The sequence below is a fragment of the Carcharhinus amblyrhynchos genome, chromosome 7 (genome assembly GCF_965287045.1).
Source record: "Carcharhinus amblyrhynchos chromosome 7, sCarAmb.v2.hapA, whole genome shotgun sequence".
NCBI classification, from domain to species: Eukaryota; Metazoa; Chordata; class Chondrichthyes; order Carcharhiniformes; family Carcharhinidae; genus Carcharhinus; species Carcharhinus amblyrhynchos.
In genome coordinates, this window is record NC_137330.1 from 95,235,861 (window position 1) to 95,307,949 (window position 72,089).

The window sequence follows — 72,089 nt, forward strand, 5'->3', positions numbered from 1 at the left end:
TCATTGCGACCTCATCAAGGGAGCTTTTGATCAGGTTTGTCACCAAGAAGCCCTAGCAAAACTGGAATCACTGGAAATCAGGGGCAAAACCCTCTGCTGGTTGGAATCATAACTAACACAGAGGAAGTTGGTTGTGCTTTTTAAGAGGTCAGTCATCTCATTTCCTTGGGGTAGGCGCAACTACCTTCAATTGTTTCATCAATGCTCTTCCCTCCGACATGAGGTCAGAAGTGGGGATGTTTGCTGATGATTGCTCAATGTTCAACACTACTCATGACTCCTCAGATACTGAAGCACTCCATGTTCAAATGCAACAAGATCTGGATAATATCCAGGCTTGGGCTGACAAGTGGCAAGTGACATTTACCACACAAGAACTAGGCAATGATCAACTCCACTAAGAAAGAATCTAACTATCGCCCCTTGACATTCAATGGCATCACCATCACTGAACCTTCCACTACCAACAGGACTAGCGATATAGATACTGTAGTTACAAGAGCAGTTTAGAGGCTAGGAATCCTGCAGCAATTCCTGACTGCCCAAAGCCCATCCATCATCTACCATGCACAAGACAAGAGTGTGGGATACTTTCCACTTGCCTGGATGGGCGCAACTTCAACAATATTTAAGAAGCTTGACACCATACAGGACAAAGCAGCCCATTTGATTGGCACCACATCCACAAATATTCATTCCCTCCACCACCGACAAACAGTGGCATCAGTGTATCCTGTTTACAAGATGCACTGCAGCAACCCATCAAGGTTCCTTGGGCAGCACCTTCGAAATCCATGCCCACCACCATCTAGAAGGAGAAGTGAGGAGATAGCTGGGAACACCGCCACCTACAAGTTCCCCTCAAAGTCACTCACCGCCCTGACTTGGGAATATATCAATGTTCCTTCACTGGCATGGAATTTAAATCCTTGCAGCCCCTCCCTAGCTGCACTGTGGATGTACCTATACACAACATGGACTGCAGTGTTTCAAGAAGGCAAGAATCTTCTTAATGGTTATTCGGGTTGGGAAATAAATGCTGGACCAGTCACCAATGTCCACATCTGATAAATTAAAAGAAAGATTTTTTCCAACTCACACTGACATAAGCAGTCTACATTTTTTAGTTTTTATAGGAAGGCAAGTTAAATAACTTCATAGTTTGGCAGTTCTACTTGACTTGATGAGCATTTACATCTACTCTAAATGCTCTTGGCTCAGTGAAAATGGGATCTGTTTGAAATGAGGACCAGACTTCCAAATCTGGGCCCGGCCTGACACTTCTCCACAACTCCACAAAACTCCCAGTCGGAGGTTGTGAAATTGGTATTTGGTAAGTGCGTGAAGGTTTAAAGTTTATTTATTAGGGTCGCAGTAAGCTTACATTAACATTGCAATGAAGTTATTGTGAAAATCCCCTAGTTGCCACACCCTTGCACCTGTTCGGGTACACTGAGGGAGAATTTAGCATGGCCAATGCACCTAACCAGCATGTCTTTCGGACTGTGGGAGGAAACTGGAGCACCAGAGGAAATCGAGCAGACACAGGGAGAACAAGCAGACTCTGTACAGTCACCCAAGCTGGAAATTGAACCCGGATCCCTAGCGCTGTGAGGCAGCAGTGCTAACCACCATGCCACTACAGGCGATATTGAGATAGGACCCCCTTTCCTTTCAATGGCGTTCCTGATTCACTTTTGCCCATTTCTTTTGAGGAAACAGCTCACCAACTTCTGGTTTTATTAATTACCGCCATTGTCATTATTTTGCACAAAAGGAGCTGAATTTACTCACCATGGTGGTGGCCCTGCACACTGGATCAAGAGCCTATAGCAAGCCTGCTGCAGCAATTCCCAGGAGCCCCAATGGGACTAAATCCCAATCTGGCAGCATCGCTGAATTCCAGTTCCTTCAGGACAAAGATCCCACCTTCACAAATTGCTGGCCAATCAGACACAGCACTAGGAGCTGTGGTCACTGCTGGGACTGCCTAAGGTCTCCAGTGGATTAACAGCACTCGACATCCCAGAGGAAGGTAAGTGTGGCGTCAGGCAGGCCACAGCGAGGTAAAGGTGAGGGAAGAGGTTTGTTGGTAAGAGTGGGGTCCTTCCCTCGGGGATGGCCCTTGTGCCAATGGGGCCATCTGTGGCCACAATTTGTCTGATTGAGAAAGCCTCGCATGCAGGCATGGCCTCCCCATATGCCATGGGCCCTCACCACCATTGCGACAAGTGGGACCGGAAGAGACCTTTACCCACCCTTGATCTAACTGGGTTCCTGTCTGATTAAATATCTCCCACCTCTCAGCCTGCTCCAAGGAGTGGGGCAGGGCAGGGGGTGCATTAAATTCCACTCCAATATCAGCACATTTCCCTCTGAATTCCACTAAAATCTAACGCAGTAAAGCCAGTTGCAATGTATGTCTCACTTTTTTCATGTGGAACGTTTGCCTTGATTCTTGGTGTGAGGAAATTGTCTCAAAGTGGGAGTATAAATAATTCACCTGTTTTTTGTCAGTCCACACTTGGCTGTTGCTTCTCTGTCCTGCTGGACAGGAATTCATTCCATCATTCTGAGGCTGGTGCAGAACTGACATCTGCACACCAGAGGGTGCTGTTGGCCCTAACATTCAATTGAATATGTTGAAGGAGACGATGAACAAGGTTTCAAGCCCAAACTGTCAGGCAAACTTGAACAGATTAGCAGTTAGAGTGCTTCAGGAGACTTACCCACTGACATCTCCCCCTACTATCCCATCATTTCCTAATTTTCAGGCATTTCTAGTCAGGTGGCTCAACTGTTGGCACAGAGCCAGTGAGGTCCCTCTTTACAGATGAAGATTGGGTATAATGATAGAATCAGGCCCCGAATGCAACTCCAACTCTGGACATTTATCAATCTGCCTCGGCATGAAGTTATTAAATGTAAACTGCTTTTTGGCCTTATAGCCCTCCCTTTTCTACATATAAAGTTGTTTGATACGTTCCCAGGAACCCCATCACCTATTTTTGACTTTCCTGGCTACTTTCCGAGTCTCCCTAACCTTTTTCATAGAATACCCACAGTGCAGAAGGAGGCCATTTGGCCCATCAAGTCTGCACCGACTCTCTGACAGAGCATCTTACCCAGGCTCTATCCCCGTAATGCAATGTATTTTACACCCCCCCCTAACCTACACATCTTTGAACAGTTAGGAGCAATTTAGCACGGCCCATCCACCTCATGGGATGAAATCAGAATACCCGGAGGAAACTCACGCAGACACAGGGAGAACATGCAAGCTCCACACAGTTAGGCATCCGAATTGGACGCAGGTCCTTGGCACTGTGAGGGAGCAGTGCTAGCCACTGTGCTACTGTGTCGACCCAGTGGCGTTCCTGTCCTCTAATCATTTCATATTGACGGAAGCAGCTTTTTGTTGCCCTTGCCACCGTTACTTCCCTTCTTGCTCACATTAGCATTTTCTTTTCTGGTGCATTCCGTTTTGCTAATTGGCTATTTAATTACACCTCCGACACAAGTCCATTTATCTCCTGACTTCAAATCTCTTTTGTCTTAATGAACCATTCACAGCAGAAAAACAACAGCTATCAGGTTATGGCACCCATTCCATTTAACCATTACTAACATGTGAAAGCCATCTGGTGTCACCTTAGCTGGTTTGTCCTGGGAATGGATATGCAGCAGAATAAAAGCTTCAGTTCTCAGCCCTTAAGCATTTCGATTTCAACCCCGAAATGACCTCAACAAAGAGAGGAAACAAGATTCTGGAAAAATTATATTTACCAAAGAAATTTCAAGTTTTAAGTTTTAAGTTTATTTATTGGTGTCACAAGTAGGCTTGCATTAACACTGCAATGAAGTCACTGTGAAAATCCCCTAGTCACCACACTTCAGCGCCTGTTTGGGTACACTGAGGGAGAATTTAGCATGGCCAATGCACCTAAGCAGCACGTCTTTCAGACTGTGGGAGAAACCTGGAGCACCCAGAGGAAACCCATGCAGACATGGGAAGAATGTGCAGACTCCACACAGACAGTCACCCAAGCCAGGAAACAGTAGCACAGTGGTAAGCACTGCTGCCTCACAGGGCTAGGGACCTGGGTTCAATTCGCATGACTATCTGGGTGGAGTTTGCATGTTCTCCCCGTGTCTGCGTGAGTTTCCTCCGGGTGCTCTGGTTACGTCCCATGAGGTGGATAGGCTGTGCTAAATTGCTCCTTAGTGTTCAAAGATGTGTAGGTTAGGGCATGTAAAATACATTGCATTACGGGGATAGAGCCTGGGTAAGATGCTCTGTCAGAGAGTCGGTGCAGACTCGATGGGCCAAATGGCCTCTTTCTGCACTGTAGGTATTGTATGAAAAAGGATAGGGAGACTCAGAAAGTAGCCAGGAAAATCAAAAATAGGTGGGAACGTATCAAATAACTTTATATGTAGAAAAGTCACCCAAGCCAGAAACAAGTTCAGGTCCTTAGCGCTGTGACATAGCAATGCTAGTGGCACAGTCGTTAACACTGCTGCCTCATAGCCCCAGGGACCTGGGTTCAATTCCCAGCTTAGGTCTGTGTGGAGTTTGTATGTTTTCCCTGTGTCTGCGTGGGTTTCCTCCGGGTGCTCTGGATCCCTTCTGCAGTCTGAAAGATGTGCTGGTTAGATGCATTGACCCGAACAGACAACTAGGGGAATTTCACAGTAATTTCACTGCAGTGTTAATGTAAGCCTGACTTGTGACTAACAAATAAAACTTTAAACTTTAACTAACCACTGTTCCAAATATTGTAGTGTGCACAATTCAAAATCGGGTGGAGGGAGGGCGGATGAAAAAGTGATAACAAATAATCAGTAATCTAATAACTGTGTTATGAAGCTCCTTGCTGGTTTTAACACTTGCACTTGAGCCTTTTCCCCGTTTGTGTGCATGCTGTGCCAAAACCTACAGTGGCCAGCTCCATGTTTAAGAATCATCCTGGCCCCATATTATTGTATGTCATAAGGAGTAAAATGGTGCTGAAAGGGAACCTCTCCCATCAGGGAATCCTGGGCACTTTGCTTATAGCTTTTAGCCATATGTTACTGAAAACATTTGAAAAGGAGGTGATGAGAGATACTGTTCAGAGAGTGCGAGGTAATTGTATTTAATTTGGTCCCCGTGTCCTCTTTAGACATCGCAGGCAGATAAATAAAGAAATATCTATGTTTGTTTTATTTGGAAAAAGAGGAACAAGGAGGTGCATTTTATGAGACCCCGTCGGGCATGTTTTTGGCAGAGTGGGTCTTGAGAAGGCACAAGTGTAATGGGGTGGGGTGCCCACTCGCCACCTCCCCATCTACCCCCAAACTCATCCCCATCACACAGTGGTGGATGGGCACCAAAATCAGCATCCCAACCACCATATTTCAATTGATAATCAAAGGTCAGTTAGACTTGTTATCAAACCAATGGACCCCGATCGTACGCTGCCCGCTGACGTGGGCAATGGGGCAGGAGGGGGTGATCCAATTTTTAAAATAATCTCATCAAAGGGCAGGAAGGAGATGGAAGCTCCATCTTCAGGCGTTGCCTTTTGTCGATCAAGAGAGCAGCAATCCCCCTCCCAAAGATAGAACTCCCCCTTTCTTCCTACTTACATGCGCCATAAACCCTCATAACCTCCCCCCTCACCTTGCCAACCTGCTCAATTCCTCCCTGCCAAAGTCCTGGACTTACATATTTCCAGGGATCCATTGGATTTTCTTCCTCCTCCTCTTGCAATCCCAGCAGCACCCATTAGTGCCTACTTGGCACTACTGGGACTGATGGAGCTCCCGACCAGTCAGATTGGCTGTCCTCTCCTGACCTTTCCTCTCCAGTGAGGGGTGGAAGTCCCACTCGGCCCTCATTTATCTGGCCTGCAATCCTTTTGTTGGTCTTGATGAGTGCAAGCCAAAGAGCTTCAGTTCACGTTGCTCTTTTCAGCTATGTTCAAGTTCTTTATGACCAATAAATGACTGTTTGCATAATATTCCCTGTAACAAAACCCACAGACAAAAGCTTAGGCTATGTATGACTTTGAAGTGTTTATGCAGTAAAAATAAATCATAGTTGCTTTCAAAAGCTGAATAATGGCCTCCTGGTTTTGTGCAGCCATTATGTACAAATCACTGACAGAGAAAAGTAGAAGCAAAATACTGTAGATGCTGGAAATCTGAAATAAAAACAGAAAAATGTACAATTTGCTGCCAGCAGCTCTGGCAGCATCTATGGGGAGAGAAACAGAGTTAACGTTTCGAGTCCATATGACCATTCTTCAGACCTAAAGAGAAGGAGAAATTTGATGCATTTTGATAACGCTTAACAAGGGCTGGAACAGATGGAGCAAAGTAGAAAGTGACTGGTAGATGTGAGCTAGGAGAGATTGGACAAAGGTGTTTTGGACACAAGATGTTAATGACAGTGTTAAGGACCATAGAAGCAGCGTAAAGGTAAGATAGCAGAATGTGTCAATAGCAGAACAAAGGTCAGAACTCTGTGAAAGCAAATCTTAACAAGTGACAGACAGCCCTGCAGTGGAGGGAGTGTTGCACTGGGACAAAAAGAAATAAATTAAATAAAAAGAAGTCAAGATGGAAGAGGGAATTCACAGTCTGAAGTTATGTTGAATCCAAAAAGCTGTCAAGTGTTTAAGGAGACAATCTGCCACTGTCCATCAACAAAGCAGCAGCAGAACCAGAGCTCTGTCCAGGTTTAATCTGTCTGATCCTTACCTGTGCTGTTTCTACTGGAACATTAAAACTTCTGTACCAATGCACATTACAAGATTAATTCACCTATAGCTGCTTCTCCCATTGTGGAAGTCAGCGTGGCTGGAAAAGTGGATTAACATGCATCAGCTTCAACCTGAAGAGACAGGTCTTTGCAAAACGTGACAGTGTACTGTTAAAAAGCAAACCGCCCTCTATGAGATCCAGGCATTTGTTGTGATCACCACAAACGGATCAATTTTCACTGCTCAGCACGGGTAGCAAAACATCGCACAATTCTTGTCATTCCTCAAAGCACTGGAAACACTATTCGTAAGCATTGAATCCGATTCTGACATCGAATTCTCAGATGAAGGACATGAGCTAAATGACACTGTGCTCGAGGTTAGGTGATATCTTACTCATGAGAGAAAAGTCCACAACAACACAAGTAACATGATCTGCTCCAGCTCCTATCACCCACCAAGCCTGCTCTGTCATTCATTATAATCATAGCTGACCTTGGGCTTCTACCTACTTTCCCAACTGCTCCCCATATTCTTTCAGTCCCTGAAAGACCAAAATTCTGTCTAACCCAGTTTTAAATGTATTCAACAAAGTATCATCCACAACCTTCCCAGATAGAGAATTCCAAAGATTCACAAACCCTTTAGGTGAACAAAATTCTCTACATCTCAGTCCTAAATGATCGACCCCTTATCTTGAGACTATGTCCCTGTGGGTTAGACTCCCTGAGTAGTAGAAAAAGTATCTCAACACCTACCCCATTCAGCCTCTTCTGAATCTATTATAGTTCAGTAAGATCACCTCTCATTCCTTTAATGTTTGGAGAATATAAGCCCAATTTACTTAGTTTCTCATCATGTGGCAAACCCCTCTTCCCTGGAGCCAATTTAGTGAACCTTCATTGTATCACCTCCAAAGTAAGTATATCTTTCCTTAAATATGGAAACCTAAAATTGTACACGGTATGGAGGTGTTGTCTCACCAATGCCTTGTACAATCATAGCAAGAATTATTTTTGCTGGACTTGATTTTTTTAAATTAGCTTACCTGATGTGCGTATCACTGTCTCAGCCTGCATTTGCTGCCCATCCCTTGTTGCCCTTCAGAAGATGGTGATGAGCTGCCCTCTTGAATAACTGTAGTCGCTGAGGTGTAGGTACATCTACAGTACTGTTAGGGGAGGAACTCCAGGATTTTGGCCCAGTGAAGGAATGATGATATATTTCCAATACAGGATGGTGAATGATTTGGAGGGGAACTTCCAGGTGGTGGTGGTGTTCCCAGGTATGTGCTGCTCTTATTCTTCCAGATGATAAAGGTCCTGTGTTTGGAAGGCGCTGCCTAAGGAACCTTGATGAGTTCCTGCAGTGTCTCTTGTAGATGGTGCACATGGCTGCCACTGTTCAGAGTGGTGGAAGGAGTGAATGTTTGTGGAAATTATCGTAATCAGGCAAGTTCTTACTAAAACTTGTTGGAGTTTCGGCCCATCAAGCCTGCATTGATAACAATCCCCGTAACCCCACGTTTTTACCCTGCTAATCTCCTTGACACTAAGGGTCATTTTAACATGGCCAATCCACCTAACCTGCACATCTTTGGAGCGTGGGAGGAAGCCTGAGTGTCCAGAGGAAATCCACACAGACACAAGGAGAATTTGCAAACTCCAGAAGCCTCAGCACTGATCCCTGCAGAACTCCATTCATCACATCTTGCCAAGCTAAAAATAATCCATTTGTGCCTAGACTCTGTTCCCAGTTAGCTAACCAAACTTCTATCCATGCTAATATGTTACCCCTCCCATGCCATAAGTGCTTATTTTGTGTTGTATCCTTTGATGTGGCACCTTGCCAGTTAACACTATAGTGTATTGTTAGAACTGCCTTCATAATAAATTCCCGAATTTCCTAATGATTAATATTGGGCTAATTGGCCCATGGTTCCCTGCTTTCTCTCTCTTTCCTTTCCTTTGCCAACTTCCAAGTAAGTGGGTCTATTCCTGAATCTAAAGGGTTTTGGAAAATCAGAGCTAGTACTTCCATTATTACTGCAGCTATCTTTTTTAGATCTCTAGGCGGTGAGCTGCAGTTCCTGCAGATTTGTTGGATGTTAGTCCCATAAATTTCTCCAATAGTTTGTCTCTGCTGCTAGTAATTACTGTATTCACTCATTTTTAGTCCCTGAGGTGCCCTTTATTTCTGATATAATACATCTTTTACTTTGAGGATAGGCATGATATAGTTGTTTAGTTCTGCTGCCATTTCTTCCTTTTCCGTTGAAGGTGAATAGTAGCCATATTATTAATCATGCTCAATGAAAGGATTAAAAGATGCTGCCAAACAAAGAAAGCTGCAAGACAAGTACACCAGGGCACCAAACTGTAGGTTGTTCATTTTCAGATAGAAATCTTGCAAGGAGCCAATGAGAGCCTGTCCAAATGACAGATATGGACTTCAGATAATATAGGGAGGGGAATTCTGGAGTGCTGGCTTATTTATCAGTTTATGGCTCAGTCTGAAAGAATTCATTAAATCAGATATCTGGACATAGGAGAGGCAATTGATATCTACAAATCTAGACAAGCTAGTATATTAAGGACAACTTGTAACAATAATAAATTAAGTCACTAATACGATTAAACCCCTTCATTATGAATGGGCATTATAATTAAGAAGGCATGCAGTGATTGTGATTATATTTAACGTTTGTATTTTATGCAAAATGCAACCTTAATCAATAGTTGTGAGTTGATAGAGATGACTCCTCTCTCTTGATTGGTATATTTTAATTATTTGTAATTGAATCTAAAAGTATATTTGTTTCTGTATACCTGTACTCAGTACTCTGGCTGACCACTAGCTGGTATTCCTGGATCCTTGCTATATAGTTCACATAATAAACAGCTGTTTGAAAATCTCCACAACTTGGTCTGGCTACGTAAAGGGAACAAAGTTGTACTAAATTAAAAAAGGCTAAATACCAAAAAAAAACCCCATGATGCTCTTGATAGTTTCTCCTGTCTTAGTTTCTAAGGGACCAACATTTACATTAGCCACTCTTTCTTTTTTATATACTCATAGAATTTCTTACTGCAACCAAGCAAAATCCTGGAACTCCCACTCTAATAGCACTGTGTGTTCATCTACAGCACATGAATTGCTGCAGTACACCATTATCTTCTTCAAGAATAATTTGGGATCTGCAATAAGTTCAGGCCTTGCCAGCAAAGCCCATGTCCCATGAATGAATCAGAGAGAATAACAACTTTTACCTATAGAGCATCTTTGGACATCACAAAGCTATTCATAGGAGCATTCCAAAACAAAATATCTAACTCTGAACAACATAAGGATATATTCATGTGGCAGACCAAAAACATACTCTAAAAATTAGATTTGGGGAGAATTGTTTAGTTGAGTTTATTTATCCATGTCACAAGTAGGCTTACATTAACACTGCAATGAAGTTACTGTGAAAATTCTCTAGTCACCATGCTCCGGCGCTTGTTCGGGTACACTGAAGGTGCATTTACATGGCCAATGCGCCTAACCAGAACATCTTTTAGACTGTGGGTGGTAACCAGTAATCGAACCTGGGTCTCTGGTGCTGTGAGGCAGCAGTGCTACCCACTATGCCACCATGTCGCCCTAAGGGAGAAAAGATGGACAGAGGGATTTAAGGTGGGAATTCAGAGTTTATCACAGTTTAAGGTGTGGTAGCTAATCACAGAATGATTAATATTGGGGATGCTCAAGTGGACAGAATTAGAGGGACAGAGATATCTTGGCAGGCTGGATGAAGAAGGATAAGGCCTTGAAGGGAATTGAAAAGGACAATGAGAACATCATAATAAAGGCATTTCTTACCTGCGCCCAACATACATCAGCAAGCACAGAGTGGTGGGTGAATGGGATCCAGTGTGAATTGGGACGCAAACGTTTGGGTTTAGCATGACTTAAAGTTTATGAAGTGTAGAATAAAGGTGGACCCAATTTCTTGGAAGGAGTTTGTCAGAATAGCCTCCAGAAATAAATACTATTGCAATCAAACCACTCTCTTTCTTGCTAAATCTGCTATTCTAGGTGACTAGTATTTCTGGAGATGAACTCTTGTAGTCAAGCGTTGGTTCAGCCGCACTATCTGCACAATTGCTCCATTACAAACAGGACCATGGGTTGGAACCACACAATAAGTTTACTTATTTTGTCAGAAGTGGCCTTACATTAACATGGCAATGAAGTTGCAGTGAAAATCACCTAGTCGCCGCACTCCAGCACCTATTCGGATACACTGAGTAAGAATTTAGCATGGCCAATGCATCTAACCAGCACGTCTTTCAGACTGTGGGAGGAAACCAGAGCACCCAGAGAAAACCCACACAGACACAGGGAGAACGTGCATATAGTGAGCCAAGCTGGGAATCAATCCCAGGTGCCTGGCACTGTAAGGCAGCACTGCTAACCAGCGTGTCACAGTGCCGCCCATGATCAGAGCTAAATCTGTCTCTGTCAAAAATTCTAGTGTAATCTCCAGGCTGGGATTGAATATCCTTTATTAACGGGCCGGGAGGATGACTGACAATAGTGGATGTCAGTTTGGTTAATTATCTATGTGCCGCCGTTTTGCTTGAGGGAGACCAGTACGCCTGGAGGCAAATCATTAACTGGGAGCTAGTCTGTCAGGGAGGAACTCCAGTGATAATGGGCTCTGTGTTCATTACCCGGGAGGCGTGCACAAAGCACAGTTAACTCCAGCCTTGCTGGGAGCTGCTCTCCCTTCCCCACCTCAGCAATGCCTGCCGAGGTCAGGGCAGCTCCGGGAGATAGCCTGATAGAGACGGGCGAAGTGGAGGGTGTGCCGACCGTGTGGGGCGAGGCGAGCAAGGACTCTGTAGTGCCCGAGTGCTTTACTGCCTTACCGCAGGACCTGGTGAAAAGTTTCTCCCACACCAAGCGGGTTGGGAATTACCTGGTGGGTAAGATGATCAACAAGGGTTCCTTCGCCAAGGTGATGGAAGGGCTACACGTTCCAACCGGGGAGAAGGTAAAGGACTGATCCATGAACTGAGCTTGGCTCCTGATTAATAGATGACACACGGAAAGTGCATTAGAGGGGAAACCCAGAGTCTCACTTCAATTGATTTAGCCAATTTGTTTTAGATAGAAAGCAGATCGAATGCAACATAGAAGAACAAAATGAATGAGCCCGCATGTAACTACATTATTCCCTCAAAGCGGGTTCTGAGATCTGCTGCAGTTCACTGGTGTTTAATATTTTTACTCTTTTTGCTTTTCTCTGCCTTATGTTCCATCTAAACTCAAGTTTTATGGTTTTTTTTTTACTGAAGAACTGTGAATGAGAGATGGGGACCGCCAATGATTACAACTTTTACTTCCTAACATTGCATGATTTAATGACATTTAATCACCTATTCAAATTAACAGCTTAGTATTTCCTGTATTTCCATTATCAGTTGGTGATGATCACCTTTTAAGATGCATTGCTGAGCCCGTTTTGCTGGGGTTTTTTGTTACTTTATTCTTTCAAGGAAGGTGGGTGTTGCTAGCTGGGTCAGCACATAATTCCCATCCCTAACTGCCCTTGAGAAGATGGTGGCCAGCTGGCTTCTTGAACCGCTGCAATCCGTGTGGTGCGCATGCACCTACAATACTGTTAGGAAGGGAGTTTAGCTCTGTAGGGATGGCAATATGTTTCTAAGTCAGAATGGTGAGTGGCTTGCAGGTGGTGCTGTTCCCATTCATTGGTGGTCCATGTTCCTCTAGGTGGTGGAGATCGTGGGTTGGGGAGCTGCTATTGGAAGAGATTTGGTGAGCTGCTATGGTGTGTTTCATAGACAGTATACACTGCCGTGACTGTGCGTTAGTGGTGGAGGGAGTGAATGTTTAATTTAGAGCGTGGGGATCCAATCAAGCAGGCTCCCATATCCTGAATGGCATCAAACTCCTTGACTTTTATTGAAGTTGCACTCATCCAGACAGGGGGAGAGTATTCCATTGCACTCCTGACTTGTGCCTTGTAAATGGTGGACAGGCTTTGGAAGTAAGGAGGTGAGTTACTCTCTGCAGAATTGCCAGCCTCTGATCTGCTCTTGTAGCTACAGTATTTATATGGCTAGTCCAGTTCAGTTTCTGGTCAATGGTAATCTTCAAGATAGTGGGAGATTCAGCAATGCTAATGCCATTGAATGTCAAGGGGCAATATTAATGCTGCTTTTCACTCAATCTCCTCCTTCAGCTGTCTCTCTCATTTTTTAAAATAGAAATTACTATGGGGCTTCATTTGTCTTTGAGGCATTAAAACAGGAACACTGTGTTTGGATGTGCAGTACTTGCCCAATACAGTCTATCTGAAATTAGAATAGTCACATTTCAAAATTAAGAAATACTCTCCTGACCCCAATGCACAGGGCAATTCCTATAACAGTTTCTGATGCTGCAGCGATGTAAGAGGTGCTGTTTTAAAGGACAATAGAGTTTGTAGAAGAAACTCAAATGTCAGTTTTTAAACCTAACTAAATATAAGTCTAAAAGGTGCGTGAGTTGCTCCAAGAACCACATTAAATCTATGGCTAATTTTCATGATGCAGCTTTCCCCTTTCCCAATGAAAGACACCTTTCCCCACACGGACCAAATTCACCATAGACTTGGAACAACAATTATGTGCCTTTTTGTGACTAGAAACTTCTCCTTGGGGATGTAACTGGTGCTAGCAGTGCCATGGTTGTCTTCTGAAGGAAGAGAGCCAATGTCGCATGATCCTTCCACCCATCAGTGTAGGCGTGGCAGCCGTTACTGCCATTCAGTCTGTGCCTAAAAATGGGCTCAAAACATTTTCTTGAATATTTTTAACTTCCATTTTATGGACAACTTTCTGATAAAAAGTCATTCTTCTTAAATGTAGGCGTTGCTGTCTGTTAAGTGTGTCACGTCATCGGCCTGGCCTTGCTCGAGTGAGACCGGAAACTCCTGCCCAAGATCAATGGACATTTCCATTGTCTGCCCTTTGCCTGCTCCTATTCCGTGGCGGGCAGGGCAGTGAAATTCTGGTGGATGTTTTCATTCTTTCCACCATATACTTAACAATCATCCGCAATTGTCAGTCTTTCCACGTCACACTCCTGCAGAAACAGTAATACTACAGGCTTAATCCTTGACGCTAGTTAATTTCTTGTCTCCGTTCCACCTCATTTCAATATCATTCATGAGCATCAGCACGCTGATGAGATCCACTTTGTTGTTTAGATCTGATTTAATGGTTCATGTGTTGAGAGGAATAACTGTTAATTTTTGGAGTTCAAGTGCTAAATAGGAACAGTAGATTGAGAAACAGATAACCAATCCTGAAGTCTGTGCAATTCATAAGAACATAAGAAATAGGAGAGCAGGAGTAGGCCATCTAGCCCTTCGAGCCTGCCCCGCCATTCAATAAGATCATGGCTGATCTGTCGTGGCTCAGTTCCACTTTCCCGCCCTCTCTCCATAACCCTTAATCCCCTCTCTTATCAAGAACCCATCAACCCGCTTCTTAAAAATATTTAGCGAGGCAGCCTCCACCACTTCAACGGGCAGAGAATTCCAGAGATTCACCACCCTTTGAGTGAAGAAGTTCCTCCTCAACTCCGTTCTAAACCGCCTCCCCTTTATCTTGAGGCTGTGCCCCCTAGTCCTACTGTCTTTTTTGAGCGGGAAGAGTCTCTCCACCTCTATCCTATCCATCCCATTCATCATCTTATACATCTCAATAAGATCTCCCCTCATTCTTCTAAACTCTAACGAGTACAAGCCTAGTTTATTCAGCCTCTCCTCATAGCTCAATCCCCTCAACTCCGGTATCAGCCTAGTAAACCTCCTCTGCACTCCCTCCAAGGCCAAAATATCCTTGCGCAGGTGCGGCGCCCAAAACTGCACACAGTACTCCAGCTGCGGCCTCACCAATGCCCTATACAGCTGCAGCAAGACCTCCCTACTTTTATATTCAATCCCCCTCGCTATGAAGGCCAGCATCCCATTCGCCTTCCTGACCACCTGCTGCACCTGCAAGCTGGGTTTTTGCGACTCATGCACAAGGACCCCGAGGTCCCTCTGCACCGTCGCCTGCTGCAGTTTTTTGCCACGTAAGTAATAGTCCTTCCTACCATTCTTCCTACCAAAGTGGACCACCTCACACTTGCCAACATTAAATTCCATTTGCCATTTCCTGGCCCATTCGCCCAGCCTATCTAGATCCTTCTGCAGACTCTCCACACCCTCCGCACAATTTGCCTTTCCCCCAATCTTGGTGTCATCAGCAAATTTCGACACCCTGCACTCGGTTCCCTCCTCCAGATCATCTATATAATTGGTAAAAAGCTGAGGCCCCAGCACCGACCCCTGGGGCACTCCACTAGTCACCATCCGCCAATCCGAATAGCACCCGTTGACCCCCACTCTCTGCCTCCTATTTGACAACCAATCCTCTATCCACGCTAACACCCTACCCCCAACTCCATGTCCCCTGACCTTCTGCAATAACCTCTTGTGAGGTACCTTGTCAAACGCCTTCTGAAAATCCAGACAGACCTGGGGTAATTTATTTCAATGGGTAACCCGTGCATGTTTAATAATTTTAGAGTGAGAAGGAAGAAAACATATCTATTTAGAAAATTTGAATATCATTGCACGTTCTGTAAATGACCACTTTTATATGTTTTGTAAAGTTACATAGAACATAGAACATTACAGCGGAGTACAGGCCCTTCGGCCCTCAATATTGTGCCGACCTGTGAAACCAATCTAGAGCCCATCTAACCTACACAATTCCAATATCATCCATATGTATATGCAATGACCATTTAAATGCCCTTAATATTGGCGAATCCACTACTGTTGCAGGCAGGGCATTCCACACTCTTACTAATCATTTAGATAATTTATGAATGAAGTATATTTTTACAAATAAATGAAAACTGGAACAATGGGTGAAATTTAACTTGGATTATTCATATAGTTAATTTGATTTGATTTATTATTGTCACATGTATTAGTATACATGAAAAGTATTGTTTCTTGCGCACAATACAGATAAAGCATACTGTTCATAGAGAAGGAAATGAGATGGTGCAGAATATAGTGTTACAGCCATAGCTACAGTGTAGAGAAAGATCAGCTTAATGTAAGGAGTTCTCAGATTAAAAAACTAAAAGGATCTTTATAAGCAGAGGAGTTCCATTGTTGAACCAGGGAGCCTGGAGAGATGATTGTTAATTTCATTAGAGGTTCACATTATTCATGTGAACACCAGAATCATGGGGCTTTGAGGGTAAAAATTTACATTTCCACTTTAAACATTCCAAGAATGACACATTGTAATGAAGGTGGCTTGTGGGGGTTAGGAAGGTTCTTTTGCTTTAATTATTGTTAAGGGCTGTTAAGATAGATTTCATGTTTTTTTGAAAAAACTGCTGTTCCCTTCAAGTAACCAAACAAAGTAACAGTATGGTTTCAAGATGATCTTTACTGTAGCCATCTACAGGACTGTAAATGCCCATTTAGAGCATTCAGAGTGAAAAATTCAGAAATACAAAATCATTAAAGACACAGCTTTGATTTCAAGTAATTAACATATGCCAATAACAGAATAGGAGTTATCTCAATCCTATCATAGTTATGGTTACATCATGCATACATAAGGGTATAATGTCCAATTAAAATTTCTGCATGTTATATTGTTAAGAAATTATAGCTATGTCTCTGACTAATGGTATCTCAACCTTCCTTTCCATTCTTCCTTGTTCTAATGGGCAGGCATGATGTACATCATTCCATTAGATAGTCCATGAGCGTTATCTGGGCTTACTTTAATCAAAATCTCTCATTTGCACAAAGCTCGCAGCTTATGTGATTTTTAAACTTGTGTGATTTTTAACCCTTTCAATTATATCATTGTGGATTTCTGTTTACAGGAGCATTTTCAGTTTTGGTCTTGTGTAGATTGTATCTCACTAAGTCAAGGCAAAAAAAGAGATAAATGTTAGTCAGCCCTCCAGCTGAAGCAGAGGATATGCTAACTTTAGGATAAAGGCAAAATTCTGCAGATGCTGGAATCTGAAACAAAAACAGAAAATGTTGAAAAAAACCAGCAGGCCTGACAGCATCTGTGGAGAGAGAAAGGAGCGCTTGAGTCAGCATGATTTTTTGTTTAGTGGGGAACAGAGGAGCTGACTGTAAAATTTTCTACAGGTTTGTAAAGAGAAAAAGATTCACAAAAACTAATGTAGGCCCTTTACAGTCAGAAATGTCAGAATGCGTAATGGGGCACAAAGAAATGGTCCAACCAGCTCAGTCGGTAGAGCATGAGACCCTTAATCATGGGGTCGAGCCCCACGTTGGGCATTATTATTATGGGTGGCACAGTGGTCAGCACTGTTGCCTCACAGTGCCAGGGACCTGGCTTCAATTCTGGCCTCAGGTGACCGTCTGTGTGGAGCTTGCACATTCTCATGTCTGCATGGGTTTCCTCTGGGTGTTCTGGTTTCCTCCTACAGTCCAGAGATGTGCAGGTTAATGCTAAATTGACCCTTAGTGTCAGGGGGATTAGCAGGGTAGATATGTGGGGTTATGAAGATAGGACCTGGGTGAGATTGTTATCAGTGCCGACTCGATGGGCCAAATAGCCTCCTTCTGCACTGTAGGGATTCTATGAAATAGCTCAGGAATTTAGTTTGTACTTTGCTCCTGCCTTCTTAAAGGAAGACATGAATAATGTACCAGAGGTTCTGAGAGAAACGAGTTTTATGTGGAGCTGAAAGAAATCAGCATTAGTGGAGAAATGGTTTTTGGGAAATTGATGGGATTGAAGTGGGTAAATCTCCTGGTCCTGATGATCTTCATCCCAGAGCACTTAAGGAAGAATAATTGATCCAATGGTAACCATTTTCCAAAATTCTTTAGACTCTGGACTCATTCCTACAGATTAGAGTGTAGCTAGTGTAAGGTTGCTCTTCAAAAAGGGAGGGAGAGAGAAAAGAGGGACCTATAGACCAGTGAGTCTAATGTCAGTACAGCGGAAGTTGCTCAAGTCAATTGTCAAGGATTTCATAGCTCTGCATTTGGAAAGCAATGGTATAATCAGACAAAGTCTGGATTTAACAAAGGGGAAATCATGGTTAACAAATCTATTGGAATTCGTTGAGGATGCAACTAGTAGAGTTGACCAAGGAGAACCAGTGGATGTGGTTTATTTAGACTTTCAGAAGGCTTTCAAGGAGATCTCACCCAGCAGATTACTATGTAAAGTTTAAGTATATGGGATTGTGGGTAGTGTTGGAGATGGACAGAGAGCTGGTTAGCAGATAGGAAGCAAAGAGTTGGTATAAATCGGTTTGTTTCCAATTAGTAAGAAGTCTCACAACACCAGGTTAAACTCCAACAAGTTTATTTGATAGTAAACCCACAAGCTTTCGGGGTTTGCCCCTTTGTCAGGTAAGTGGAGAGTTCTGGTCTCAAACAGAGCATGTAAAGGCACACACAGTTTACAGAATACTGATTAGAATGTGAGTCTTTACAGCTAATCAATTTTCAAAGGTGCAAACAATGTGAGTGGAGATAGCATTAAGCATAGGTTATAGAGATGTGTATTGTCTCCAGACAGAACAGTAAGTGAGTAAGAGACAGTAAGGACAGTAAGTTTGTTTCCAGTTGACAGGCAGTGACAAGTGGAGTATAGAATCATAGAATCCTAAGTGCAGAAGGAGGCCATTCAGCCCATCAAGTCTGCACCAACCACAATCCCATCCGGGCAGTATCCTCATAACCCCATGCATTTACCCTAGCGAGTCCCCCTGACACTAAGGGCAATTTAACATGGCCAATCCACCTAATCTACCTGGACTGTGGGAGGAAACTGGAGCACCCGGAGGAAAGCCACGCAGGCACGGAAAACCGTGCAAACCCCGCACAGACAGTGACCCAAGCCAGAAATCGAACACGGGTCTCTGGCACTGTGAGGCAGCAGTGCTAACCTCTGTGCCACCCCAATATACTTGTAGCAATAATAGGAAGGCTGATTATTATATGAATGGTTGTAAATTGAGAGAGGTGGATATTCAGCAAGACCTTGGTGTTGGCATCAATCGCTGAAGGTAAGCACAAAAGTGCAGCAGGCAATAAAGAAGGCAAATGGTATTTGGTCTTCATAGCAAGAGGATATGAGTGTAAGAATAGGGATGTTATACTGCAATTGTATAGGGTATTGGTGAAGCCAACCTGGAATATAGCGTCCTTATCTGAGGAAGCACAACCTTGCTATAGAGGGAGTGCAGTGAAGGTTTATCAGGCGGATTCCTGGGATGGCAGGTCTGTCATGTGAGGAGAGACTATGATAATTAGGCTTGTATTCACTGGAGTTTAGAAGAGTGAGAGGGGATCTCATTGAAACTTATAAAATTCCAACAAGGTTGGACAGTGTAGATTCAGAAAGAATTCTCCCAATGGTGGGGGGGGGGGGGGGGGGGGGGGGGTGGTGTCCAGAACGAGGGGTCATAGTTTGAGGTTAAGGGACAAATCTTTTAGGCCTGAGATGAGGAGAAATTCCTTCACCCAGAGCGTGGTGAATGTATGGAATTCACTACCACAAAATGTAGTTGAGGCCAAAACGTTGTGTGATTTCAAGAAGAAAATTGATCTACCTCTTGGGGCTAAAGGGATCAAAGGATATGGGAGAGATGCAGCATCAGGATATTGAATGTGATGATCAGACATGAACCTATTAAATGGCAGAGCAGGATCAAGGGGCTGAATACCGATTCCTGTTCCGATTTCATATGGTCTTAATAGGAAATGGCCACAAATAGATTTTTGCGGTCACCTGAAGTCATGGTCAGATGTGACAAAGAGAAGCCATTGATGGTGATTCTTTGGCTATAGTTCAATGGTCAAGATTGGAACAAGGTGAGAGCATTCTGTGAGAGAATGGTGTGGTCAACCATGTCAAAGGCTGAAGGCAGGTTAAGAAGGATGTTACTTTCTCATAGCCACATGGGCTGTCATTTGTGACTTTGATAAGAGTTATTCTGGTATTGCAACAAGGGCAGAAACCTTACTGCAGAATTCAAAGCTAGTGAAAGATGGGATTGGATTTGGGAGGCAACAACAAATTTAAGGACTTTAGCGAGGAAAGGGAGGTTGGAAATGTGATGATAGTTTACAAGATTAGTGGTGTCAAGATTTTTTGAAGGGAGGGGAGTGTGGTGATAAAAGCAGATTCAAGGAAGAGAAGGATAGCACCTGAAATAAGAGAATCATTAACAATGTCAGTTATCCAGGGGACCCCAGCAGGCAAGTTGGTTTAATCATTGGTTTAGTGGGGAGAAGTTCAAGGGAGCGGACATGGATCTCAAGGACAAGATGAGCTGAGAAACACCATAAGGAGAGATGGGACAGAAACTAAAGAAAGATATGAGATCAGTGCTAGAATAGTTTGCTCTGTCAGGTGGCTGCTAGCTTGGTGCTAGACACCAACCTCGCAGGGAGTTCCATAACTCCTGCACTGTCTTTTATTGACGAAGATGCCAGGCTGGTGATGGAGAATGTTTCTGACACCTTGGGCCCTGACGAAGCTTTGCAATGTGGGTGAAGCCTAGTACCCTCTTGTCCTGTTTCACTCTATCCACTGGGAATGTGAAGTAGGTGATTTTCCTTGCATTGGAACTCAGTGACCACCTTAATGTGTCCCTAATGAAACCTGTTGCAATCTGGAATGAGCCGAATAGTTCATGGCCAAAATGTCCTTGATAGCTCTAAGCAGTGCAGTCCATGCTCTGATTGTGGGTTCCAATTGGCACGGCAGCAGGCAACCTGGTGCTATGGCCGTATCCTTGGTAACATCAAGGGATGAAAAGTGCTACCTGAAGATGAATTTTGAGTGTGGCCGCTTGCATGTTACTCTCCCCTTCTCTCTTCTTCCAGATGCTCCTGTTATCCCCACTGCTCCCACTCAGCCGTGAAGGAGGACCTATCGGACTTTGCCTGGTTAGACTAAAACACTTCACAAAGCAGATAAAAGCTGTCTTGCGCTGACTCAAAGTTATTTTACAGAAAACAAAATTCATTTATGGAATGTAGAAAATAATGCCCCTCACTGCACCCCTCCCCCCGCAAAAAAAATCCAGAAGTTTACCAGCAGCAACCGGTAACTAACCTATGTGGAGGAATGAGTCTGTTATATAGTTTTCTTGCAAGACTACTAACGACAGTTAGTGGCATGATTAGCTGAGAAATGTTATAATGAGAAAAATCAAGGATTTGGGGTCAACAAGCATGGCGCCCTAACTCTGATATTATAAAGAGGCTTCAAGCTGTCTCCAAAGGGGCCTGGGATACTTACTGAGCATCTGGATACAATGTGTTGGTGAACAATGAGCACACATGTGTCACCTGTCAGATTGGACTCTTAGACATATGTTTTATGTCTGTAGAATGGGCAATGAGTAATCACACTGCTTGGCTAACATCTGGAAGCATCCACTAATTTGATTTGGTTGATTTACTTCCCAGGTAGCCATCAAAGTGATTGACAAGAAAAAAGCAAAGCAGGACACCTACGTACAGAAGAACATGAAGAGAGAGCCCCGCATCCACCAAATGATCAAGCACCCGAACATTGTGCAGCTGTTTGAAACGCTGGAGACAGAGAACTCCTACTACATGGCAATGGAGTTGTGCCAGGGTGGAGACCTTATGGATAGAATCTGTGAGAAGAAGAAGCTAGAAGAAAGAGAAGTGAGAAAATACACCAGGCAGATCTTGTCAGCAGTTGAACATCTCCATCGTCACGCGATAGTACACAGGTAGATTTGGAACTGTTTCCTGTCCATCCCCACAGTCTGCCCCTGCTGGTCCTGTACACATCTGTTGTCACAGTTATCCATTCTGTCTGGAGCTATTTATCACACCAAACTTTAGACAATGGGAATTGTTTACTGACCCCATTCTGCCAAAAAGAAACTTAGGAGTGTGAGGTGTAACTTAGGTGGTTTTAAGACTGTGCACATAGGTTCCTGAATTTCTAAAAACAACTGCCAGCAGTGCAACATTAGCAAATTATCTGGCACAATGGTTAGTATTGATGCCTCGCAGCGCCAGTGACCTGGGTTCGATGCCCAGCTTGGGTCACTGTCTCTGTGGAGTCTGCACTTTCTCCCTGTGTCTGTGTGGGTTTCCTCCAGGCACTCCAGTTTCCTTCCACAGTCTGAAAGATGTGCTGGTTAGGTGCATTGGCCATGCTAAATTCTCCTTCAGTGTATCTGGCATCAATCTAGCAGGACTGTTGGCAATAGAATAGATGTTAGCATGTGTTGTGCACACTTCTAGAGTGTTGACTTGGTGTAAAACAATGAGATAGTCTGTGTCTAATATGTGCAGATGTTGTTTCCATTGTTTAATGTGTGAAGATCATTGTTCAGGTATCAAGTTAGACTTGAGGACCCTTAAATATGTTAACAATGGACCTGTGGAAGAACCCATCGGGTTTTTCATATAGGTGGCACAGTGGCACAGTGGTTAGCACTGCTGTCTCACAGTTCAAAGGACCAGGGTTCGATTCCCAGCTTTGGGATTGTCTGTGCAGAGTCTGTACATTCTCTCTGTGTCTGCGTGGGTTTCCTCCCACAATCCAGAAAACATGCAAGTTAGGTGCATCGGCCATGCTAAATTCGCCCTCAGTGAATAGACACTGGAGTGTGGCGACTAGGGGATTTTCACAGTAACTTCATTGCAGCGTTAATGTAAGCCTACTTGTAATATTATTAAATAAACTTTAACTTTAAACACCCATAACAACTAAAGAGTGCTTGGCTGCTCAGCCACTTGTCTCTTAATCTGCCATCACCAGTTGCTACCCACTATTGGGTCCAAACCCAGGTCGCTATGCTTCACACAGTGACAGTATGAGGTAGCACTGTCTCAAGATAGCAGGGCATTTAAAATCAAAACAGTTAAATCAAATCTAGCATGTACGATAGGAATTGGTGCATACAAAACGTGGGGCGGCACGGTGGCATTCCTCCCACAGGCTGAAAAATATGTTGGTTAGGTGTATTGGCCATGCTAAATTCACCCTCAGTGCACCTGAACAGGTGCCGGAGTGTGGCAACTAGGGGATCTTCACAGTAAGTCCATTGCACTGTTAATGTAAGCCTACTTGTGACACTAATAAAACTTAAGTATCTTCATTGTTTGTGAGAATTTTTCAGCAGTCTCTGCAACCATCAACTAGAGTTTTTTTGTTTTAAGTTTTAAAACATTCCCATGGAATCGAAAGGGATAGGAGTGCTCTATCCCATCCTACCCTACAGGAAATGTGATCAGTCCCGTCCCAATCCCCAGGCCCGCCACTACCTCTGCAGTCTAGCACTCCCTTCTGAACTTTGCAGGTTTGTGGCCTGAAGTTCATTTTTCATTTTAACCTCCACGATTGGCAGCAGCCTGAGTGGAACAAGTGTGGAGATCAATAATTACCCCCAATTAACATTAGATTGTTACATTGCAAGTATTGCTGCCTGAATAGCTTTGATATTCACAAGAATTATTCACTGTTTTAAGGTGTAGTTGCAAGGATTCTTTAATTTATTATTCAATCATTAATATCATTGAAGACTGATTCTCAAACAAGTCAATATTAAATATGGTATTTGGTTCCATTAGTGAAATGTTGACCAATCAAAGAAGACAATGTCTAAGTCAATCACCATAATTTTCCTTATAGTGGAAGTTAATCATTATAATTTCTCATTCCATATACACACCAACTAGTAAAATCCAGAGTTATATCTGTTGTCAAGTGACCCCTCAATTCTTGCATTTATAAAACTGCACAACAAAATCTCAATGATTCAGATAATTGTGCTCGAACAGCAAGCTGACTGAAGACAAACTCGCCAACAAAAACACAAAAAACTACTTGCGATTAAGACCAGTTCATATACAATTTAACAGATATATTCAGAAAGTAGAGGCACGTGGTATAAAGAAGACAGTGGAAGTTTGGATACACAATTGGCCAACATGAGATAGAAGGCAGAGTACACATGTTTTTGTGAGTGGAGGAGGCATGCATGTTGGCTCTAAGCATCATCCAACCCTTTGCAGGGATCAGCATGAGGATCATTGTTATATCTCGTTGATCTGAACTTGGATACAGGGCACAAAATTTAAAACATTGCAGATGGTACAAAATTGGCAGCCAAGTAATAGTAACTAGAATAGCAGCAGACAGGAAGACAGATGCAGGCTGATGAAATGGGCAGATGGCAAATGTAAAGAAATGTAGCGTGAAGTAATGCACTACATGAAGGAGCAACATTTAGAGGCAGTGCAATCTTAATCTCTAAGGTAGGGACATGTTCAGCACAACTTTGTGGGCCGAAGGGCCTGTATTGTGCTGTAGTTTTTTTATGTTTCTATGTTAAATGGTACAGTTCTGATAGGATGCAAAGCAGAGGGACCTGGGTGTGCATCCTCACAACTCTTTGAAAGTGGTGGCATTGGTAAGACAGTTGAGAAAGCCTATAGGATTCTGTCCTCCTAAAGCAAGGACTGGGACAACATTCAGGCCTGGGCTGATAACTGGCAAGCAATATTTGAACGATATAAGTGCCCGGCAATGATCATTCCAAACAAGACAGAATCAAACCATCTCCCCCAATGACTGTTAATGGCATTACCATTGAGTACTGCTGAAAAAGGACACATGCAGTTGAACATTTTCATCTTGCACTCACCAGCACATTCACAAGGATTCCAAATTTTTAAAGGAAACATAATTATGAAAAGAGTGCTGATTGGTTGGTAAGTGGACTCTGATTGGTAGATGTGTTGCCATGGAGAATGTACCAGTTGACTGAAAACTGATAGCTAATTATCAAGCTTTGTTTAACTGCAAATCAGGCAGCTTGACTAATTGGTGAAGGCATTCAAGGGGAATGAACCAGTGAATGGTTATTACCTATTTCAATATCACCTATTTCATTGAGTTGAAGAAGGCGTAATCATAGAATGATTAATCCCTACGGTGCAGAAAGAGGTCATTTGGCTACACCGACTCTCCAATGCAGCATCCCATCCAGGTCCTATCCCTGTCATCCCACATATTTACCCCGCTCACCCCACTAAACTGCACATCGTGGGACACTAAGGGACAATTAGGGTGGCCAATCCACCTAACCTGCACATCTTTGTAGTGTGGGAGGAAATCAGAGCTCCCAGAGGAAACCCACGTAAACAGAGAGAGAATACGCAAACTCCACACAGTCACCCGAGGCCGGAATTGAACCCCAGTCCCTGGAGCTGGGAGGCAGCAGTGCTAACCACTGTGCCACCGTGCTACCGTATAATGTGTGCACATGTTCCTTCTGTCTATAAAGGAAAAGTTCCTGTGTTTTAATTTATGTCACCTCTAGTAAGCTAAATGAGCCGTGTTGTGAGCCTGATTGATAATGTTAAATTAATTGACAGTGTCATTATTAGCACACTCAGGACTGTTGAGCAACTGTTGCCCAATCACAGAATAACATCTAATTGAACACAAAGGGCAGGATGTTCTTGCCCCTCCAACCAGCAGGATAACCCACTCTTACTGAAGTCAACAGAGATTGGAATGGTCTGTCAACATCTCCCCCAAAACTGGGCCGACTTCAGTGTCCTAAGTATCATATTCTGGCCATGAACCCAGAGACCTTGTTCCCTCATAGCCGAATGAAACTTATACCTGAATATGGTGATTGAAGGTCAGGGGTTAAATTGGTCTTTGACCAATCCCACTATTTGATTGAAAGACTGTATTCAGAGCTTCCAGTGAAGTTAGGCTCCTCACTGTCTGTAAGTTTGTGAGCTGCAGACTGTGAGTAGTATTACATTTTGTTTTTCCTCTGTAGTTTTTTCAGTAGCTTCAAAGAAATAACACAACCTTTCAATACATTGATACCAGCTCTCAACTTCTGGGTCAAACAACTCTATCTTCCCAATTAAAGGCATGTTAAGGATGTCTATACCTTTTTCTTTTCGGTTTGGTGGTCATCTTCCTCCTCCTAACTATGTCCTGCAATCACCTAACAACTGGTATAGCTTTTCCTCATCGCCAGTGTAAAAACTAGAGATGACTCAATGTGGCTCCAACAACAAAGAGAGTTTATTAAACTATGATAATTATAAAGACACTAAGGGCCTGACAGAAACATCATCCAAGTCTACTCTCTTCTTCTCTCTGGCTCCAACTGAATTCCCAGTCACCAGGACACATACCCTCGCTCATGATTAACCTAGTTTCTTACACTCCTGTTCCATAATGTCTTTCTGTACAGGAAGATTCTATGATCTTAAACACATAATCACCCAGCATAAAACCTTGAACATGCTCTCAGCAATGACAGCGTGGATGAAGTTCTTCATTTTGATTCAGTGGGCTTTATTTGCTTCTACAGTGATCAGACTGCTTAATGTAACTTCAATACTTGATCTCATCTTAACATTCTGCTGCTTTCAGCACTGTGTTGACAGTATGATGATTATAGTGTTGGACAGAAAGCCAGGGGTTGAGAATTTAAAGCTCACAACGGCAAATTGTAAAAATGAATTGAATACACTGGAAAATTTGTGGCCAGTACTTCTAAATGCATTTACCTTGCATTAGGTTGATCTTTCTCTACACGCCTGCTATGACTGTAACAGTACATTCTGCACTCTCTCATTTCCTTCTCTATGAACGATATGCTGTGACTGTAAAATGTGCAAGAAACAATATTTTTCACTGTATGCTAATACATGTGACAATAATAAATCAAATCAAATAAAATCAAATCAGTGCCAGAAGGAATGATCTGGAAAACTGTTAGATGTTGTTTAAAAAAAAACACCTGGTTCACAAACATCCTTCAGATAAGGGAGCATGCTTCCACAGCCCCCCAGACCCTGCACCCCCCCCCCCCAACCTCGTACCCCATCAACACTACGCTATTCCCGCCCCCCCACCACTGCACCTTTGGCTTACCATCTGACACATTTGCCTTGATGCATTTTGAGGTGGCCCAAAACACATTCAGTTCACTTCACCAAGTAAGCTTCACATTCACACGGCAATAAATGAGGTTTCTACTCTGAGTGAACAGAAATATACTTATTTGTATACTGAATTGTATACCGGATTCCAGTCAGGGGTCAGATCTTGAAAGGTTTGATTTTCAGGCCTGATTAGCCCTTCCACAGGCAAACAGGTAAATCATTCACATCTATAAACTTCACAGTAATGGGCTGTGGGCAACACCCATTCAGTTCACTTCGCCTGTAATGGTGGGACTTCAAGGTCTCTCCGTAGCAGCGCAGGTTCCTTGTAGCCCTAAGGGAATCTCTCCCTGATCTCAGATACAATGGCAGAATCGGTGGTGGGAATTGTGTATGTGTACATTTCATTATAAATTGGGATCAACAATTCACAAGTATTCAGGCCAAGGCTGCCTGTCAGAAGGAGAATGGCCTTGGCATGAGGCTTCCAGGCTAAACTTACCTTTGGTCCCAGTTGGCGAATGAAGCCTGACTGAGACAGTGACTCAGTTTTGGATACTCTCCCCTCATTCCTTGAAGAAAGAGACTATTTATATTCTTGTACACCAGGGACAGCAGTGTCATTGAGAGTAGCTTTCCAGTACTGCCTGTGCTTCCATAATGGGGAATGGGGGAAGGGGAGGGTGGCTGATTGTCTGAGATGTCTCCACAGTGCCTCAGAAACTCTGTCAGAACAATTTGGAGACTTGAAAGTTCTCCATAAATAAAAACAGAAGGTGCTGGAAAAGAACAAAGAACAAAAAAAATTACAGCACAGGAACAGGCCCTTTGGCCCTCCAAGTCCAGAAGGCACCGACCACGCTGCCTGACTTAACTAAAACCCCATATCCTTCTGGGGACCATATCCCTCTATTCCCATCCCATTCATGTACTTGTCAAGACGCTCCTTAAAATTCACTACCGTATCAACTTCCACTACCAGCAATGGGTTCCAGGCACCCACTGCTCCCTGTGTAAAAAATCTGCCTCATACATCTTCTTTAAACCTTGTCCTCGCACCTTAAACCTATGCCCCCTAGTAATTGACTCTTCCACCCTGGGAAAAAGCTTCTGACTGTCAATTCTGTCCATGCCTCTCATAATCTTGTAGACTTCTATCAGGTTACCCCTCAACCTCTGTCATTCCAGTGAGAACAAACCAAGTTTCTCCAAACTCTCCTCATAGCTAACACCCTCTATACCAGGCAACATCCTGGTAAATCTTTTCCGTACCCTCTCCAAAGCCCCCACATCCGTCTGGTAGTGTGGCGACCAGAATTGAACACTATTTTCCAAGTGCAGCCTAAGTAAGGTTCTATAAAGCTGCAACATGACTTGCCAATTTTTAAACTCAACACCCCAGCTGATGAAGGCAAGCATTATGTATGCCTTTTAGATGACTTTCTCCACCTGCATTGCCACTTTCAGTGACCTGTGTACCTGTAGACCCAGATCCCTCTGCCTATCAATACTCTTAAACATTCTGCCATTTACTGTATATTTCCTATCTGTATTAGACCTTCCAAAATGCATTACCTCACATTTGTCCAGATTAAACTCCATCTGCCATCTCTCTGCCCAAGTCTCCAACTGATCTATATCCTGCAGTATCCTTTAAAGATTATCATCGCTATCCACAAATCCACCATCCTCTGTGTCGTCCACAAACTTACTAATCAATCTAGTTACATTTTCCTCCCAATTAATTATATATATTACAAACAGCAAAGGCCCCAGCACTGATCCCTAAGGAACACCACTTGTCACAGCCCTCCATTCAGAAACGCACCCTTCCACAGCTACTCTTTTTCTTCTTTGACCAAGCCAGTTTTGTATCCACCTTGCCAGCTCACCTCTGATCCCATGCAACTTTACCTTCTGCACCAATCTGCCATGAGGGACCTTGTCAAAGGCCTTACTGAAGGCCATGTAGACAACATCACTGCCCTATCCTCATCAATCATCTTCATCACTTCCTCAAACAACTCGATCAAGTTAGTGAGACACAGCCTCTCCTTCACAAAACCATGTTGCCTCTCACTAATACGTCCACTTATTTTGAAGTGGGAATAAATCCTCTCTCGAAGAATTCACTCCAATAATTTCCCTACCACTGAAGTAAGGCTCACTGGCCTGTAATTACCTGGATTATTCTTGCTACCCTTCTTAAACAAAGCAACAACATTGGCTTTTCTCAAATACTCAGATCAAAAGCTCAGCAGGTCTGACAGCGTGGGTGGAGAAAGAAACATGAGTTAACATTTTGAGTCCAATATGAATCTTCTTCTCCTGAAGTCAGGTTCCAAATGATCCTGATGTACCAGCATAGCAGATCCAGTGATCCACTGAGGTGTAAAATCCACTGGTTAACCTTATCAGACGTATCAAATCCACTTATCCTTCTTGTCCTCCTTATTTAAGGAGTCAAATCTGCTGGTCAGCTTTACTTAAGGTCTCAATTGCACTGGTCCATCTTATTTAAGTTGTCAAATTCACTGGTCCATCTTACTTGAAATGTCAAATCCACTGGTCCACCTCATTACAGATATCAAATCCGTTAGTCCACCTTATTTAAGGTGTCACATCCAATGATCCAACTTATTTACTTTCTTTACCCAGAGGGTGGTGAGGGATTGGAATGCCCTGCCTGCTGCGGTTGTAAATGCGCCTAGTTTGGGGGCGTTTAAGAGATCCGTGGATAGGTTTATGGACGAAAAGGGATTGGTTTAGGTTAGTGGGTCATTGTTTTTTAACTGGTCGGCGCAACATCGTGGGCCGAAGGGCCTGTTCTGCGCTGTAATGTTCTATGTTCTATTTAAGATATCAAATCCATTGGTCCATCTTACTTAAGGTGTCAACTCCACTGGTCCACCTTGTTCAATGTATCAAATCCATCAGGCCACCTTATTTGAGATGTCAGAGGGATCAAGAGAGAAAAAGTCCAAAGAGCTTTGAACAATTCAATTGAAGTCAGTTTAAATGTAAAGTAAATGTCAGATGGAATGATTGCATTTTTTAAAAATTGTGTTCTTTTATTTTCTGAAGGGACCTGAAAATTGAAAACTTCCTCCTTGATGAAAACAATAATATCAAAATTGTTGGTAAGTATGAAGCAAAGTAAAGTAATCATTAGAAATTACTGATCCCGAATGTAGTCCTGGATTGAAAGTCACTTGTTCCCCATTGATAATAAATTGCTTGCAATCACCATTACTATGGCAGGGAAAGGAATTCAATTCAAACACAATCATGGTAATTTTGACATTAAACAGCAGTGTAAAAATAGGCAATGAATTCCCAACCTGCCACATCCAACTAACTTCAATGGAAATAAAATTCAGGAAAGGTGTTTAATGGAGCCAAGCCAATATCATTGATTTGATATTATCGTCATAAGTCAAAATTATTCTCATTTGAGTGTGTTACAGACAGGAAGGCGCCAATTTAAACAGCCCTGATTTCTGAGTGTTGCAAACCTCCATTAATAATCTCACGCAAACTCGAAATGAGACAATAGGTGTTGGATTTTGGAAACTCATATCAAGGTAGGACTTTCATGATGAATGGCAGGACCTGAGGGAGTATCATGGAATCAGGGAACCATGGAGTTCAGCTGCCCGGTTCTCTAAAGGTTGAGTCACATGTAAATAGGGCAGAGAAGAAAGCTTTTTGGCATGCTGGCCTTCATCAGTCAGGGCATTGAGTATAGAAGTTGGGAAGTTATGTTGCAGTTGTACAGGACATTGGTGAGGCCACACCTGGAGTACTGTGTTCAGTTTTGGTTGCCTTGCTATAGGAAAAATGTTATTAAACTGGAGAGAGTACAGAAGAGATTTACAAGGATGTTGCCAGAAATCAAGGAACTGAGTTATAGGGAGAGTTTGGATAGGCTAGGACTTTTTTCTGTGGAGTGTAGGAGAGCAGGCGTGATCTTGTAGAGATCTATAAGATCACAGAGGTATATAAGAACATGAGTGGCATGGATAAGGTGAATGCACTCAGTCTTTTTCCCAGGGTTGGAGAATCGAGAACTAGGGGACGTAGGTTTAAGTTAAGACGGGAAAGAAATAATGACAGCCTGAGAATCATAGAGAATTTTAAATTCCTCCAGGGCAAAAGGAGGTCATTCAGCCCATCAAGTCTGCGCGGACTGCAATCCCACCCAGGCCTTATCCCCATAACCCTAGCCCTTACCCTAGCTGGCCCCCCCGGTGCTAAGGGGCAATTCAGCGTGGTCAATCCACCTGGTACGTATGTGGAATGAGCTGCCAGATGAAGTGGTTAAGGAAAGGACATTGACAACATTTAAAAGGCATTTGGACAGATACATGGATAGGAAACGTTTAGTGGGATATGGGCCAAATGCAAGCAAATAGGCTGAGCTTAGATGGTTATTTTTGTTGGCATGGACCAATTTGGATCAAAGGGCCTCACTCCATGCTGTAGATTCTATGATTCTATGAAGAGAGTTGGTTTCTCTTATACATAAAATGTGGGAATGGAATTTCACAATGTCTGCCCCTTTTGTCTTCATACAGTAAAAGAGGGGTAAGGGAAAGAAAAGGGTATAGGGGGCAGGACCACAATAAAAATAAGTCAAAGTTTTACGTGAGTCCAGAATCCAGAATCAAAAGACCAATAGTGTATTCCTTTCGAGGGTAACAGGCTGATTGTTGCAGGGTGACCCATCTTTCCAGAAACGAGGACCTCCATGACAAGAGAGGACATGTAGAGTTGAATCACTCTTGTAGACACAAATACAGAAATATCAATGTTCCAGAGCTATTTCTGCTGTTACCTGCCCAAGGCTCTGATGAGACCACATTTGGAATATTGTGAGCAATTCTGGGCACCATGTCTGAGCAAGGATGTGTTGGCCTTGGAGAGGATCCAGAGGAGATTCATGAGAATGACCCCAAAATGAAAGCTCAATGGATAGCTCGATGAAGAGCATTTGAGGACTCTGAGTCTGTACTTGGTGGAGTTTAGGAGGATGAGGGAGGGATCTCATTGAAACTTATAGAACTCTGAAAGGCCTACACAAAGTGCAAGTGGGGAAGACATTTCCATTCGTAGGAAAGACTAGGATCCAATGGCGCAGCTTCAGAGTAAAGAGATAACCCTTTAGAACGGAGATGAGGAGGAATTTTTCAGCCAGAGGATGGTGAATCTGTGAAGTTTATTGCCGCACAAGGACGTGGAGGCCAGGTCATTGACTGTATTTAAGACAGAGATAGATAGGTTTTTGATGGTAAGGGGATCAAAGATCATGGGAGTAAAGGCAGGAGAATGGGGTTGAGAAACTTATCACCCATGACTGAATGGCAGAGCAGACTCAATGGGCCAAGTGCCCTAGCTCTTCTTTTATATCTTATGGTCCATGGTCTTATGGATTAATAATAAAATAGTAAACAGAAATAAGTTACCTGCCTGGACTCCTGTTTTTCTTCTGAGGTCAAACAGTGACTGAAAAGAAAATTAAAAAGCTGCATAATTAAATGAGTTCAGATGGCTCAGGTCTCGGTCATATAATAGGATGGTTATAAGGTGAGTTATTCAGCAAATGTGGCCTGTCATTGAAACCCATTGTGTTTTAGAGCAGGTAACTGTGGGTCCATTAGCAGCACATCTGAGATCAGGAAGCACAAACAGTTGCCTTTGGCCATAACAGGCACATTTCATCTGTTATCCAACAGCATCTACAGACAGAGAAACAGAATTAATATTTTGAGTCCATGTGATTCTTCTGAAGAGAGTCATATAGACTCGAAACATTGACTGTGTTTCTCTCTCCAGTGATGCTGCCAGACCTGCTGAGGTTTTCCAGCATTTTCTGCTTCCATTTTAGATTTCCAGTATCCATAGTATTTCGCTTTTGTTATTGTCTGCTGTGTCAGCTTGGCTGAAATGTTTATACAATGCAAGGAGTGCTTCATGCCAGGGGATGTGAGGTGTTAGCCTTTGTTCCTTTTCAAACTGCTCAGAAAGTTCCAGAAGCCAGCATGTGGCTAGCTGCAGCTGTTCTACCAGCTGAGCCACTATCAATTTTGAAAAACAGAAAAGATATAACGTTGTAAAATACTCAGGCTGATGATGATATAATATATATATTTATTGTCTTCCTGTCCACTGGCCAAGGCAAGAGTCAGAGTGTAATTCTCAATTTTTGGAGTAGACTGTTAGCGGGATTCTTCGGCCGCGCTCACCTCAAAACCAGAAAATCTGCCTGAGGTCAACGGGCCTTTTCATGGTCTGCCCCCCACCCGCTATGATTCTCATGGCAGGCAGGATGGGAAAATTCTGCCCACGTAACCGTATTTAACAGTATATGAATGTCACTACACAGTATAAATGTGTTCAAGAGTAAGTTTAACAAGAGGACTGGGAATCCAAAATTAATTGAAGTTTATTCAAAAAGGGTCCTATAATTCCCTGATAATAATTCTTTATTGGCTTTTATTGCAGGATAGATGAAGTATAAAAGTAGCAAAGCATTGCTCTGACTGTAATGGTGTGATCACACCTTGAGCACTGAGTACAGTTTTGATCGTCTATAAGGAGGTATCGTCTTATACTGAAGACAGTTCAGAGAAAGTTCGCTAGCTTCATTCACAGGATCAAGGGTTGTCTTGTAAGGAAAGGTTGAACAGGTTGGGCCTATACTTATTTGAGTTAAGAATGAGAGATGATCTAATTGAAGTATTTAAGATCTTGAGTGGGTTGACAGCATTAAGCTTATTTATTTATTGGTCATGAGGAAGGCTTACATTAACATTGCAATGAAGTCACTGTGAAATCCCCCTAGTCGTCACACTACAACTTCTGTTCAGGCCAATGCACCTAACCGACACATCTTTCAGATTGTGGGTGGGAACCGGAGCACCAGAGGAAACATGGGGAAACACAGGGAGAACGTGCAAACTCCACACAGACAGTAACCTGAGCTAGGAATCAAAGCCAAGTCCCTGGCATTGTGAGGCAGCAGTGCTAACCACTGTGTCACCGTGCCATGATGTGGAGATGCCGGCGTTGGACTGGGGTAAACACAGTAAGAAATCTCACAACACCAGGTTAAAGTCCAATAGGTTTTTTGATAGTAAACCCACAAGATTTCAGGGTTTGCCCCTTCGTCAGGTGAGTGGGAGTTCTGGTCTCTGACAGAGCATGTAACAGCGCACACAGTTTACAGAATACTGATTAGAATGCGAGTCCTTACAGCTAACCTGCTATTCAAGTCTTAAAGATACAGACAGTGTGAGTGGAGTTGTTGGACTTTAACCTGGTGTTGCGAGACTTCTCACTGTGCCACCCCACATATAGATGTTAAGAACATGTTTCTTCTTCTGGGGAAATATAGAACTAGGGGGCACAATTTTCTAATAAGGGGTATCCCATTTAAGATACAGACGATTAGGAATTTCTTCCCTCAGAGAATCATTAGTCTTTGGAATTCTCTACCCAGAGAGTAATGAAGCCTGAGTGATTGAATATATTCAAGGTTGTGATTTATGATCTTCAAGAGAGCCAATGATAATAGGGGACAGACAGTAATGTGGACTTGAGACCACAATCAGGTCAGTCATGATCCTATTGAATGGAAGATTTGGCTTGAAGGGCCCGAATAGCCTACTCCTGCTTCTTTTTTTTATGTTTCTTACATATAAGAAACAAATTAATGCAATCCACATTATTGTTCTTGCGCCACTCAGGAGTTTACTGTGGTTACATGAAAAAAATAATTGAAGGCTACCTTTGCTTGTTCATTCCTTTCAATCTTCCACCTAAACAACATAAATACAAGTCTATACCTCCTTATGCAAAACCAAAACTGTATGCAGTACACAAGGTGTGATCTCACCAAGACAGTCAAAGCAACACTTCCTGACTTTTATAGTTCACCTACCTTGCAATAACGGTCAATAAATAAACTCTCATGGTGCAAATCAGAAAGCGGAACACATCAATTTTAATCTTCCACTGTGGACAATGCCTGGAACCAAACCAGCAATAAATTCAAATCTTCAAGAGAGAAAAGGGAACAGGATTTTCAGAAAGTTAGTGAATAAAAAAGTAAGGTCCACATTTGTGCATCTATTAAATTCTGAGGTAACTTTTTTTTAGTGTTCATTCCTGTGTTTTGTTTTTTCCTGCATATAGATTTTGGATTGAGCAACACCCTAAAAAATGACAGCCAGGAGTTGTTGAACACACAGTGCGGGAGCCCCGCCTATGCTGCCCCAGAGCTACTGGCCCATAAGAAATATGGTCCCAAGGTGGATGTCTGGTCAATGTAAGTATTGAGTCAGGAGTAAGAGCTAAGAATTCAATCTATATTGGACTATAGGATGGTCTGTATACATCCCAGTTGTAATTGATGTAATTTAATATTTCTCACTCTCCAAAGAACTCTTGTACTGATTTATAGGACAAGATTTTCAAAGGACTTGAGAGCTGGAGACAGGAGTTAGTTGCAGGTCCCAACCACACATGGCCATCAAATAGCCACATTACAATGTTTAATGTTTCAGGTAATAAAATGCCAGGGACAGAGCTCACTGTCCACAGATGCCAGACAAGTTGGATATCCTTCCTATAGTGTGGCACCCAGAACTATGTACAACCAGCCTCCCGTCCATTGACTCTGTCTACACTCCCCATTGCCTCAGAAAAGCAGCCAGCATAATTGAGGACCCCAAATGCCCCGGATATTCTCTCTTTCACCTTCTTCCTTCGGGAAAAAGATACAAAAGTTGAGGTCACGTACCAACCAACTCAAGAACAGCCTCTTTCCTGCTTTTGAATGGACTTACCTTACATTAAGTTGACCTTTCTCTACACCCTAGCTATGACTGTAACTTTGCATTCTGCACTCTTTCATTTCCTTCTCTATGAATGGTATGTTTTGTCTGTATAACACGCAAGAGACAATACTTTTCACTGTATACACATTTACATAAACAATGTTAGACAGCCAATGGGAGGCTTTCTTGCACTCAGTAATCAGGAGACCACAATGAAGAATATTTAAAGGTCATATATCACAAATAGGCTTACATCAAAACTGCAAATAATTTATTGTGAAAATCCCCTCGTTGTCACACTCCAGGTGGTACAGTGGCACAGTGGTTAGCCCTGCTGTCTCACAGCTCCAGAGTTCGATTCCCAGCTTGGGTGACTGTCTGTGTGGAGTTTGTACATTCTCCCCATGTCTGCGTGGGTTTTCTCCGGCTGCTCTGATTTCCTTCCAGACTCCATAGATATGCGGGTTAGGTGCATTGCCAATGTTCAATCGCTCATTAGTGTCCTAGAATGCATCAGTTAGAGGGATCAATGTGTAACTCTGTAGTGTTACAGAGATAGAACCTAGATGGGATTGTGGTCAGTGCAGACCCAATGGGCCAAATGGCCTCCTTCTGCACTGTAGGGTTTCTATGATTGTATGTGCCTGTACAGATACACTGAGAAAGAATCTAGCATGGCCAATGCACATAACCAGCACATCTTTCGGAGTCTCGGAGGAAACCAGAGCACCTGGAGGAAACCCACACAGTCATGGGGAGAATGAGCACACTCTGCACAGACAGTGACCCAAGCCAGGAATCGAAGCAGGGCCCCTGGCACTGTGAGGCAGCAATGGTGCCCACTGTGCCATCGTGCTGCCCTAGAAGGTTGGGTAAGTTTGCTTTCATAATACCATAGCCACTTGGCCATAATCCTGCAGGACATTAATATAGATCAAAAAAAAGTAGGGTCTAATAGTGAACCTTGGGGACCTGCTATAAACCTTCATCCTGTCCCAAAAACCAAGCATTCATCACTACTCTCTATTTCCTTTCATTCAGCCAACTTCAAACCCATGCTATCACTGTCCCCTTTATTCATGGACTTCAGCTTCACTGACCACACTGTCATGTGGTCCTCATGTGACATTAACTCTCTCTCTCTTACCTCACCAAAAAACTCAATCAAATTAGCTCAACATGCTCTTTACCAACTGGCTCTATGAGAGTAAACAACGTGAAAAAGACCAACTCAGCCAAGAAAGAATAGCATTCACAGCTTTCCCTCGGCTTCAACTTTTCAACAAACCTGTTCCAGCAAGCTTATCTGTCACAGACTGATGTGTGTAACTTGTTTTTAACACCAAGAATAACTGACAATTTTTCAGTTTGTACAGAATCCACTGATACAAAGAACAGAGAACAAAGAAAGCTACAGCATAGGAACAGGCCTTTCGGCCCTCCAAGCCTGCACCAACCATGCTGCCCAACAGAACTAAAACTCCCAAGCCCTCCCAGGGCCATATCCCTCTGTTCCCGTCCTATTCATGTATTTGTCAAGACGCCCCTTAAAAATCAAAGATGCCCCTTAAAAGTCACTGATAGTGATAGTGTCGGTACTTTTTCTCAAATTTCCAGCTGTAATTTCTGGCAATTGTACATAAGATGAAGGTTTAAAGGATGATAAAGGTCATATTCTGAATGCTGTAAAAGTAAAATGAGTCTTTGGAGCTCATTAGCTTTTCTTGATCACTCAACTGCTTTACCCCCTACAGAGAAGCAAAATGACTCACAGATTCATTCACCAAAGTTCTGTGTCTGCAAACTTGTGCCTGAAAGAAGAAGTGCAGTCCTTTGGAAACCTAGACATTATATAGTGAAACTGATTAAATTTAGCTATCAGTTTCTTCCCACTTTGGAGCGAATTAGAAGCAGGCTAGGAGCAGACATTTTTATGTTATGGTATTTAACATGAGCATTCAAAATAGAAGCAGGAATCGGTTGTATGGTCCCTTGAGCCTTCTCTGCCATTCAATAAGTCCATGGCAGAATTAATACCATTCTGCAGCAAGTAACTCACCTCCTGACTCCCAAAAGACTATCCACCACCTACAAGGCACAAGTCAGGAGTGTGGTGAAATACTCTCCGCTTACCTCGATGACTGCAGCTCCAACAGCACTCAAGAAGCTTGACACCATCCAGGATAAATCAGCCCACTTGATTAGCACCCCATCCACCACCTCAAACATTCACTCCCCCTGCCACCGACGCACAATAGTAGCAATGTGTGCCATCCATCGAATGCACTGCAGCAACTAACTCCTTCAACAGAACTTTCCAAGTCTGCAGATGCATGGAAATACTTCCACCTGCAAGTTTCCCTCCAAGCCACACACTGTCCTTGCACCATAAGACCATAAGACATAGGAGCAGAATTAGGCCACTTGACCCACCTAGTCTGCTCTGCCATTCAATCATCACTGATATTTTTCTCACCCCCATTCTCCTGCCTTTTCCCATAACCCCTGATCCCCTTATTTATCAAGAATCTATCTATCTCTGTCTTAAAGACACCCAATGACCTGGCCTCCACAGCCCTCTGCAGCAAAGAGTTCCACAGATTCACTACTCTCTAACTGAAGAAGTTCCTCCTCATTTCTGTTTTAAAGGATCGTCCCTTTAGCCTGAGATTGTGCCCTCTGGTCCTAGTGTTTTTTTACTAATGGAAACCTCCTCTATCCAGGCCTTACAGCATCCTGTAAGTTTCAGTAAGACCCCCCCTCATCCTTCTAAAACCCAACAAGTCCACAACCATTCCTCATATGAAAAGCTCTTAATTCCAGGGATCATTCTTGTGAAGCTCTTCTGGACCCTTTGCAAGGTCAGCACATCCTTCCTTAGGTTCAGGGCCCAAAACTGCCCACAATACTCCTAATGGGGTCTGACCAGAGCCTTCTACAGCCTCAGATGTACATCCCTGCCATTGTATTCCAGCCTCTTGACATGAATGCTAACATTGCATTTGCCTTCCTAACTGTCCAATGAACCTGCATGTTAACCTTAAGGGTATCTTGAACAATGACTCCCAAGTCTCTCTACGCTTCTGATTTTGTAAGCACTTTCCCATTTAGAAAATAGTCTATGCCTCCATTCCTCCTTCCAAAGTGCATAACCTCACACTTTTCCACATTGTATTGCATCTGCCACTTTTTTGCCCACCCTCCTAGCCTGTCCAAGTTCTTCTGCAGCCTCCCTGCTTCCTCAATATTATCTGCCCCTCTACATATCCTTGTGTCATCTGCAAACTTAGCAACAGTGTTTTCAGTTCCTTTTTCCAAATTGTTAACATATATGTGAAAAGTTGTGGTCGCAGCACCAACCCCTGAGGCACACCAGTAGTCACTAGCCGCCACCACGGAAAAGACCCCTTTATCCCCACTCTCTGCCTTCTGCCAGTCAGCCAATCCGCTATCCATGCCAGGATCTTATCCTTAATGCTATGGATTCTTAACTTATTTAACAGTCTCCTATGTGACACCTTGTCAAAGGCCTTCTGGAAATCTAATTAAATCACATCCACTGGTTCTCTTTTATCTAACTTCCTTGTTACTCCTCAAAGAACTCTAACAGATTTGGCAGACACGACATCCCCTTGACGAAGCCGTGCTGACTCAGTCCTAGTTTATCATGCACTTCACCCCGCGATCTCATCTTTAATAATAGACTTGCCAAAGACAGGTCTATAATTTCCTGTCTGTTGCCTCCCTCCCTTCTTAAACAGCAGTGTTAGGTTAGCTACTTTCCAGTCCTCTGGGACTCTCCCTGCCTCCAGTGATTCCTGAAAGGTCATCACCAATGCCTCCACAATTTCCTCAGCTATCTGCTCTAGAACCCTGGGGTGTAGTCCATTTGGTCCAGGTGATTTATCCACCTTCAGACCTTTCAGTTTCCCCAGAACCTTCTCCTGTGTGATGGCCACTACATTCACCTGCGCTCCCTGATTCTCCTGGAGCTCCCACTGATGTCACCCACCATGAAGGCTGATACAAAATAATTATTCAGTTCCTCTGCCATTTCTTTTGTTTCCTATTATTACTTCTCCAGCCTCATTTTCCAGTGGTTCAATATCTATTTTTGCCTCTCTCTTATCTTTTATGTATTGAAGTCCTGACTTGGAGCTAGCCACACACTGTCCTGACTTGGAATCTGAACATGTTCCTTCGTTGTCGCTGGATCAAAACCCTGGACCTCCCTTCCTAACAGGACAGTGGGTGCATTTACATTACGTAGCCTGTAATGACTCAAGAAGTTGGGTTCACCACCACCTTCTCAAGGGCAATTTGGGATGGACAACAAATGCTAGCTTTACCAGCAATGCCTATATTCCATGCATTGACTTTTTTAAAAATCCTGTCCTGATATATAAGCTCATGTATATTCATGAATTTTTGATATCATTCTTGTGTCACAGAGACAATTTATGGTTTCCTTTGCTGCCTGTGACCGGTGAGTGTTTTTATATCCCAGGAGTGTATACACCAATTCATAATCCAGCAGCAAGCTTTTGTGAGTTTAAAATAAAGAAAAATATTTATTCTCACACAATTACCCAAAATTAAATACAACATCTCACCCATGCTCACATACATGCAAAGATTACTTATGGGTGAAGGCAAGGTACTATTACAGTTAACAATTACCTTAATCTCTGGTTTATGATCTCCAGTTCCTGCTCTGATGGTCTGTGGTTTCTTAGATGTTTTTGAAGCTTTAAAGTTGATGCAAGGGTTTTGTTATGCAAAGAATTTTCAGCAGTCTTTGATGTTTTCTGTTGTCAAATTTCCAGGAGTTTGAGTCTCAGGTGAACTCAAATTTAGACCAGGTCAGTGAATTGTATTCACTGTTGGGATCTCTTGACTAGAAGATATTGCTCTTAATTATGTTGGTAGATTGAATTACTTGCAGCTCATTTGATGGCTTTGTTGCAACTGCCTGCAAATAGCTTATCTGTTTGTTTTTAAGAATAGGCTTGCAGACAGCAAAGGTACAACAAACAAAAGCTTTATTGGTAAGGTGTTTACTCTACAGGCTGTTAGGATAGACTGCCTATTTGCCTAGATAAATTGCAACACATCACATGATCAGGCTCTTAAAATGTCCTTGTTCCAACTAGGAACTAATATCAATACACAACAGCTTCCATCTGATTTTCAATGCCGCCAACATGGCTGTATCATCATGCGACTTTTTGTAAGTTCAAAATCCTTCTCCGAAAAAACATGGTGTTGGGTATGTTAATTCCAACATTTTGTACTGTTGCTTAATCCTTGTGATTCATCTAGTCTAGTTTAGATTAATTAAAGGTTGGTAGGGGTCATTCACTTATGTTTGCCACAAATTGAGTTTCAATGTTCCCTTTTGTCTACAATGACAGAGGCAGGCAGGCTGGAAATTCTGTAGTCCATCCCTAAACAAAGAGAGGTGTGAGTTTCCTGAATGGTTGTGAATGGCCATTGTTAATTAGTATTTGCTTGAGACTCAGTCCTGCCTGTATCTCAAATACCAAAAGTCACATGATTTGCAGTGCCCATTTTATTATGTGTCTTGTTTTCAGAACATTGGCTAAAATTTTATATGGGGGCATGTGACTTGTAAATCTTCCCTGAACCCTCTTCAGTGCCTCCATATCTTGTTTGGAATATAGCAACTGTATGCAGTGTGGGCTAACCAAGGTTCAACATAAGTTTAGCATAACTTGCCTATTTTTCAATTCTTTCCATCTAACAAAACTGAGATAAAAGCAAAAAAATCTGTGGATGCTGAAATCTAAAACAAAAACAGAAAATGCTGGAAAATCTCATTAGGTCTGACAGCATCTGTGGAGAGAGAAGAGCCAATGTTTTGAGTCTGGATGACCCTTCGTCAGAGTTGATGAATAAAACCGTCTGCTTGGCTTGTTTTTTTATATAGCCTTGCTAACCAGTGGCATGATTATTATGAAAGCACTTTTTTATTGATTCTTCCCACTTCTGGGCTAGAATTTTACCAGCACACCTACCCAAGGCTTGTAAGATTGCGCCCAAGGCCAATGAAGCGTGTTGTTCCGTGACACTGTCCGGCCCAATTTCACAATGGGTGTGCTGGTAAAATCAGGGCCCTGGTCACTCTTTTGCCATCACAATTGAAATAGCTGTTATTAAACCTTCTCCCCCATCTCTGGTAAATCCATTCTAAAGGCTTTGCCGATGAGGTTGGATGAAGTTGGCTGGGAGGATGCCTGTGTGCTGCATGAATACTGACATACCTTACCCTCGCAGTGGGGAGGCCTACTCAACAGGAGGGCAGGACGCAGAACCGGATGAGAAAATCGATGTGCCCATTGCACAGCCCTCACACTTTTCAACAAAAATGAATAACACAAATAAACACAAGGAACACAAATCAGGTACACTGACATTCAAGCTCAGTTCCGTGACCTGGTTCCATGTTCAGCAAGGCTTCCCACTGAGAGTGCAGGTCCATAAATTTTATCGGTTGCTGTTGAACATAAGACAAACTAGTCACAGCCTAGCTCTGTGGGGTCTGTATATGTTATGCAGATATGAATAAATTCAGAAATTCCCCAGAATGATGATGCTGCACACTAATCATAGTGTTAAAACTGCATTTTAGTATTGTTGAGGATCTCAGTGATGGACTGGTAGAGGCCGCATTGATCAATATTTCCCTAAATTGAGTAAATCATTAATGTTGCCTAGCATATATTAACAGTCTCACAATGTTTCCTAATCTTTGGGAAAAGTTGAATACACATATTAATATACCAGTACGCACATGATACGTTCGCCAATCACTCTCTTTTATTTGAATTTCAAGTAATAAACTCTATTTTGTGTCTTCTCAGAGAACAGTTCACTAGAAAAGCACTTCTGCTTCTAAATACTTTTCTCCTTAGCTCTATCTTGATTAATGAGGAGCTTAAAATTTGACATGATGAACTGCTTTGTCACTCGGTGTGAGTACGTACAAAGTGTAGTGAGGAAATGAGATCGACCCTGTGGAACTCTGAGAGTGTCGTGTTACCTTTCCAAAGTCAAGGTGCCAGTGTAACTCAAAGGCATTAAAAGGAAAAATGGACTGTGATGTAACTTTTGGCAAGTGACAGAAAAAGGAAACATAAGAGTTGGAGAGAACTTGTAAATGAATTGAGTGGTGAAACTGCTTGTGAAGTTGTTCTGTAAACTGAGTCACCATCAGATAGTCAATGAAATATAACACAGCTAATGAAACCTAGAGAATACTTTCCTGTACACCCTTACATGAGGAAGTTGATTTTTGTTAAGAGTTAGAGAAAATATTTTGTCAAACATTCGGAGGGTACTTAAATTACAGAAATAATTGACAGGTTATTTATTAGTGTCACAAGTAGGCTTACGTTCACACCACAATGAAGTTACTGTGAAAATCCCCTAGTCACCACACTCTGGTGCCTGTTCGGGGATACTGAGAGTGAATTTAGCATGGCAATTGCACCTGACCGACACATTTTTCAGACTGTGGGAGGAAACTGGAGCACCCAGAGGAAACCCACGTAGACACGGGAGGAAAGTGCAGACTCTGCATAGACAGTGACCCAAGCTATGAATCAAACTGAGTCCCTGGCGCTTATGTCTACATTATAGTGAGCTCCTATGTTGACAGAAATAAGGAGGTGAAGGTCTAAATTTTCTACTGTTTTTTCCTTATGTTTCCTTCCCCCATCCCCCACCGTCATAAGAACATAAGAAATAGGAGCAAGAGTAGGCCATCTAGCCCTTGAAGCCTGCCCCGCCATTCAATAAGATCATGGCTTTCCCGCTTTCTCCCCATAACCCTTATTTCCCCTGTCTATCAGAATCCAATCTTCCGGCACTTCCCCAGAGTCCAGCGAATTTTGATAAATAATTGCTAAGGCATCCACTATCACCTCTGCCATTTCTTTCAGAACCCCGGGATGCATTCCATCCGGTCCTCATCTCGGGTCATCTCACCCGGTCATCTCGGGTCCCCTCCCGAACAAGCCTATGATTTAGGAACACCGACCCTGTCTCTGAGTCAGGTTTAAACTGCACTCCCTGACAGTGCTGATTAGCAGAAACCAGAGCTCTGGCTCTGAATTTTGAGTTGACATCCAGCGGAATATTCATGCCTAGCTTGTATGTGTGCTCCACCCACCCTCTCCCCTTCACCCTCCACCTTTCTGCCCCCACCCACCCTTCCTGGTTTGAATCCTGAGAACCATAATACCCTTTGGGCAAGTAGAACCAACGACTGCATTGGCTGCTATACAAAGATGCTCACGTTGCAGCCTGTCTGACACATAACCAAGCTGTAAATCTTTCAGCAACTTCACTCGCTTCTCCAAAGAAACATATGAACGTCTGAAAACAGTAAGTGGTTATCTGCTATAAGAAAGCTTCATACTGATGGTGTCATATAAGCTGGTGATGGGACAGGTAGAGGGAATGATTGGAGGCAAAGTGGGTTGGTACTTGAAGTGGGGCAATTAGAAGATGAGTAGCAATGGAGTGGTGATGGTCTAGTGGCATTACCACTAGACTATTAATCCAGAGGCTCTGTTAACATTCTGGGGACCTGGGTTCAAATCCTACCACAGCAGGTGGTGGAATTTAAATTCAGTAGAAAAAAAAATCTAGAATTAAGAATCTACTGATGACCATGAAACCATCATTGGGAAAACCCATCTGGTTCACTAATGTCGTTCAGGGAAGGAAATCTGCCATCTTTGCCTGATCTGGCCTACATCTGACTCCTGAGCTACAGCAATGTGGTTGACTCTCAACTGCTAGTAGGCATTAAATGCTGGCCAACCAGTGACACTTATTTCCCACAAATAAGTAAAAAATTCTTATTGTTAATCTTTCATTCTTCAAACACCTAAAATCTGGTCAGTTTTTCCATCTTTCTTTCAACAAGCCCACCCCAATTCCTTTAACTGTTCACAATCTTACCGATGGCTTTTATGTCTCTAATCCCTTTCTTCTATTGTTTCATTGCACTATCACTTCTACGAATTAGCCTTTTTTTTTCATTTTAAACACTTCACAAGTCATTCTCTATTCATGTCTGTGTGTTTCTCCTTTCTGCTTATCCTTTTTAAAAGCAGTTCAGTTGTAAAATCTTCTGGTTCCAATGAGGCACTGCACCCAAAACATTAACTAGTCTGCTTGCTCAACAGAAGATGCTGCTTCAGCTGCTAATATTTTCTCGTTCTGTTTCGGATTATTGATATCAGCATTTATTTAATAAACATTTCTTCTGCCAGATCTCCTGAGGTTCCCGTATGATCTGCAAATATTGTCAGTAAAGTCTGCTGTATTATTCTTTTGTTGCCATTGTAAGTTTACATTCTTTATTTCTTCGTGGTTAATGAAGAATAGAGTGTTGGACGTTCTTTATTTTGGAAGTAACAAATGTGTCACTGTTACATCTCTGGGTTTTTGCATGGACAATCCTTCTGACAGTCCACATGGTCTTGTCTTCGCAGTGGGGTCAGTATGTTTGCAATGCTCACTGGTACGTTACCATTCACCGTGGAGCCATTTAACATCAAACAGCTACATGAGAAGATGGTAAACGGAGAAATTAGTTCCATCCCACCAGAGATCTCCTCAGGTATCAGATATGTTGGATATCTAAGAGAAATGATGATACATGAAACATAAATGTTTATATTAGAGGTGCAAAAAGGGGTGGATTATAGAACTGGATTTTCCTGGCCCTGTAGCCAGCTTGGAGGTGAAGGGAGTCGTGTTATGACAGCTTTCCAATGCATTCTCACCTCAGGGGAATTTTCTCAGGGGTGGACTGGGAGGAGAGTCTGCTGCCCTATCCGTAGAGACAGGCGAGAAATTCAGATCCTTACAACCTAATTAAGCTGAATTAGAAGACTTTTTGGCACTTTTCCATTGACAAAACACCCCCTTCCCCACACCACACACCACCAAACACAGAGGCTGCCATCATCATGGAGGCAGCCTTCCTGAGGCAGATCGGAGGAAGGCCATCAGAGCCAGAGGTTGCTTGACACAAGATAGGTGATGCAGGGAGGAAACGCCATCCCTGAAAGTCAAATGATCCAGCAGTTAGGGGTTTCCCCTCCACTCTGAGGGGCCTAATCTCTTGCCCCCTCATAACTTTTAATGTAAATATGCACCTTTGAGGGCTGCCATGTTGAAGTGTCTTCACAGTGCCTGCCCTATTTTAGCAGCATCCACCTCGCCCAGTAGTCGCCAAGACTCAAGAGCTGTTGGTCCTCTGTTTGGGTCAGGAGCATCAAGACCCTGAATGGCTATAACCTAACAAGATAGACAGAATGCTCCTAAAGTACTGTGCACTTGCATACAAATTGACCACAAATTTAAACACTTCTAGGGAGGAACACAGCACCAACGACTGGTTATAAGCTATTTTGGTTGTGCTGAAATGAAGAGTAGGTGGGACATTCGTTCTAGAAGGTGTACATTGAGTCAATGAGAAAGGACATGCCATGCTTTGGCATAGAGGGCATGAGGGGCAATAAGGGCCTCAGTGATAGGGTAGAGTTTGGCTTTGGGGGCCATGCAGTGAGATGGGACCTGGGTGCAAAAGCAGAGCTTGGAAGACGGGGAAATGAGAGGCCATGAAGAATTGATAGGCGGGTGTAACCTGGAATAGATGAAATGAGTGAAATCTTTCGAACTTACCTTTTAACAGGTCCCCCACACGTAGGCTAAGGTCTGCATGGCTCCTCTGAAGCGTTATATGCGACAAATCTTTAAAGACCTGACCAACTCCAAGAAAATTGCGGAGGAGGAGGCCATGCCTATCTCCTTAATGGGGCCAACCAGGTTGAGATGGTCAAATATGAGCTTTTGGCTGGAACCAGCCCCACACCCTTTAAAGTAACTCATGAGAATAAGACAACCTGGAAAGGAGGCTGAGAATCCAGGAATCAGGACTCTCCTGCCATCTTTCACGGGTTTTCAAGTCAACCTGACTTGGTGAGAATACAGGCCATGGCCTAGCCACAACTCTTCTCAATCACCTTTTGAATGTGCTTTTCACCCAGGAGCTGTGCACTTTATGCTTTCCTTGCTGGAGCCTGACCCAAGCAAACGGCCCACTGTCAGGGAAGCCATGGACGAGAAATGGTTAGATGAAGGGTTCATTCGAAGACCGCTGCATTCAGTCGTTTACAAGAACAGGTATTTATGAAAAGCAAACCATGGAACCATTGAAACATCACAATCTTTTTGATCAAATCAATGCTTCAGTATGTTGCAACTCAATTTGGAAAAAGTCATTTTGCTGCAAAATGGATATTGTTCTCAAGCCCAAACTATATTGCACTTAGCAAAATGTATGCATGGAGATTCAGTGAGAGAACAAGCGTGAGTTGGCCAAACCAACTGACTGTCCTAACTTCCTCAAGCCTTTTCAGACAATTTAATGTAAGTTCCATGGAATATTTTATTTTAATATTGAAGCAATGCAACATAATAGCACAGGTAAATGCATAGGGTTATAGGGTAATCTATATTTGGGATTGTGGTCAGTGCAGACTCAATGGGCCGAATGGCCTTCTTTTGCACTGTGGGATTCTATGATTCTATGATAATAAGATCAATTGTACAAAAGTTTAACTTATCTAAATGTGGGAAGGATGAAGAAAGGTCTATAATGGGGTAGGAGATAGGAGGTATCTCTCCAGTCTTCTATCCTATCAAAGACTTGCTTCGCCCTTGCCCCATTCACCCCCTACTCAAATCTTATTTGCATCCTTATTTGTTCCCAGTTCTGCTGAAAGGTTATTGACTTGAAACACAACTTTGTGTCTCCACAGACCCACTGCGTTTTGCCAGCACTTTCTGTTTTAACAAAAGAGCTTAAATATCTTAAAATATATTTTAAAGGAGGAAACTTTAGAAAATCTTCTGAAAACACTTTAGACTTTTCTGGCTGCCAGCGTTTGACCCACCACATTCAAACTCCAACACTTCTGTCCTTAAGGTTTTTTGACACCTGGGGCGGTGATTAACGCTGCTGCCTCACAGCACCAGGGACACAGGTTTGATTCCTGACTTGGGTCATTGTCTGTGTGGAATCTGCACGTTCTCTGCGTGGTTTTTCTCCCGTAGTCCAAAGACATGCTGGTTTGGTGCATTGGTCATGTAAAATTTTGCTTTAGTGTACCCAAACAGGCGCCAGAGAGTGGCGACTAGGCGATTTTTATGGTAACCTCATTGCGCTCTTAATGTAAGTGACACCAATAAGTAAACTTATTTTGACTCTACATAGCATCTGTTATAAGCTTCCAACTTCTGCATTTCAATCTTTCTCAGGCACTATTGTTAATTGCTTTACTTCAGATTGTACGTCAGCTAATGACAGAGAAATAGATCAAAACTGTTACAAGATTGGAAAGAAAAGTACTTTCAGCATTTATTACTTGACCTGCAGCAGTGCAAGTAGAAATAAGTTTAACCTTTAAGTTTAAGTTTATTTATTAGTGTCACAATTAGGTTTACATTAACGCTGTAGTGACGTTATTGTGCAAATCCCCCAGTCGCCACACTCCGGCACCTGTTTGGGTACACTGAGGGAGAATTTAGCACGGCCAATGCATCTAACCAGCACATCTTTTGGACTGTGGGAGAAAACCAGAGCACCCGGAGGAAACCCATGTAGACACTGGGAGAACGTGCAGAATCAGCACGCAAGTGGTTTTCTGTTACTTATACTGCAGGGTGGAATTCTCCCAAAAAATTCTAAGTATCGAATTTGCATGGAAACTGGAGTAATTTGCGTTGGGAGCTCAGAGAAAAATCTGACACTTTGTGCACCACAGAGGCCACCAATGTGAATATCATTACATTTCAGGGGGTGGGGCCTATTCTACTGGAGAGGTTGAAATCGGTCCTGAGCGGGCCACTGAGCATGTGCTGATCTATCAGTGCAGAGATCGGCGCATATGCAGTGGCCCCGCACTGTCAGTCTCTCGATTGCTAGCCAGCTCAATTGATCTGGCCAGCCCAGCAATCACTGCATCACTGACCCCCTGACCATTCCCAGGCCTAGCCTTGACACCAGTCGACCCAACTGATTACACCCCCCAGATAGTAAATAGTCCTTACCACCCCTTCCCCCAATCTGGCCCTTCCTCCCTCAGCCGGCTGACCACAATCTCCCCACATCCCCCGACCCCCCGCCCCGCCCTTTGCTGGCCCCGATCTCTGGCCTCCCTGTTTCTCCCAGCAATCCCATGCAGAGTGGCAGCAAGACCTCTACCTTTCCCACCGATTACCCCCTAAGCCCTGCCCCATCAGGCCCTGCCTTTCAGTCCCCTACTTATTTGGTACTGTCCCATGCCTGATGAGCAGTGCCACGTTGCTCCCTGGGCATTGGCACTTTGTCTTTTGGGCAGTGCCAGAGAGCACACACTGGCACTGCCAGGGTTCCAATGCCCAGGGGGCACCCTTCCTCCCGCTGCCTGACTTCTGGATGGCCTCCAATTACCCTCCCTTCATTCCAGTGGGGTCAGGCCATTCGCTGCCTGAAAGTGGGGAGCTGTACAAAATTCTGGTGCGGCCGCACTTGGAGTATTGCGTACAGTTCTGGTCACCGCATTATAAGAAAGATGTGGAGGCATTGGAAAGGGTGCAGAGGAGGTTTACCAGGATGTTGCCTGGTATGGTGGGAAGGTCTTATGAGGAAAGGCTGAGGGACTTGAGGTTATTTTCATTGGAGAGAAGAAGGTTATGAGGTGACCTGATTGAGGCATACAAGATGATCAAAGGATTGGATATGGTGGACAGTGAGAGCCTTTTACCTTGGATGGTGATGGCTAACACAAGGGGACATAGCTTTAAATTGAGGGGTGGTAATTATAGGACGGATGTCAGAGGTAGGTTCTTTACTCAGAGGGTAGTAAGGGTGTGGAAAGCCCTGCCTGCAGCAGTTGTAGACTCGCCAGCTTTAAGGGCATTCGGATGGTCAGTGGATAGGCATATGAATAACATTGGAATAGTTTAGGTTAGAGGGTTATTAGATTGGTTCCACTGGTCGGCGCAACATCGAGGGCCGATGGCCCTGTACTGCGCTGTAACGTTCTATGTTCTATTGTAATCCCCGCCTGAGTGAAATACTCTGGTGGGGTGCGAGATGCCCGGAGAATTCAGTCCTGGGCCTGCTAATGAAATTTAAATTCCATTTAAATGACTGTTAAAATGGTTTTGGTGCATTCCTGCTAATTTCCAGCGTAGAGCAAACACCACAGCAAACCGAGCACTGGGAGAACACTTGGGCAAACCCCACAACTCGGCCAACATGAGAATTTCCCAACGCACTTTGCTAAACAATTAGCGTAACAGGATGGGAGAATCACGGCCACAGTCTTTAATATATAAAACTGACATTTAATAACATTGTGGTACCAACCTGTGTAATAACTTCTTTATTTTACAGACTTCGTTCTGATGAACTGAACTCAGTGGTTTTAAACTTTATGACAGAGAAAACTGGGTTTGGGCTTACAGAGATTATTAACACGCTGATCAATAATAGGCCGTCCCCCAGCATGGCAACTTATTATTTGTTACTGAAAAAATTGGCACGCTACCAAAAAGGAATAAAAAACAAAAAGGTACAAAGTATTGGTTCATCTGCATTTTGGAGTTCTTTCCAACATTTTGATCTGTTCTCCTTTATTGTTAAACTGTGTTTGTTTATTCCAATCTGGTTGTAATTTATTACTCACTTTCTTTTATTCTTTGGTTTGTTGCACAGAAAAATGAATCGAGAGAGTGGAATTTATCATTTAAAAATCTATGGATCGATCAGACAGAAAACAACATCCCTAACAAAAAGCCAACTCAACAGGTACATTGATGTTCGCCACTTCTTCATTTTACAGGGGTCTTTTCTGCTTGTTGTGGTGGAGGAATGCCAGTTCTGGGGAATGATTATACTGACCCACCACAGCCACTCAGTGTGAGCACCAAACAGGGATGGGTCAGTGGCAATAAGGGTTAGAAACGTGTCTCGTGGTGTTTTATCACCAGGACCTCCTTTAAATCACATCACACACTCAGGCCGGTATGTCAATGGGAAGTGAGCTCAGTGGTAGGATAATTCCCCATGGAGCCAGGTTGGAATCCCACCATGGCAGACGATGAAATTTGAATTCAATAAAAAAATCTGGAATTAAAAGTCTAATGATGACCATGGAAGCATTGTCAATTGTCTTAAAAACCCATCTGTTTTACCAATGTCCTTTAGGGAAAGAAATCTGCCGTTCTTACCTGGTCTGGCCTACATGTGACTCCAGACCCACAGCAAGCGGTTAACTCTTCCTACCCTCCAAATTGGCCTAGCAAGCCATTCAATTCAAGGGAAGTTAGGGATGGGCAATACATGCTGGCCCACATTCTATGAATGGATGAAAAGGGACAGAAAATTGCTCGATCTGGGAGTTGTCCATCAAGACCAGGTCGAGGGCAAGATAAGCTGCAGGTATAATCTGCAAGGTCCGTATGATCAGGAATGGGAGTGAGAACATAACATAAGAACATAAGAAATAGGAGCAGGAGTAGGCCATCTAGCCCTTCGAGCCTGCCCCACCATTCAACAAGATCATGGCTGATCTGAAGTGGCTCAGTTCCACTTTCCCGCTTTCCCCCCATAACCCTTAATTCCCTTGCCTACCAAAAACCTATCCACCCGTGTCTTAAATATATTTAGCGAGGTAGCCTCCACCACTTCAACGGGCAGAGAATTCCAGAGATTCACCACCCTTTGAGTGAAGAAGTTCCTCCTCAACTCCGTTCTAAACCGCCCCCCGCTTATCTTGAGGCTGTGCCCTCTAGTCCTGCTGTCCTTTCTGAGCGGGAAGAATCTCTCTACCTCTACCCTATCCATCCCCTTCATTATCTTATACGTCTCTATAAGATCCCCCCTCATCCTTCTAAACTCCAACAAGTACAAACCCAGTCTATTCAGCCTCTCTTCATAGTCCAACCCCCTCATCTCCGGTATCAGCCAAGTGAACCTCCCCTGCACTCCCTCCAAGGCCAATATATCCTTGCGCAAGTATGGCGACCAAAACTGCACACAGTACTCCAGCTGCGGCCTCACCAGTGCCCTGTACGGTCGCAGCAAGACCTCCCTGCTTTTATATTCTATCCCCCTCGCTATAAAGGCCAGCATCCCATTCCCCTCCTTGGTCACCTGCTGCACCTGCACACTGGGTTTTTGTGACTCATGCACAAGGACCCCCAGGATCCTCTGCACCATAGCATGCTGCAGCTTTTCGCCCTTTAAATAATAATCCCTCCTACTATTATTCCTGCCAAAGTGGATAACCTCACACTTGCTAACATTGTACTCCATCTGCCAGGTCCTCGCCCACTCGCTCAGCCTATCCAGATCTCTCTGCAGACTTTCCACACCCTCCGCACAATTTGCTTTTCCACTTATCTTTGTGTCATCAGCAAATTTTGACACCCTACACTCAGCCCCCTCCTCCAGATCATCTATATAAATGGTAAACAGTTGAGGCCCCAGCACCGATCCCTGGGGCACTCCACTAGTCACCAACCACCAATCAGAATAGCACCCATTGATACCAGATCTCTGCTTCCTATTAGACAACCAATCCTCTATCCACGCTAACACCTTACCCCCAACTCCATGCCCCCTAACCTTCTGAAGCAACCTTTTGTGCGGCACCTTATCAAACGCCTTCTGAAAATCGAGAAACACCACATCCACCAGTTCCCCTCTGTCTACTGCACAAGTCACATCCTCATAGAATTCCAATAAATTTGTCAGACGCGACTTCCCCTTAATAAATCCGTGCTGTGTCTGCTCTATCAAACAATTCTTCTCAAGGTGCCTCGCTATTTCTTCTTTGATGACGGATTCAAGCATTTTTCCCACAACAGGCGTTACACTAACCAGCCTATAATTCCCTGCCTTTTGCCTGCTACCTTTTTTAAACAGCGGCGTAACATTAGCCGTTTTCCAAACTTCCGGCACTTCCCCGGAATCCAGCAAAGTTTGGTAAATAACCACTAAGGCATCTACTATCACCTCTGCCATTTCCTTCAGAACCCTGGGATGCATTCCATCCGGATGGGGTTTTTGTGGCTGGACTGCCCCTTCTTGCCCTTGGAAATTTGAAGATCACTCTTGGCATGGTGATTTCAGGCAGCCCTCTGATGGAGTGGGGCAAAGCACTGAGTGGGGCACCATATCACACAGTACTGGGAGCATTGACGCTTTTGATGACAGGGAATTCAGATACTCAGCGCAAAGTGGTCACATTTTCAGATGATCCCAAACAAGATGAGCCAGTGGAATTAAAGGAGAACAAGAAGAGAAGAAAGAGTTAGAAAAAAATATCTATAACGGGAAGAATAACGGCAGATGCAGATGAGTGAAAGGAGCTGCACCAATGAAAGAGAAATGGATGACTGATACTGTATGATTGGATTTAATAATCAACCATGATTGAGTTGAATGTCAAATCAAGCTTAAGGAGTTGAATGGCCTACTCCAGATCCTGTGTTCCAATGAATGGTATTTATAATTAAAGATGAAACTGAGAGAGATTGATGAAGACTAGTAGATTGAACACTAAATATATCCAACTACGAACAATTATTGTAGTTAGTTGGATGTTAAATGACTTTGCCCCTGCGTCAGGTGACAGTAATAACCAAAGTGCGTTGTGCTCTGTTTGGACCTTAAATATGGCAGCCAATTCTGGTTGCCAAGCAACAAGGTATTCAAACACAGGAGACTGTGCAGCAAAGCCAATCTCAATTCACAGGGTCAGAACATTTAGAAAGATTGGAGAAACGTTTGACCTTTGAGCCTGGAAAAGAGTTTGCTGACATGTGAGGGTCAATTTCCAAGAGAGCAGTAGGTGGTGCAATTACCCAGTACCCAATGTCATCACCATTTTGATGTCCGGGTCTCAGTTATATTTCATTAACAGACTGTCCACATCGTCCCAATGGCGTGTGGGAGCCCATTCAGTATTGTGGGTGGGGAATTTCTGGTAAGTCCCATTACCTATTTAAGAAGTGAAGACATCTTTTAATGTGAGGGGCTGAATCTCACCATAGTGCTCTCTCCCCCCCCACCCCCACCAGCTAAAATGGCAGCCAGGAGGGGGTTGCTGGCGCTGATGTCCACAATTCCAATGGCTGCCCAACAGCGATTTAATGCTGTAAGCAGCTGTAATTTGTTTGGGATGAGACTAATGCTCTTCTCTTGGGAGGAAGTCCTACCATAGGAAACTGCCAGTCAGTCAGATGGTTGGCTGCTCTGTAATCCTGGCAATGCCAACCGGGCATAGTGGCCACTCCTTGGGACTAGACTTTGCCAAGGAGTCTAGATAAATCTAGGGCCGTGGAGGGTGGTAGTGCAGGGTGAGGGGGGTGGGGAGCAGATTCAAGAAGCTGGGCTGAGGGTTAAAGAGGTTGGTGACCTGGTGTGGGGGAGTGGATCTAGTGGGTCCCCCCAAAAGAGGTGCTCGCTACCTTGCCCAACAGGGCTAAATGGCCTTCTTCTGCACTGGAGAGATTCTATGATCCTATGATTTGTTTTAATTCATAGGGAGAAAATGCAATAGTAAAGCAAAGCAAACAGACAGAAGCCAGAAGTCCAGACCAAAATTTCCCATCGGCATCACATGGCAATAAAACAGCTGCTGAACAGGCACATCAGGAGAATGGCAGGAACTCAGATTCAAGTGACCAGCCGCAGACGTGCATGCCTGCAATGAAAGAAGTTATTAAGGAAGAAGAGATTGCAATTTCTCTGGAAAATCAGGATTACTGCTTCCCAGAAGGTACAAATGGAATTTTGTCTACAATGAACATTGTTTTGTTGTCAAAGGAGATGGAAGTTTTAATAACATTTGAGGTTGAGGAGATTCACTTAGCCAAAACCAATTATAGTTGAATATTGAACAAGAGCTAACTGACTTAGTTATTGAAGTTAATTACTGATTATACAGGTTAGTAAGAACCAATCAGTGGGAGCATATCTTCAGAATGGCTTTATTCACAGGCATGAGTGATCTGTCAGTGAATTTAAAATTGGGTTTCACTAAGTGTGGTCACGTGGCCCGTTTAAGAGGTGATCCTTTTTGGGCTGTGGGACCATGTGACCAGGCCAAGACCAATGGAGTGCAGGCATGCGAACCTCAGCCAATCAGGAGCAAGGGTACACATTCCCCCAGGGCTGGAAGTTGGCGAGTTGTCAGGAGCAGACCTGTGTTGATGTGTTGCAAATTCTTTTGTTGTAAATTATTTCTTCTCGCTGATTAAACTTTGTTGTTTTATATCTGCCAAACCAAGTCACCTCGCGTTATCACACTGAGTGAGACTGATCTAATGAACTGAATATTTACATTTCCACAATTTATTTTACAATATGAAACAAAAGTATAATGCTGTATGTGTTATTTGATACACTGAATGCAAAGTAATCAAAGAAGCAGTTGTGTTTCATATATATAATAGACTGGAATTTATACTCTACTGCAGGCAGGTTTGAAACCCAGCCGGTGGCCTTCCTTGAGCCTGCACTCTCACACCCAATCTGTCTGAAATTTGACAAGGGCTGGGGAGCTACCGGGTCCCCCCTCCACTTTTAAGGCCATTTACAGGCTTCATTCCATGGCATCGTTATTTTATCTGCAGCAAGAGGAGATCCATAAAATATGGGAAGCCTTTAGTTGTGTAGCTTGGTATCACACATGGGTAGGGAGGGTGCTCCTTAGTGCATCCCCTGGGAAAGGTAATTGACCCTTCCCCTGCCAGCCTCCTAAACTGACCCCCTACCACCTTCACTCCACCCCCAACTCATTTGCCAAGACCCTCTACCTTGGTCATAGCTAGGCTCCTTGGAATGGTGGGAATGTCTGTAGTCCCAGCCAGAACCAATTCTCCCATTTGCACTGCTGGGTCTATAGCATTATTGCCACCAGATGGACTAGCAGCTCTCTAAGACAAGACCACTTCCCGCGATGGGGCGTAAAACCCTTCTTAAAGCAAATAATGCTGCTCCCAGCATTAAATTGCTATGGAGGAGCTGTGGGAAGCCACCTCGATTTTTCCCAGTACCAGAATCAGAGAAGCACAATTTACAATTCAGTTGGCGCAGTCCACTAATGAGTATTAATGGCAGTAAATAAAAGAAATTTGATTGAGATGGATATAAGTGCCCCAATTAAATATCAAATTATACTTAAGATTAACTAAGATTACAATCTTCAAACAAGAGATTAATCATAAGTACTTTTTTAAATCATTGATAATCTTGATTGCAATCAAGTATATTTTAGATAATTGCATTTTGGAAATTTTAAGGCTGATATTAAGGATCTGTGTGATTTACTCTGTTAAATTAATGCGAGTAATGATTAGTAATTTTGTGACAGCAAGTAAATATTATCTCTGTTTTATGTCATTTGTTATCAGTTATCAACAAGTCATGAGTCTGGAACAAGAATAATATGATACTGTTTCATTCCCAGAAACAGTTTAGTTATTTCAAATCTTCAATGTTAAATTTTGTGCGCACAACAAGCCATTTTATTGAGCTGAAAATTAAATTCTATCAATTGGTTTAGTTAATGCAACGTAAAAATAATTCTGTATCATTTGCAGTTTCTAAATTTGCCAATAGAGAACTGGTGCACCTGGGACCTCCCAAGTCTTCACCTAGAGGGACATCTGACCAAGCAAGTTCAGAATTTCAAGGTAAATTAGATGTCACCCATGGGACAGCTAGCGCTAAAAAACAAAGTCATCGAGAGCAAAAACAGGATGGTCGTTTACAACCTGTAAGTCAACTGGAGATTGAAGGGAATTTTAAATCAACGACAGGAAGTCTAGGTAAAAGAACACCCAGATCTTTGCTGGAAAGCAAAGTGCATTACTACAAAAACCCAGCAGCCCGTCATGAAACTAAATTTAAAGATCTTCTCCAAGCTATGGAAGACCAATCAGCAGCAGCAAACTGGAGGTTTCAGGAGAAAGATGGACGCAATTTTGTGGTAATTGACACACCTCAGCTTTCTCCGCTGCCAAAACTCAAGCAAAGTGTTTTCAAAGATAACCTCAGTAAGAAGACCAACTGGGTAAGGACACCTTGCCATGGAACAAATGGGTCGTCACCCTTTTTGCTCAACGGTGGGAGGCATACCCTTCTACCACCTTCTCGCCAGCAGACTTTGATAGTCAAGAGCTTACGTCAGTCCAAGGAGAAAACACAAGCTTCTCTCACCAGCAGCATATTCCGAAGGGACTGCATTCAGCTGAGGGCATCTCAGAAACCAACAGATTTAAACCTACCAGTGTTGTCACCAGCATTTCAGTCAAAGTCGGACAAAAAGAGTGAAATACTCAGGCTTGACTTTGTGTAAATAATGTAACACATGAGGATCGATGGATAGGTATCTGCCAGAAGGTTCTGATTGCTGGCTATTTGTAGTGAAATCTTAAATGTGTTCTTTCTGTGTATTCCCAATAATATCAAACAGGGCAAATCTTCCCCAGTTTTGTATCGAAGGTTCATAAAAACTAACAAAAGATCACAAATGTGAATAGATGGCCTGTCCAATGTAGTGATATATAAATAGCTTTTGATATTCATAAAACAGAAACCTTGCAATGTGCAAATCAGCCATTTCCCTAAACAGTCCTTACTGGCATTTGCACTCCCTGCGGTCCTGATCATATTTAATCGAACTATTTCCATCTCCCTTCATCCTCTTTACTTTTGCACACCCATCAAATATGTTTTGGATCTTTTTCTTATTTATCCTTGGGATGTTATCATCTCTGGTAAAGAATTTATTGGCCTTCCTAACATGCCCTTAACACAATGGTGATGGACCTTCTTGAACAGACACATGTTATGTGTTGAATGTGGTTCTGGACTGTGGTTAAGTAATGAGTTGCAGAATTTGTGGGGTCAGAGAGAGAGAGAGCTTCTTCTGTCGCACAGCACCTTTCATCCCTCCTTGGTTTTGTGTCCTTTTTGGGTAGTCTCCTGATTCTTGTCAATCAATCAATCAGGGCTTGATCAATAAGAGTCCAATCAGGTGCTGTCACACTGATCTCTGAGTGTGTACCCAACAATGTGGAGATGCTGGCGTTAAAATGGCGTAAACACATGACTCACTTGATGAAGGAGCAGCGCTCTGAAAGCTAGTGGCTTGTGCTACCAAATAAAGCTGTTGGATTTTAACCTGGTATTGTGAGACTTCTTACTGTGTTTACCCCCAACAGCCATGCCTATAGGTGCTGGAGACACATAGATCACATATTTGGGAGAGAAGTAAGGGATTAAGGTAAACAAGTATGTTTGACCAGAAAGTGTCCATTGTCTTTGGGATGGCCTATTTCCTGTGTATTCAGTTGTCTGAGTTGCAGCCTGTTTATCTCTGTCTTTTAAGCTGCAGTCCGCTGTTTCAGTGCTTGTCCAAATATCCCAGTATGTTCTGTAAATCACCAGTTTGGCCACATCACCTTCCCTCTCAGCTAAGCACTGTGCCGACCCAGTGCATTCTTAGACTCTGCCTGTCATGGGACTAGAAAATCCTACCCAAAAACAATGGACTTTTGGCTGGTCAGTCAAACTTTCCATTCCCCCACCCTGCAACGATTCCCACCACATGTGGATGGCATGACTCAGTATCAACCGTGTAATTTACCCACTGATCCATGATGTAGTCCATTAATAATAAAGTGGAAAAGTGTCTAAAAATTCCATTTTTGTAATTGATTTGTGGTACATGGGCATCGCTAGCTGGCCAACATTTATTGCCCATCCCTACTTTCCCAAGGGCAGTTGAGAGTTAACCATGTGGCTTTGGCTTTGGAGTCGCATGTAGGGCAGACCAGATAAAAATGGCAGATTTCCTTCCCTAAAGTTAATAGTGAACCAAATGTTTTTTTTCCGACAATGGTCATTAGTAGATTCTTAATTCCAGAATATTTTTTACTGAATTCAAATTCCATCATCTGCCGTGGCAGGATTCGAACTGGGACCCAGAACATTAGCTGGATTTCTGGATTAATAGTCTGGCGATAATACCGTTAGACCTTTAAGTTTGAATGGCAAATATTCAAATAGTTTACAACATACATTCACAAACATCACTGGTTCCAAGGGCTTGTGTTAGGTGACAAAGATTAGCAAAAAAATTATATTGATTTGACGACAACCACACAAAGTGAAACACTTTGCCAACAAGGCGATGTTGAGCGATTAGATTACCATTCCACTGTGACGACCACTGCTGTACTTAAGCACTTTTTGTATCATCACAAGTATTTATTTTAGTCTATATTGATTTAATGACTTGAGGAAAGTGCCAAAGCAACTTGTGCCTATTTTGGGTCTTTTACATGTATAATCAATATAATATTTTTAGTAAGTCAAAATGTATATATTTTAGCAAAAGAATGATTTATAATCTGTAAAGAGTGTTAAAGTATTTTACATCAATGAGTGAAATTTCTTAATGTACTTTCTTTCTCATTTTCTGAGGCTTCCAGTTAGATACAGAATTTTATCTAACTGTAAAAACAATCTAAGCAATCTAAGACAGTAGGACTAGGGGGCACAGCCTCAAGATAAAGGGGAGGCGGTTTAGAACGGAGTTGAGGAGGAACTTCTTCACTCAAAGGGTGGTGAATCTCTGGAATTCTCTGCCCGTTGAAGTGGTGGAGGCTGCCTCGCTAAATATTTTTAAGAAGCGGGTTGATGGGTTTTTGATAAGAGAGGGGATTAAGGGTTATGGGGAGAGGGCGGGAAAGTGGAACTGAGCCACGACAGATCAGCCATGATCTTATTGAATGGCGGGGCAGGCTCGAAGGGCTAGATGGCCTACTCCTGCTCCTATTTCTTATGTTCTTATGTTCTTAAGCAATGGAATAATTGGTAAAAATCTGCACATTCCTACTCCTGTGTCATGATTAAGGTTTTTGTAATTTAAAATTGTTGATCTCCTGTGGTGTTACTCACAAATAAAAACTGATTGTCTATACTTCTTGCTGTGGTTGATATATACAATATTTAAATATTTACTGCAATTCTATTGCTCGTATGGCTCATTATTTTTTTATAATAAATATAGAAAGAAGATGCACAACTTCCTAGCACAACTTGTATTTCTGATCCTGTCAGTACATTTTTGTAGAGTTTTTTTTTTATCAGCAATGGAAAATCAGTTCAACCTGCACTGTGTTCTTACTTTGACATTGGCCATGACCCATCGCAGGAGATGAGGCAAACCAGCCAAAAGTCCATTGTCGGTGCAGGCTCGATGGGCCAAATAATCTCCTTGCACACTGTAGAGATTCTACGATTCTAAGTGACTGAAGGCAAGATTTCAGCCATCAGGAGGAAGTGCCACCTAGAAAAGCTGCTGGGCTAATCTATTTGGCCAGCAGCTCTTTAGTTCCTGAAGCGAAAAGAGCTGCATGGGCTGAAGAAGGATTGTGTGAGGGTGATTGAGACTATGCCCGGCCATTAGAGGCCAAGGTACATTCAAGGCAGGGTGGGTACGGAAGGCCTGGAGGGGCATGAAGGGGGCAATTGGGTTTCATGATGAGACTGCAGGCGATGGGGTCCGGAAAGATCCAAATTATGTCCATTGTCCCATAGAATCCCTGCAATGCAGATGAAGGCCATTCGGCCCATTGAGTCGGTACCCACTCTCGCCCGCCCTATCCCCAGAACCCCATGCATTTACCATGGCTAATCCACCAGGCCTACACAATTTTTGGACACTAAGGAGCAATTTAAAATGGCCAATTCACCTAAATCTGCACATCTTTGGACTGCCGGAAGAAATCGGAGCACCGGGAGAAAACCCATGCAAACACGGGGAGAACTTGCAAACTTCACACTGTCAGATGTAGCAGCATTCCTTGTCATGATTCATGGCTAGAAAAATACCATTCAGCTTTGATTAACACAGATCAATAAAATATTGGATTGTTTTGTCATCCTGATCTCACGGGTCAATTGCAGCACTCAAAATCAATGAGCAACTGTTACTATGGAAACTCTTACTTAGGACCAGTGAACAATTGCTCGATAAGCAGATGCCTGTCTAGATCCACTTGGCTTTATCAGGACTGGAATAGAAAGGCCTCTTAATCAAACTCAAATAATCAGGTCAGTCACATAATCAGCTTCAATCAACTGTATTTGTAGTGCACATTGCGAGCAGCAATAACAGTGCTGAAAACAGTATATTTAACTTGCTGCTTTATGATAAAATGATTGGGGCCCTGGATGATGAGGAAAGAAGAGTTTATACTTTATTTATTAGTGTCACAAGTAAGCTTATATTAAGACTGCAATGAAGTTACTGTGAAAATCCCCTAGTCACCACACTCTGGCCCCTGTTCGGGTACACTAAGGGAGAATTTAACATGGCCAATGTACCCAATCAGCACATCTTTCAGACTGTGGGAGAAAACCAGAGGAAACCCACACAATCACAGGGAGAATGTGCAAACTCTACATAGACAGTAACCCAAACCAGGAATCAAACCCGAGACCCTGGCTGCTGTGAGGCAGCTGTGCTAACCACTGTGCCATCCATTAGTCAATTGCATGTCAGAAGACCGAGAAACACACCATGTAATAAAGCCTAGATTGTATTAGAATCTTCCCTTTGATGTAGCGGCATGGTGAACCATACTTTAATGGTTCTAGAAATGAGTTTTATCTCAGTGATGTCCAAACATCTCCCTTTGTGTAGTTGTTTTTATTCACAGTCAAGACTAGATTGAGATGGGAGATTTCACATGGAATAGTGATGTAGGGGGTTTACTTCATAAATGAAGTATAGTATTATCTGAAATCTGATGCACATGATCACAAAACTGTTACAGCACCGAAAGAGGCCATTCAGCCAGGCATATCAGCATCAACTCTCCATATGACCAAAATACCTATTGCCACTCCCACCCTTTCCTGCAGAGAAGGTTATGGACCAGGTGCAGGAAAATAGGATTAAAATGTTCTTTTGTTTGGCTGGTGTGGGCAAGGTGGGATGAATGGAAAAATTCATCCGAATGCATCAAAATTCAAGGTGGGATGAATGGTCTCTTTCTGTGTTGTGATCTTTCCATGGTTCTATCATTCTTTGGTAATGCTGCACATTTTTCTTTTTCAGATGACAACCCAATTTCTTTCTGACTGCCTTGATCGAACCTGCCTCCACCACATTCTCAGGCATTCCAGATCCTAACCACTTGCCGCATGAGAAAATTCTCCTCATGTCACCGCTGCATCTATTGCCACTTATCTCAAATTTGTGCCCTCTGGTTCTCGACCCTTCAACCAATAGAAACAGTTTCTCTCTATCTGCTCTGTCTCAGGTGATTGTGGAGTTTGCTACTCCTCTGCTATTCCACAGCTGCTAACTTTTTACCAAAATTTGCCACCTTACATTTACTGACATTAAATTCATCTGCCAATGTTTAGCCCATTCTCCCATCTTATCATTGTTCATTTGTAGCTTCCTTTGGTCTTTTAAGGAATTAATTACATCCCTTGTTTTGATATGATTTACAAATTTCAGAAACACTCATTCTGGCCAATGAAAGGTAGTGAGTGGGAGAGAGTTGGACATTAATTTTAAAAAACTTTTAAAAACTGTCATAAAAATCAGGCCAGAGAAGGTTGTAATTGTAATGGATGGCAATGTAATGTAAGACCAATGCACGGTCATTATCAATTAGGTCCTTAGCAGGTACCTTTCATCACTGAGAAACCAGCCTGAAGTCCTCTGTGATCCCTTTATGGCCAGGATCCAGTAGATAGAAAACAGAAAATCGAAGCAGGACTATGCCATTAAACCTGCCATTCATTTTGATCCTGAATGATCATCAAATTCAATATCCTGATCCTGCCTTCCCTCCCTATCCCTTGATCTCTTTAGCCCCCTGAACTATGGCTGGGATTCTCCCAAAAAAATTCGAAGTTCCCAACATCGGAGAAAATAGTAGTAAATCCTGCTGGTTTTTTTTTGGTGTGATTTCCAGAACGATCTCCGACACTGTGTGCATCACAGAATGCCCTAGTGTGAATCCCTCTGAAAATCACGAGGCGGATTTTCCTCCCAAGAGGCCAGCTGCATTGTGCTAAGCAGACGTTTGCGCATGTGCCAACTTGTCAGCACGGAGATTGGCACATGCGCACTGGCCTCCCATTGCCGGTCTCCCAATTGCTGGCCAGCCCATCACTGGCCTTGCAAATCCCCCACTTCCCGATTGCCAGCCTCCCTGTCCTCCCCAGGCCAACCCCAATGTTGTCAGTGCTCCCCTACCTCCACCAACCCCACCCCCCTCAATCCGCTGCCCCACCATCCCCCGTCCCTCTCCTGGACAGTCCTAACCCCACTGCCTAGACAGAAATCATATAATGTTTTGACTTCAACTACTTTCTGTGATAGTGAATTCCACATATTCATCACTATCTGAGAGAAGGCATTCCTCCTCACCTCAGTCCTAAAAGTACAGGGAAGTTTCTCAAATACTGGGGAATGAGAAAATGATTTATTTCTTTGAGTTTCCTCCAGTATAATTGCTCTTGGCAAGAAGTAGCAAGGTTAGACCTCTGGGAGAGATTGGGCCTTTGAACAAAGACTGTCACCAAGATATAAATTGACAGGCCAAAAAGATGAGTTAATTTGATAACTGCAATAACATTATTTTGTAATGTGTATTTTTATTGTTTGTAATGTTTTATGCATGGTAGCACAGTGGTTAGCACTGCTGCCTCACAGTACCAGGGACCTGGGTTCAATTCCTGGCTTGGATCACTCTGTGCAGAGTCTGCACATTCTCGCCATGTCGGCGTGAGGTTCCTCTGGGTGTTCTGGTTTCATCCCAAAGTCCGAAAAATGTGCTGGTTAGGTGCATTGGCTGTGCTGAATTTTCTCTCAATGTACCCGAACAGGGTGGTGACAAGGGGATTTTCACAGTAATTTCATTGCAGTGTTAATGTAAGGCTACTTGTTACACAAATAAACAAACTTTAAACTTTTTAATAAGATAATTTCTTTTAGATTGGATAAATTACAGCTGCCTAAAGAAAACAATTGGATGGAAAATAATTGATAAAGTATTATAATCGCAATGTATGAACCCAATGTCCAGACATTAGAATCGTGCGATTACATAGGCAGCAATTAATAGTAAATGTAGACATAGGAACTTATAAATTGGAAAAATCTTATATAAAAATGATGAAAATATGTCAATGTAAAGTTAGGTTTTGCAACCATTAAATAGTAAGATATTAGAATGTTAATGCTCTGTGCATCAAAATGTTGATCAAACTATTAAAAAACTTAATTATTCTATGAGTTATCAAAGTAATAGCAAAGACCACATTTGTGTACAAGATCTTTAAAAAAGGGAGTTTTATTTTACAGTTGACAAGACAACAGTTGGGGAACAAATGCATGGAAGTGTATTCAAGATGGAGGATAATTGATGTCCTTGATTTGTAACGAGTATTGTTCTTTTAACAGAAAAATGGCCATTTGAATGAATATTTTAACAGCAAACTAAGACTTGATGAAGCTCTGAAAGCAATGTAAATAATTAACAGGAAATTGTGATATTGGATAGCATTTCCTCTACAGATACCTGAGCCTGGTAAACTGGTGAAAAGCCATTGAACTCAATGAATGTGGACTGCAGAAGCTTCATGTTACTGTTGTGAATAAAAATATCAACAAACATCAAACAATGCCTGAAAATGAGGAGGTAAATGGAACACCTATAGAATATCAATCAATGAAAAAGATGTGTTCTGGATTTGTCAAGATTTGAAATGAATGCAATGACTTGGGAATACTGAGTTATAATAAGAGATATGTTATTGCAGCTTTTTTTCTCGCATTCATCAGGACAGATTAATAAAGTGCACAGCCTGCTATGGTTCTTGCTTTGTCCATGACTGCAGGAAACTGCAAAGGGTCATGAATGAAGCCCAGTCCAACACGCAAACCAGCCTTGCATCCATTGGTCCTGTCTACACTTCCCACTGCCTTGGAAAAGCAACTGGTATAATCAAGGACCCCACCCACCCCAGTCATATTCTCTTCCACCTTCTTCCGTCATATTGAGAGCCTAACTGATAGTCTTAAATTGCCTGTCAGTGTAACTTGGGATTGTTCAGCAAGTGCTGTCTGAACACAGAATCATATCAAGTGTTAGACAGTATATTCTGCATTTTGTGCATACAGATTTGTTGACTATGGTCATTATTCTGCCCATTGCAAACAGCTGAAAGGAGGTACTGTTTGATACAACTCACGCATAGTTTGGACACTTGGTTTATGCACCTAGCATTGCACCAATGTTGAAATTCATGTACCACATTACTCATTGTGTGGCTGGCGCAATGTGTTTTTTGGTTTGGCAGCAGCATCCTAAGGTGGGAAAACACCATCCCTGTTGTTTTCCCACGATAGTAGCAGCATGACATAGCATCACCTGTTCTTCAAAGTTTTCAGATACTACCTGGAGGCATATCATTTAGGCTATACATTCCAATAATTGGCAGAACGTATCTCACAACATGTCCTTTCAGCTACCTACTGACCATGCTGAACCAACACAATCTTGCAAAACTCTGAACACAATGTCTAAGTTTAGATATGATTCCATGATTGGACAGATCTTGCTGAATAATATTGAATTTGCGAAGAATTACATGAACAACTAATGAAAAACCATTAGACCACGAGACATAGGATCAGATGTAGGCTATTTAGCCTATTGAGTCTGCTTCGCCATTCAATGAGCTCTTGATCAATCTGAGGTGATAATATCCCCAACTCCACTTTCCCACCTTATCCTCATAATCCTTGATTTCCTGACTGATTAAAAATCTATCTAATTCTTCCTTGAACATACTTAACAACCCACCTCCACAGCTCTCTGCAGTACAGAATTGCACAGATGCACTAACCTCTGAGTGAAGAAATTCCTCCTCATCTCTGTTTCAAATGGAAGACCCCTTATTCTGAGATTAAGCCCCCGGCCCTAGACTCTCTCACAAGAGGAAACATCCTCTCAGCATCTACCCTGTCAAGTTCCCTAAGAATCCTATCTGTCTCAAGATTGCCTATCATTCTTCCAAACTCCAGTAAGTACAGGCCCAAATTACTTAACTTGTTTTCATAAGAAAATCCCTCCATGCCCAAGATTAATCTAGTGAACCTTGTCTGGACTGCCTCTAGTGTCAATATATCTCCCAACAGAACAATGAACAAGATGTGGAAGGCATATATGGCCTCCAGACTGCCTTGAACCTCGAACTTCAAGGACTTTGAAACATCGATAGTCACAGGTGAGGTGCCTGAAAATTGGAAGGTGGCAAATGTTGTGCCTTTGTTTAAGAAGGGCTGCAGGTAAAATAAGAACATAAGAAATAGGAGCAGGAGTAGGCCATCTAGCCCTTGGAGCCTGCCCCGCCATTCAATAAGATCATGGCTGATCTGTCATGGCTCAGTTCCACTTTCCCGCCTTCTCCCCATAACCCTTAATCCCCTTGCCTATCAAAAACCTATCTACCCGCGTCTTAAATATATTTAGCGAGGCAGCCTCCACCACTTCAACGGGCAGAGAATTCCAGAGATTCACCACCCTTTGAGTGAAGAAGTTCCTCCTCAACTCCGTTCTAAACCGCTCCCCCCCCCTCTTATCTTGAGGCTGTGCCCTCTAGTCCTGCTGTCCTTTCTGAGCAGGAAGAGCCTCTCCACCTCTATCCTATCCATCCCATTCATCATCTTATACGTCTCAATGAGATTTCCCCTCATTCTTCTAAACTCTAACGAGTACAAGCCTAGTTTATTCAGCCTCTCCTCATAGTTCAACCCCCTCAACTCCGGTATCAGCCTGGGAACTACAGGCCAGTGAGCCTCAGATCTGTAGTGGGAAGGTGTTAGAAGCTATTTTGAGAGATAGGATCTACAGGCATTTAGAGATGCAAGGATGGAATAGAGACAGTCAGCATGGCTTTGTGAGTGAAAAATCATGTCTCACTAATTTGATTGAATTTTTTGAAGGGGTAAGCAAGAAGGCAGATGAGGACAATGCAGTTGATGTTGTCTACATGAACTTTAGCAAGACATTTGACAAGGTACCAAATGGTAGGTTGTTGCATAAGATTAAATCTCACAGGATTCAGGGTGACGTAGCCAAATGGATACAAAATTGGCTTGATGTCAGAAGACAGAGGGTGGTTGAACATAAGAACATAAGAAATAGGAGCAGGAGTAGGCCATCTAGCCCTTCGAGCCTGCCCCACCATTCAATAAGATCATGGCTGATCTGTCGTGGCTCAGTTCCACATTCCCGCCCTCTCTCCATAACCCTTAATCCCCTCTCTTATCAAAAACCCATCAACCCACGTCTTAAATATATTTAGCAAGGTAGCCTCCACCACTTCAATGGGCAGAGAATTCCAGAGATTCACCACCCTTTGAGTGAAGAAGTTCCTCCTCAACACCGTTCTAAACCGCCCCCCTTTATCTTGAGGCTGTGCCGTCTAGTCCTACTATCCTTTCTGAGCGGGAAGAGTCTCTCCACTTCTATCCTATCCATCCCATTCATCATCTTATACGTCTCAATGAGATCTCCCCTCATTCTTCTAAACTCTAACGAGTACAAGCCTAGTTTATTCAGCCTCTCCTCATAGCTCAACCCCTTCAACTCCGGCATCAGCCTAGTAAACCTCCTCTGCACTCCCTCCAAGGCCAAAATATCCTTGGTTGTAATGGGTTGTTTTTCAAGCTGGAAACCTGTGACCAGTGGTGTGCCTCAGGGATCAGTGTTGGATCCACTGTTATCTGTCATTTATATTAATGATTTGGATGAGAATTTAAGAGGCATAGTCAGTAAGTTTGCAGATGATACCAAGGCATGGTGCACAGTGAAGAAGGTTATCGAGGATTGAAACGGGATCTTGATCAATTGGGTCAGTGGGCTGAAGAATGGCAGTTGGCGTTTAATTTAGATAAATACGAAGTGATGCATTTTGGTAGATCGAACCAGGGCAGGACTTATTCAGTTAACGGTCAGGCATTGGGGGAGTTATAGAACAAAGAGATCTAGGGGTACAAGTTCATAGCTCCTTGAAAGTGGAGTCACGGGTGGACAGAATGGTGAAGAAGGCATTTACCATGCTTGGTTTCATTGGTCAGAACATTGAGTACAGGAGTTGGGTTGTCTTGTTGAAGTTGTACAAGACATTGGTAAGGCCACACTTGGAATACTGTGTATAGCTTTGGTCATTCTACTATAGAAAGGATATTATTAAACTAGAAAGAATACAGAGAAGATTTACTAGGATGCTACCGGGACTTGATGGTTTGAGTTATAAGGAGAGGCTGGATAGACTGAGACTTTTTTCTCTGAAGCTTAGGAGGTGATTTTATAGAGGTCTATAAAATAATGAGGGGTATAGATCAGCTAGACAGTAAATATCTTTTCCCAAAGATAGGGGAGTCCAAAACTAAAGGGCATAGGTTTAAGGTGAGAGGGGAGAGATACAAAAGTGTCCAGAATAACAATTTTTTCACACGGAGGGTGGAGAATAGCTGGAACAAGCTGCCAGAGCTGGGTACAATTTTGTCTTTTAAAATTTGTTTCGACAGTTACATGGGTAAGATGGATATCGAGGGGTATGGGTCAAATGCTGGCAACTGGGACTAGTTTAGGGGTTAAAAAAGGGGTGACAAGTTGGGCTGAAGGTCCTGTTTCCATACTGTAAACTGTTATAACTCTATGACTGTCTGACTTTAAAGAGATAGATGGAATAGTGAGAATGATGTTGATATTATTAGGAAAACTAATTTAGAATAGCGTCTACATTGTAACAAGAAAGGTAGTGCACAAGTCTGATAACAATGTAAGAATTGAAAGTAAACTAAAGTGAATCTATATGCATGGGATAAAGATTTGTGGGTTTTAGTAGGGTTTGGTACATAAAGAGTTAATGTGAACTGCCTACACAGTTATGTAAGAAGACACATGACCCACAGCCAAGATCAGTTCAGAGGTGGGCAAACAACAAAGAACAAAGAACAACCCAGCACGGGAAACAAGCCCTTCGGCCCAACAAGCCCGCGCCGCCGCATCACCCTACACCTATTCTACCCTGCGTATCTACAAATAGAACCCCTGACTTAGCCCGATTCAGGGGAGAATAGTGTCAATTTGGTAAAACCAATCAGCCTAAGAGCACATCTTTGGGGTGTGGGAGGAAACCGGAGCGCCCGGAGGAAACCCACGCAACCACAGGGAGAATGCACAAACTCCCACAGACACAGGCCCAAATCCATGTATCTGCACAGCCAGCAGTGCTAGTCACCGAGCTGTTGCGGCGCCCGTCTACCGGTCCAGGATCAAGCACACACACCGACACGAAGTACTAGGCCACTCCCGGAACCTCCAAGAGCAGCCCACGCATGACCCACCGTGTGCATGCCCCTCGTTTGACAACGAGGTGGACCTCCAGAGTTAGGTAAACACCTAGACTGGAGTCAGCTCTATATCTGTGTCCTCTACTGTAAATATGTATGTAGTTATGAGCTGTTAATAAAGAGTTGCTGTTAACATACTCAAGATTAGGAAGCCTACTGAAAAAGGATTCTTCAAAACACAATCACTATTACTGGAGAAAATGTACTAAAGAACAAATGGGACTAAAGAACAAATGCGACTGAAGGCTGACAAGTCCCTTGGACATAATGGCCTGCATCGTTGACTCTTGAAAGAAGTGGCCTCACAGGGTGGACACATTGGTTGTAACTAAATATCTAGAAGGATCCAGAAAATTGGAAAACAGCAAATGTAACACTACTATTTCGGAAAGAAAAGAAATGGAAGGCAGGAAAATATATGCCCGTTCGTCTGGCATCCGCCTTTAGGAAAATGCTGAAATCCATGATTAAGGAAGCAGGACAATCAAAAAAATCAAAAGGCCGGAATATTGTGCTGATAAAAGTGAGATGAAAAATGATAGCCGGGGACTCAGGAGGAGCTCCCACCACACCACATCACACAACATCCACCAACACCACTCCCACCCCACAAGCATCAAACCCATCCTTCATTCCTAAAAATAAACAAGGCTTCGACAATAATGCAGCCGAACCTTCACTGCTTTTATTTTAGATTTTGTAAGGCAGTGTGTTTTTTAAATTTTTTTTTCTTGAGGTGTGGGTGTCAGTGGCAAAGCCAATTAATTTGGGAAGGCAATGGTGTAATGGCATTGTCACTGAACTGGTAATCCAGAGACCGAGGGTAATGCTCTGGGGCCCAAGTTCGAATCCCACCATGGCAGTTTGTGAAATTTGAATTCAATAAAAGATCTGGAATTAAGAATCTATGATGACCATGAAACCATTATCGATTGTTGTAAAAATCCATCTGATTCATGAATGTCCATTAGGGAAAGAAATCTGCTGTCCTTACTTGATCTGGCCTCCATGTGGCTCCAGATCCACAAATGTGATTAAAGTAGCCTCTGAAATGGGCTTAGCAAGCCACTCAGTTCAAGGACGATTAAGGATGGGCAATAAATGCTTGTCAAGCCAGTAATGCTCACATCCCTTAAAGAATTTTTTAAAAAATATTGGCCTTTTCTTGGTAACAGTGCATCCTCTTTTAGCAGTTATCACACAACTGCACAACTTGCTAGGCCATTTCAGAGACAATTATCAATCGTACTGTGTTGCCTGCAGCCAGATTTCCTTCTTTGAAGGACATTGGCTGAGTTTTTAGTGAACATGGCAACTTCAAAGTATAATAGAATCCATACAATGCAGAAGGTAGCCATTCAGCCCATTGAGTATGCATCAACTCTGAGCCAGGCTTACCCTTGCATCGACTCTTACGCAGACTTACCCTGCAACACCACATATCTACATTGCTAATCCTCCTAACCTATATATCTTGGGACATTAGGAGGCAATTTGGCCTGGCCAGTCCACCTAACCTGCACATCTTTGGACTGTGGGAGGAAACTGTAGCATCTGGAGGAAACCCATGCAAACACGAGGAGAACATACAAACTCCACTTAGACAGTCACCAAAGGTTGGCATTAAACCTGTGTCTCTAACAACTGTGCCACCATGCCACCCATATTCATATTACAATATTGATATCTCAATGCAAAGTGCATGTTCAGAAAAATCTAATTTTGCTTCCCAATTATATCATTTTTCAAAAGCTTTGAAGATGCGCTGAAATGTCAGAATCACAAGATTCCCCTTTCAAGTCATTACCTAATGAGCTAACTTTAAATTGTACTATATTCAAAATCGGATGTCAAAAGAAGGGTTTACTTTTGAAACCTCCCATTCTTTAGAGGTGACACATGTTACACTGGCTAAGCTGCTCAGCAAGTCTTGACATGATAAAAGTAAATGTGTGACACACAGATTAAGTCCAGATTAGTTATTACTCCTTGAACCAAAATTGTGAAATTTAACAGCCTTGTTTTATTGTGGTATGAGCTATTATAATATTTCAAACAAGGAGTTCACCTCCACCCAACAATGATAATTTAAATCATATATACAGAACTTAAACTGAAAGACCTGCTAGTTAGGTGAATTGGCCGTGCTAAATTCTCCCTCAGTGTACCCGAACAGGCTCCAGAGTGTGGCCACTAGGGGATTATTACAGGAACTTCCGTTGTCATGTTAATGGAAGCCTACTTGTGACACTAAAGTTACATTTTAAACTTAGGAATACCTGTCCATCCTCCCCATCAAAGATCATTGCTGAGACTTAAGGGGGTTCTCAGTGTTGTTCTCACTACACTGGTGTGCAGGTTGGTATGAGATGGAAATCATGGGGGATAAAAGTCTACCCCTCCCACTAGAATCCTACCCTAATTCTAACTTTCGGGAAGTTCTCAATTCACTTACAAGCATTCCATCAAAAACAATCTTTTTAAATACCATAGATCACAGTGTTTAAGTCAAGCAGCACATAAGGCAACTCAATTTATCAGTGGCATAATGCATGTTTAGACGTATACTGGATGTATAGGTTGACGCCCCATTTGGGCGGCACAGTAGCACAGTGGTTAGCACTGCTGCTTCACAGCTCCAGGAACCTGGGTTCAATTCCCGGCTTGGGTCACTGTCCGTGTGGAATTTGTACATTCTCCTTGTGTCTGCGTGGGTTTCCTCCAGGTGCTCTGGTTTCCTCCCGCAGTCCAAAGATGTGCCGGTTAGGTTGATTGGCCATGCTAAAATTACCCCTTAGTGTCCTGAGATGTGTAGGTGAGAGGGATTAGTGGGTAAATATGTGGGGGTAGGGCCTGGGTGGAATTGTGGTCAGTGCAGACTCGA

The 72,089-nt window shown here is 43.0% G+C and overlaps 1 protein-coding gene across 1 annotated transcript; it reads left to right on the forward strand.

Moving 5' to 3' along the window:
• The first annotated feature begins 11,479 nt into the window (after positions 1-11,479).
• Positions 11,480-57,661, forward strand: LOC145345609 (uncharacterized). The gene is made up of 10 exons (XM_080193442.1): positions 11,480-11,790; positions 21,301-21,593; positions 29,884-29,939; positions 34,996-35,128; positions 45,167-45,294; positions 46,730-46,865; positions 50,125-50,302; positions 50,446-50,538; positions 54,283-54,517; positions 56,343-57,661. The coding sequence occupies exons 1-10, from the start codon at positions 11,539-11,541 to the stop codon at positions 57,098-57,100; spliced, it is 2,262 nt and encodes a 753-aa protein (XP_080049568.1). The 5' UTR covers positions 11,480-11,538; the 3' UTR covers positions 57,101-57,661.
• Positions 57,662-72,089: the final 14,428 nt, after the last annotated feature.

Coding starts and splice junctions, on each gene's coding strand:
- LOC145345609 (XM_080193442.1), top strand. CDS start 11,539: ATGCCTGCCGAGGTCAGGGCAGCTCCGGGAGATAGCCTGATAGAGACG. Junction 11,791..21,300: donor ACGTTCCAACCGGGGAGAAG/GTAAAGGACTGA, acceptor TTTACTTCCCAG/GTAGCCATCAAAGTGATTGA. Junction 50,539..54,282: donor ACAAAAAGCCAACTCAACAG/GTACATTGATGT, acceptor TTTAATTCATAG/GGAGAAAATGCAATAGTAAA.